General features: G+C 33.3%; 2 protein-coding genes across 3 annotated transcripts in view; both read right to left on the bottom strand.

The window, feature by feature from the left end:
* The window catches only part of LOC140435958 (odorant receptor 85b-like), a 100,050-nt gene extending 94,159 nt beyond the window's left edge, over positions 1-5,891 (bottom strand). The window contains exons 1-2 of the mRNA XM_072524669.1: positions 5,773-5,891; positions 3,272-3,308 (exon numbers count right to left, since the gene is read on the bottom strand). Of these exons, the coding sequence (XP_072380770.1) occupies positions 3,272-3,308; positions 5,773-5,891 (156 nt within the window). The remainder of the gene's footprint in view (positions 1-3,271; positions 3,309-5,772) is intronic.
* Positions 5,892-14,286: 8,395 nt separating this feature from the next.
* Positions 14,287-68,018, bottom strand: LOC140437059 (uncharacterized). 2 transcript variants are annotated; one of them, XM_072526305.1, is made up of 10 exons: positions 67,860-68,018; positions 67,699-67,796; positions 57,675-57,783; positions 38,668-38,928; positions 34,113-34,207; positions 31,687-31,795; positions 25,232-25,828; positions 23,383-23,480; positions 20,131-20,239; positions 14,287-14,711 (listed from the first exon to the last, which is right to left on the bottom strand). In XM_072526305.1, the coding sequence occupies exons 1-10, from the start codon at positions 67,927-67,929 to the stop codon at positions 14,323-14,325; spliced, it is 1,935 nt and encodes a 644-aa protein (XP_072382406.1). In that variant the 5' UTR covers positions 67,930-68,018; the 3' UTR covers positions 14,287-14,322. The 2 variants fall into 2 exon arrangements, with proteins under 2 accessions (XP_072382406.1, XP_072382407.1); XM_072526306.1 differs by having other exon boundaries at positions 23,383-23,477.
* Positions 68,019-72,089: the final 4,071 nt, after the last annotated feature.

Raw genomic sequence — 72,089 nt, 5'->3', positions numbered from 1 at the left:
CCACTTACGAAACTACTTCAGAAAGACGTACCTTTTATTTTTAATTCTGAATGCAAAGAAGCCTTTAACGAAATCAAAAATATTTTAACATCAGATCCAATACTTATATATCCGAATTTTGAGGAACCATTTTTACTAACAACTGACGCTAGTGCATTCGCGATTGGACCCGTTCTTTCGCAAGGCCCTATTGGAAAAGATTTACCCATAGCTTATGCCTTCAGAACATTATGCAGTGCCGAAACAAAATATTCGACTATAGAGAGAGAATTATTAGCTATCGTATGGGTAGTCAAACATTTTAAACCATATCTTTTTGGCCGAAAATTCACCCTTATTACCGATCATCGACCCCTTACAAATCTTTTCTCGATAAAAGATCCCGGAAGCCGATTAGCGCGTTGACGCCTAAAACTCGAAGAATACAATTATAAAATAGAACATCGTGCAGGAAAAATAAACAGAAATGCAGATGCCCTCTCAAGAATAAAGATTAACCATTTCAAAGATTGTGCAAACTTTCAATAAAAAATCTCATTACATGCATCGAATGAAGATGACACGGAAACTCAAGAAAACGAAGACGACGATGAAGAAAATATAGAAAAAATGTCCGAAGAACTTGACTTTATCAGAGTTTATCGAACTGTATAGAACTAAGTCAATAATCGATTATTCTAAAATTGAAACATCGAATACGGACTTATTAGACAAATCCAACAAAAATATTGTTACATTTTTTTGGCAAAATAAACTTGAAGAACTCCACGAGAAAATAATGAATGACATATTCGAAGAAACATGGAATATAGTAACCGAAGAATTAATATAGTACACAGTAAAACTGTAAAAGATCGAAAATATTTTATTATACTATTACCGTTTGATCCCGAACGAGTAATATTACATATATTTCTTGTACTTTTTGCAAACAAAGAACAATTCGATGAATCAAAAATATATTGTGTCGAAAATAATCTCGAACTACCTATCCTAGAGATATTTTCTTATATGTTTGCTGACAAATGGTAAATATAATTAAAACAGCCAGCGAAGACGAAATCCCTCAAATTTTATATCATTACCATTATGGTAAAAACAATTTACATCGAAGAATAAACGAAACTGTCAGAAGAATAGAGCAGAAATACAATTGGAAGAATTTAACAAAAGATGTAGAGAAATTTGTAAAAGCATGTGAACTTTGCCAAAAAGTTAAGAGTTGCAGGAAAAACTTAAGTGGACCACTAGTCATAACAGAAAATGCAAAAACACCATTCGAAAGAATAAATATGGATATATTCGAATACCCTACTAAGAACTATGCTTTAACTATTCGTGACGAATTGACAAAATTCACGCAAGCCTATCCTTTGGAAGACAAAAAGGCAGTAACAGTAGCCAAGACACTCCTATTCTTCTTTCAACAGTATGGAACACCACTAAGAATTCATTGTGACTGCGGTCGAGGATTCAAGAATGCTATAATCAAAGATCTATGCGAATTATACGACATCAAACTAAAATTTTCTAGTGTTAACCATCTACAATCTAATGGATCTGTAGAAAGATTTTATGCCGCACTCTCAGAAATGATTAGAGCAAATCAAGATGAGATCACAAACGATCATCCCTTCACTATACTTCCTTATGCAGTAATATGCTATAACAACACAAAAAATAAGACCCACGGTTTTACACTATATGAACTTATATTTGGGCACACTGCAGGCCGACCACCAGAAACTCTATACAATCAAAAAACACTAATGAGTAAATATATTAGTACCTGAATAATCACATGGAGTATTTTTACAAAGTAGCCAGAGCAAAAACAGAAAGACAGAAAGAAAAGGCGAAAGTAAGATTTGACGAGAATATTTCAGAACAAAGACCTGATTTTAAAATTGGTGACAAAGTTTACGTAGAAGAATCCCAAATCAAATCAAAATCGGATAATCTTTTTAATGGACCTTTCGAAATTCAAGAAGTTTTTACAAATTCCGCAATTATCCTTAACCCCAAAACCTCTAAAGTAAATTTTGACAGACTAAAACCTTATTTTGAATAATTTTCCTTTACAGATTCTATGGACTCCTTTCTATCGTCCAATCCCAAATTCACCTCACTCCCATTAATAACACAATTGGAATATTGTTTCATGAAAAAGGAGCTATACGAATATCTAACGACAAATGGACTTTACTTTTTTACAAAGAATTATTCCCTATCAAAACTACAATATCCAACAATGACAGAATTTTGGAAAACCTATTAGAAAAATTTATTAACGTGGATACACCGAGAAAACTTGCCTTTCAAGCCGAAGTACAGACACATGTTAGCCTGCTAAAACAAATTTCAAACTCCGTTAACTTAAAATACAAAGAAATAACCACTGACACAGTACCTTATAATAAACGCCTAAAACGCGGTTTAGTAAATGGTATTGGAACATTCTGAAAATTTATTATTGGAAATTTAGACGCCTCTGACGGCGAATACTTTAATAAATGTATCAATAAGATAAATTCCGATGAAACTCAAATTGAAAATCTCTTAATAAATCAAATATCTGTTACCACTTCAGTTATAAGAACTTTCAACACTACAATTCAAAAAATGCAAATGGACGAAGAAACTTTTAACAAAGACTAAAAAACTATCGAGACTACACTTCTGGACATTAATAATGACATCTTCTTTTACCTAGCACTATTACAAATACTAGATTTATGTAAGTCCTTAATGGAAAGCTACGTATTTTTAGAAAATTATTTAAATGATATACTAAATCCTATCACATTCTCTCGCCTGCAAATTCTACATAGTTCTATTATTTCGCCCATAGACTTAATAGACGCATTAAAAGAAATCTAACAGTCATTACAAAATAACGTATTGCCTCTACCCACTTATATGTCAAATATAGCTTAGTATATTGACATAATAAAACTAAAAGCTTATCAACTTGATTCAAAAATTGTTTTCATTCGCGAAATTCCGTTAGTTGATCCCGATATATTTACCTTCTATCAATTATATTCAATACCAATATTAAATAATCAAACTGGTTTTCATCATATACTTTCAACTGTTAATAAATACATAGCGCGAGATGATGATTCAATTTCATATGTCTTACCCATGGACATCGAAAAATGTAAACCAATCAATCAAAACCAAAGAATGTGTATATACATTCTTCCGTATCCCATAGACACCGATGCTATATGTGAAGCTCAGCTTTTGAAACCTCTCAGCAACTTACCAAAAACTTGCCAGATGTCCAAGCTCTTGACACAAGGCTACAATGTACAAGAAATTGACCAAAATTTATGGTTACTAACCATTTCCGATCCATTACCAGTAACAATCAAATGTGCAAGAAAAGACGTAAAAACGACAAATAATCAAAACAAATTCAATCTTAAAATTAATTCCCGAATGTATTGCATTCATCGGCAGTACAAGAATTCATGCCAGAGACATTGAGAAATATACAAATATTATGTATAGAAGTCACCCAGTTAACGTACCCTACAGATGCTGTGACCATTTTGAGACAAAGAGTCACCTAAAAAAATTGAAACCACTAAAACTCAGTAAGATCAACGTACAGTCCATCTAATTTACAAACCGTTGCACGTCATTATCTACGTCAGAGATCGAAGATGACATAGTTTCCAAAGTATAAAAAAATCCTGAATCCATTTTAAATCAAGTAGGTTACATAATTATTATTATACTCTTTACAACGACTATTTAAATTCTTACGTGACATTTTTGAAATAAAACACGTCCTTTTCATTTGGTAACAGTGGATGAGAAACTGAAAGCGTTTTGAGGGCGTTGCTCATTTAGGCAATATATTTTAAATAAACTCAATAAATATGGGATTCAAATTTTAGCCCTAGTTGATGCAAAGTGTTACTTGACTTCAAATCTTGAAGTCTTGAAGTCTATGTTGGGCAGCAACCTGATGGCCCTTATGCTGTGCGCAACTCTCCCAATGCCGTAGTCTTGAGATTATGTGAACCCATATATGGATCAGGAAGGAATATTAGTACCGATAACTGGTTCACAAGTATAAATCTGTTAGAGTCATTGTACGCGAAAAAGCTGACATTACTTGGTACAATTAGTAACATTAGTAACACAAAACAACAGAATTACCACCTAAGTTTGTCAAACCCCCAAAGTCAAGGTTAGTTAACAGTAGTTTATTTCGCTTTCAACAAAATGCTACTCTTGTATCCTACAAAGACAAGCAAAATAAAAACGTCCTACTCTTATCCTGTCTTCATTATGATAAGAAGTAACAAGTAAACCCGAAATCATAATAAATTATAACAATACTAAAGGGGATGTTGATACCGTGGACAAGCTGTGTGCTGCCTATAATACTGCAAGAAATACCAGGACATGGCCAATGGTAGTTTTCTATTCGATGCTAAATATTGCAGGTATTAATGCAAATGTTATTTTTCATTGGAACAATCCCGATAATGTAACCAGCGGAAGATGTTTTTTTATAAAGTTTAGCTAGACAATTAGTTGATAATCACCTTCGTGCTCGCGCTACTCTTTCTTATTTGACGTCATTAATGAAATTAAGAATTACAGAAATGGTTGAATCTAAAGATCCACTACCGCCTCCAGCTGGTAATGTCGGCCAGCAAAGGGGATGCTGCAGTTACTGCGACAGAAAAAAAAAACCGTCCGACCAAGTGTTTATGTGTTAAATGTAGAAAATTTATGTGTTTACAACATTGCACAAATATTTGTAATGAATGTGTATAACTTGCAAAATAATTAATAAATAAGTGTTTGTAATAGTAGTTTATTTTATTTTATCAGAAGAATTTTTTAATTCGTCTCGTACTTGCTATTTCAATATACGGACTTACAGTCTGCCGCGTGTACTGATGCAACTTTTTGAGGCGCGTGTACTGAAAGGTTAAAAGAAGCTAATCATCTTTTTATCGAACCAGAGCCATTCTTCTTCTTTTAAGGTGTCGTCTCCTTTCAAATATTGGCGATCATAATGATTACCTGAACCCTGTTCACTACTGCTATAAGACTCTGGTTGGACAAGCAACTAAATCACTCTCTGAGATTGCGCAGCTATGATATTTGTCGCTTTCCAACGCTACGCATTCTTAAAATCTCTCTCTGCATGTAATTCTGCAAAAACTGGTATTTTTTTCTTCTCGTCAAGTGGCCAAAGTACTGTATTTATGACTTCTTCATTCCTGACTTTTTCTCTGCTCCATGCATATTTTTCCATGCTCGTATTTTTGCTTTATTTGCTGCTATATGCCCGTTGCCGTCAATTAGTTTATTTCCGTTCCTACGTCTGTAGCTTCCGGTGATTTCTCTAATATCCTTATGTATTTTATTTCTCATTCAACCAATTTTCCTTTCCTTTCTTTATTTTCTTTTATATTTCTCTGTGTATCTTGGCATACCTTATTTTGTCTACAGTTTTCTTGATCCTTTTTCTCTTAATTAATTTCGTCGGTCATCCAGTATTTTTTCTTTTTCTGGTATGTAAGTTTTATTGAATTTATCTTTATTTATTTGTAATACACTGCCTTTTAACTTCTTCTATTAGTTGTTTGCATCCTGACCTTTTCTGTTATGTTTTAGCTGGCAGTAGTTTTTGATTTATTCTTTTTCAACGTAAAATTTTGTTTCCATGTTTCTTAGTTTGGAGAGATCGATGTTATATTAGCTCTGTTTAGATTGTTTTACCTCTGTTTAGATTACCTTAATTCAGTAACAACTAGGTTGAGATCAGAAGATACATTAGCACCTGGATGCGTCTTTGCAAATTTAATATAGCCATTCTTCGGTGTTGACCTAGCAGAGAACTTAGTGAAGCCCATTGAGAGAACTTTAAAAGATTGAACTTATAATAATAACAGGTGTTCTCAATGGACGACGCTCAGTAGGATATCATTTCCATAAAATCTGCTAGTGTGGAAACGTTTACGAGGCCAATCGACCCCTTTGAAATGTACAACAAATATTCAAAAAATCATATGATCGATTAAAAGAACAAAATAAATTTAAGCAAATAAATGCTCTAAAGTCTATATTAAAAAAAAAGAAAAAAGTATATTAATTTTGTTACCTGCTTTACCATTTTTATATAATCTTATAAAAATATTTGGTCTCTAAATATATATCAGAGATTGATTCTATTCAAAACGCTTTAGAGATATTACATTAAACTGTATGAAGCATATTACTTTTATATTAAAACAAAAGAAACTGAAGGTATTCATTATTTTGGCGCTATAATTTAATTTAATTTAAATATAATTCCAGTGTACGTCTTTATATCGAACTTTAAAAACGTAAACATATATTCAGATCTTTTAAAATTTTAATGAAATGCAATCAGTATTATTTAAGCTTTGTTTGCTGACTTAGAATTGTATACTTTTATTTAAAAAATGTTGTTTCGTGAAATATTAAAAACCATTTTAAATTTTTAATTAACTTTAGCAAAGAGGATAATAAAAAGTTGACGAAAAATTGCGCTGAAAAGAAGAAGAAAATTGAAAGATCACTTCTTCTCCTGTACTGAATATTTGGTTGTCGTTCTCTCGTTTTTTTTTCTTTAGGAAAATCTTCAAAAGACATGTATTAGTTTGGAATTTTTAGTCATTCAAATCCTACACCCGTTGAGAAGGGCGTAATGAAAGATTCGCAGTACTAAGTGGTACTCCACTAGTACTTCACCACGCCCCTTTCACTCATTATTAGTTTTCTAACGCATTCAGTACTACTACTTCACCATATTACTTTTATCGCTCTCATAATCGTATCTTTTATGATTCCAATTTTTCTCTCTACGGAGTATCAACTCAATCAGTTTTTGCACTATTAACTTTTCACATAAGCCCATCCAGCACATCCGGACGTTCGTATAGAAACAAAGTATTTTCCCAGTATTTTCTTATTCAACTTGTTAGTCCAACATGTTAGTGTTCTGTTTACTAATCCGCTTGAAACAACCATGTCCGGTAAACACTTGAACTAGATGATATAATACGTCCACTCTATCTTTTCCCATGCATGAAGTTATTCACGAATTACTTTTTATACTAGGTCTCTTTTTTACTCACAGAAACTAGTATTGCAAAATTAAGCCGCTTGTCCATAGAAATCAAAATAAGTTAAACAAGGATCAACAATATGGCATATCTCACGGTTCGTAGACTTACTACTTATTACCGTTTATAATTTTCATTAACAGTGACATTAGCTCATTTGTCGTGTTTATAATAAATAGTCTCCCGTTTTATACCGCTGTCGCGGCTTTGGGAGTATAGCAGGGTAGTCTGCTATATCTAGGGCCTACGGTATACAAGGAAGGTAACATGGCCAGTGCTACGCTTCAACCGTCTATTATTACCCCTGGTTTTACCCAAGGTACTCATTTTTATTCAGGCTGAGTCGACCTGGGGCCTATAGACATTTTTAAAATGTCTAGATGTTCTTGCCGGCGGTAGGATTCGAACTCCGGACCACCGGCTTGCGAGGCAAGCATCCTATTGCTTGCGCTACGCAGGCCCCTTGTCGTGTTTATTGATTTATTTAATTTATTTTTGTTTTTTTGTTTTTCAAATTATTTAACTTGTAATCTTTGGATATGTCATTTGAATTATATATTTTTAAGCATTATTGTTAGAACGGAAAACTGTTGCTCTCTTAATTTAATTACTTCCAGTAAGTATTTATTTTTAAGCTAATGAGAAAAGTAATATTTTCTAATCTACAAATTTTCATTATACTTCATGAGTCTGGCTATAGTTCCGTCGAACAGAAACTGATTTGTATATTTTCGAGATTATTTATTATTATTATTATTATTATTATTAAGATGTGCCTAAATTCTCAAGCGTAGCAACTTGTGTTGAATTTATATGAATATTTTGAGTTACAAACAAGTAATGGAGGACCTTTGAAGCCTCTTACATCTGTTCAAGAGGTAAAATATCAAATGCATGTTTGTTAATCAGTTACTATTAAATAATTATTTTTTAAGAGAGTTGCCGCTGTTTTAAAAATATCACGGCGGACAATATACTTGATAAAAAAAGGAAAGAAAACAATCCCGTCCTTTCAAAACCAGGGAAAAATAGACGTCGTCTTAAAAGTAAGACGACTGATATGCCCTACGCATCAAAAATGGCAGTACGGAATACGTTGTATGATATGTACCAACAGAGTAAGTATTGATTTCTTTAGTGTGAATTTTATGATAAACAAGAACCTGGGTAGGTACTTCAATCTACATGGAATTTTCCTATCTACTTATTATTGGCTATAAAAGACGATAATGAATTCTTTTTTTTTTAGGGAAGCATGTTACTCTGCAATGTTTGACCTGTCAATTAAGGGATAAAATAGTAGTGGATATTGGAAAATCATCGCTTAGTACATTATTAAAAGACATCGGATTTAAATTAAAAAACAATGAGAATCGACGAGCATTAATTGAGCAAATTGGTATTGCTGTTGGATTTACTCCAAAGGAAATAAAACAAATTTTTATCAAGACAATATTGCCAAAATTGTCCGAAAACCAGGAGGTTATGATGGTAAACGTTTTGTAATTGTTCACGCTGGTTCACGCAAAGGATTTGTTTCGTTAACAAATTTATTGTTTTGTTCAAAATCCAACGTAGCTGATTATCATGAAGAAATGAACAACGAACTTTTTACTAAGTGGATAAGAGCACAAGATATTTATTACCTTTCTATATTTATGTTTATACTAGTAATAGCCGGTATGAGCTTCAACCTGTTTAATGTTGAGTCCATTAATCTCCTCAATAGTGAAAAAGAATAAACACTTCAATAAAAAAGAGTGTGTAAACGTAGTACGCACGTAAGAAATTATACTTATTTTGTTCGCTCCGTGCGTGACCATGGTATGGTGTACCTTGAAACGATGCCAGCGTGCGTAGCGGCGAAATATGAAAAAATTGGACACTATCTTTTTACGCATAAATTTTATCAAAAATGTGTGCAAATACATATTGCGTATTTAGTTGTGCTAATAATAGCAAAAATAGTAAGTGTAGTTTTTATCGGTTCCCAAAGATTACATATAAATTAGAGAAAAGAAAAAGATGGATCCGTGCTATTAATATGAAAAAGGAAATATCACGTAACCTCATTTTTATGCAATTGAAATATTTAAATAATTTACCTTAAATGATATTTTATAAGGCTTCAAGCTAACTGCAGAGTGCCTGATGACTTTAGCTTTTATATCATAACTTTTACTATTACTGTTTTTAATTATGTGCTCTTTCTCGTGAAAAACTTGATTTGCCAGTACTAGATTTTTAACTTCGTTAACTTCGTTTTTAACTTTAACTCCGTTTGGGCTTAAAAAGATATATTATGATGAATTTTGAGAAACCCAGTTTTTAATACTACATTTATTTTGTACATAAACTGAAAAAATATAAATAAAAAGTTAATTATTAATAATTGTCAATTTCGCCTGCATTTAACAATGTCAAACATATGTCCAAATATGTCATTAATGTCATATGTTTAACCTGAAAATTGGTAGGTCCAAAACTGTCAGATGAAGGCGGTAGGTGTCGCGTCAGTCACGCACGGAGCGATGATTTCAACGAAATAAATATATTTTAAACAGTTTATATATATATATATATATATATATATATATATATATATATATATATATATATATATATATTAATAATAACCTAATTTTAATACTTACTATTTTCCAAAAAAAAGTCCTTAAAATAATACCAAAAATTAAAAAAAAAAAAAAAAAAGTAAGGCAACAAGATTAGGTGTTCCACGGCTACGTGGTTTCGTAGCGGTCAACCATCCAAATCATAACCTTGTTCGACACTGCTGCTATGTGACAATAGAATGATACAAAATTAATTATTTTGGCAGATTGTACAAATAATATTAAGATTACTTTTTAATCTTCTTTTCATCATATTTTTATTAATCCTATTCCCGACGAATACTAATCCAAATACACAAAAAATATAATGAATAATATATTTACTAAATTTAACTTTATAAAATACATCCACCGGGATAATAGCCATTTCGTAATTATTACATTGACAGTAGTACTGCCCTATTAAGAAAGAACCCCGTATCTCCAAAATTTGAAAAATTGGGATTTTTGCACCATATGAATAATTAAGATTTATATAACAATTTTACATAGAGAAAAACCCGTATTTTACATTTCTAAATATTTTATGAAAGAAAATAGTTTCCCCGTAAACGCCAAAAATGACTATTATGCTTAGTATAAACCTGGCATTTAACGCTTCGTAGTAAAAACCTGGTATATGCTTAGCAGATACGGGTTTTTAACGTAGGATAAAACGATATGCGAGGTTTTTTCTAAGGAATAAAGCAACACCGCTAATAGTTTCCACCACCAAGTGGAACTATTGTTAAAGAAAAAGAAGAAAGTTTATGATTATCATGATTTCGTCGAGGCCGTTAAAACGTGTAATTTGAATCGTGTGGTGGTGAAAGAAATGGGGGTTTCCGATTTTCTTATCTGGAAAGACTTCACAGTCAAAATTAAAGAAAACAGAATCACGTATTTACCTATCACAAATTGTTAAAGTAATTGTGAAGACGTAATTAGTACTTAATTGTGAAGAGAGCAAGATTTTACACGTTAAGATTAACGTTAACGAGGAGTTGATAGAGATGGACTTTTTGCAGACCAGATTGTTAAAATCTGGGATAAATGACCCCACACCTGTGACGAAACCTTCTGGAATTGCTAAGAAGAGAAAAGGACAGATATTAAAAAACTTAGGTCAAATTTTAACGGGAACCGCCATCAATTTTGGGAAGAATTGCCAACTTCCGATTAATAATAATTTTCATTTTGTATTTTTAAATAAACGTTTTTCGTAAATACTTATGTTTTATTCAACAAATGTTCAAAAAAATATTATTAAAATATTTAAATGTTTTGCCTTTCGTGGCAGTTATATAAATTTTATAATAATTACATAGTTAAAACCAAGCTTAAGAAAAATTTGGATAATACGTGGTGTTAGCTAAGTAAACTTGACATAATTCTTTGCTTTGTTAGTACATATGTCGCATAACTAATGTCCATATGGTTATTTTGCAATTTTTTTTTGAAAAAAGTTAACTACAATGCTACACACTCTACCCTAAATGATTTTGTGTTATTATTGTACCAAAAGCACAATTGATTAAACAAAAATCTTTAATCGCGTTTTTCTCAAAACTCGCTATAGTGGAGATACGGGGTTCTTTCCTAATAGGGCAGAGTAAGTATCAATGATAATTATTATCTAAACATCGACGTACGTTTCATTTAATATTTTGATTTAACTTGTTTGAAAATGAATCATGACGCACGGAAAAAGAGTGAACGTACTATGGTTCACTTCATCATTTGAATAGCTGGCATATCATAAACTTAGATTAAACGCTGAGTACAATCAACCTATCCATCTATTTTGTTACTAATTCATTACTTTCCCTCTCTCTCACACACACACACTTTCTCTCTCTCTCTCTCTCTCTCTCTCTCTCTCTCTCTCTCTCTCTCTCTCAATACCAAATTGGTTTATCTTTGGTTTGGATATAGGAGACGATGTCCATTAAGTATTAAAATTTCAAATTACTAGCTACAGATTTACTGGAGCCACATGCCAAATAAAAAAACGTTAGGCTTGAACCATTAACTATATCAAAAGACGTCAAGAATTCCTTACCAATTGTAGAGCATTACAAAGAAAAAGAATAATTTCATTAAAATCCAGTGTATACAATATTATTTGATGAATTTTATTCAGAAATTTTATGTTTAATAAATGTCATTAATTATCTACTAGCTTTTGTAGAGATATGTACAGCTTTGAACTACTATTCCCTAGGAATATGTTTTATTTATAACTGATTTATTATTTCATCATCATCAGCCTCTTTCAATCCACTGCTGGACATAGGCCTCCCCTATTTGTCTCCAAAGTGTTCTATCTTGTGCTTGCTGTATCCAGTTTTTTGTTGTCTTTCGTACGTCGTCTTGCCATCGTGTTGGTGGTCTTCCTCTGCTACGTTAATCAGCTCTTAGTCTCCATTCAACTAGTTTGCGAGTCCATCTTCCATCCTTCATTCTGGCAACGTGTCCAGCCCATTTCCATTTTAAGTTACAGGTTCTTTCAATGACGTCTATGACTTTGGTCTTAGCTTGTAGATCTTCGTTTCTAATCCTGTCTCGCAGAGTGGCCCCTATCGCTCCATTCTTCTCTGCGCTACTCTTAGTTTTTGTGCGTTTTTCTTTGTGAGCCATAATGTTTCTGCACCATAGGTCATCACCGGTAGCACGCATTGGTCGAAAACTTTTTTCTTCATATTAGTTGGGATGTCACTCTTAAAAACGTTCCTAAGAGCTCCGTATGCTGCCCATCCTTGTATTATTCTTCTGGATACTTCGGTTGTTTGATTGTCCTTACTTATCTTAATTTCGTGACCCAGATATATATATATATATATATATATATATATATATATATATATATATATATATATATTTATCTACCAGTTCTATTTCTTCATTTCGTATTTCAATATGTTTACTTGGTACTAAGTTCGTCATATATTTTGTTTTCGTTATATTCATTTTTAAACCTATTTTATGACAGGCTATGCTAAGTTCTTCCAACATTTTCTTTATTTGTCCCAAATCGTCTGCAATCAGGACTATATCGTCTGCGTAGCTTAGGTAGTGTAGTATCTCTCCGTCCACATTTATTCCTTTGTCATCCCATTCGAGGGTTTTCATCGCTTTTTCTAGAGCCGATATGAAAAGTTTAGGTGACAACGTGTCACCTTGTCGGATATCTCTTTGGGTTTTTATTTGGTTGCTGTTAGCGTGTAGTAGTATCGAGCTTGTCTCATTTATATATATATATATATATATATATATATATATATATATATATATATATATATATATATATATATATATATTACCTATTAGCCTCGAATATATCGGCTATCAATGCGGCTCTCGTTTAGTGCTTCTATAACACTGTCAAGTTCTACTGAGTCGAATGCTTTGTGGAAATCTATGAATGTTAAAACTAAGGGCTTGTTATATTTTATAGATTTTTCGATGAGTTGTTTTATTGTTTGGAGGTGATCGTTGGTTCAAAAGTTTGCTCTGAATCCAGCTTGTTCTCTACTTTGATATAGGTCTAATTTCTTGTCTAATCTTGTGGTGATTACTCTCGTGAAAAGTTTATAATGGTTTAACAGACTGATTGGTCGGTAATTTTAAAGATCAGTTTTTTCTTCTTTATTGTGCAGAAGAATTGTTTTGGCTCTATTCCATTCAGATGGTATGGATTTCTTTGTCAAACATAGATTAAAGGGATCTTTTATTTTCCTCATTAGAGGTTCACCGCCATTCTTAACAGCCTCGATTATCACATCGACTTATTATTTACAAGTTAAAAATTACGCGACGTGTCTGCACCAGCCACCATTTAATATTTGATAATTACCAATATAATAATAAAAATCCAGACATTCATACAATTAAGTGCGCAATTATCCACCGTCTATAGAGCGAATTACAGTACATCATTCAGATATATACAGGGTAGTCTGTATGTTGTAATATCCAATATAGATGCCCTCTACGTACTCCTGTTCACCCCATAGTAAATTTAATTAAGAGGTTTGCCTTTTTGTCACAAAGTTTGTCTTCACCTACCACTATCCAATGAGCGATAATATAAGGCGAAACAAATCATATTGTGAACGGACCACAAATTTTTTTGGACAGACCATTCGTGCCTTCTAGTTCTAGTTTATGATACGCCGGCCTCTACCTCTATACAGTAAATTACAGAAATTTATTTTTAGAAGCTAGAGCTATTTCATATATTAAGTTGGTAGGCTCGATGTCGATAGCATACTCACTTGTTTGTAAGTGATACAGTTCGAAACTGTTTTCAAGTCATACTTAAGCTATACATTATTTAAAACATTCTAATATCAAATGCAATGAGGATTTGTAACTTTGAACTGGAATTCAAAGGTAAATCGTGTGGGCCAATTGGTAATTGGTACCACCGAGATATGATCTCGGTTGATTGAAGGGCTTAAGATGCTAGTAACCCGGATGACAATATGTTAAAAATCTTCTTCTAAATTAACTTAAACACAAAGTTAAACAATGAAAAATATGTAGCTATTTAAATTCTTTATTAAGAAGTGTTACAAAATTTAGCATTTTCCTGCATTATTATCAACAGTAATATGGTATCCACCTTCTGGCTTGACTTCAATATACTGGGAGGAAATAAGCTCCTTAGCATTAGTTACCTTTCCATTTTCATTTATTAAATTATTAGTCATGAACACGTTAATTATAGCATCTCCATGATCCTTAGCGGTACTGCTTTCATCACTTGCAGATTCACAAATGAAAGGTTTCTTTTGATCACAAAATGCTGCTTCATATTTTCCTACGTTTGTTAGTCCAATACAAGATTTACTTTCAGCGCCTACACGAGCGATACCCCAGTTAAAGTACTCTATTGGTTTGTCTGATTGTTTCCAGATCCATTTACCTTTTACTCTTTCTCCATCAATCCAGAAAGGTCCATTAATAACTACAACAAAAATTTTATTTAATTGTCTACTTTACAAAATATGTTGAAAATTTTTTGTAAATAAGTATCTCTATTCCTTCTTATCTAGAGCTTAAAAAGATATATAAAACAAGTAAAGATTTTGCTTGAAAACGTTAAAAGTATTTAGTTATAATGATGATAGTCAATATTAAATTATTATTGCTGACCTCAAGCACGATTCCGTAAACCTAGTAACTACTTCGTATTCAAAAGAAGAAAACTTGTTTCATTCACAACTAAGAGAAAATAAACAATTCATTTTATGGTCATAAATGGAACAACCATATTATTCTCGAAACGATTAAATATGTGGGAGTTATATTGGCAGAAAATTTGTGGAAATCTCACCCTCGCCTTGTAAATATCGCCAGTTAAACAAAAACGACACTTTTAACGTGCCGTAGGCCTTGTGGCAAAATGTGTGGTCTGAAATCTAAAAAGATCTATTTGTGGTATATTATTATACGATCTATTAGATTCATCATTAATTATGCTCCACTGATTTGGTGAAACAAAATAATACATCGAAACGCAATACCAGAGTGACATAAACTGCAAAAAATTACTAGAGTAAATTAGGTTGTACCCGATGCAGCCGTAGAGGTAATTTTCTTCCCTCTCCACTTATACTTATGAGTAAGAATGATCGCTCTAGAAAGCACTTTTAGGATACTATGGGCTCAGTATCTAAAACCCATTGACCTGACATTTACATAATTTGAAGGTTAGAACAACGCAAACCATGAAGATATTCATAGACATCATGGCTGCAAAACAATATTTCGAACTATGTTTTTTTTGTTTATTGGCATAGACTAGGTGTCAATCAGCCAGTTACAACCTGATTAATACCTTAAACATAAAAATTTTATGACCGTAAAGTCCATAAAATATGCTGAAGAGCTGAATAATATGCTTTAAGAACTAAAATTAAAACAAGATACAAGTTAAATATAGCATATTTTCAACATCATCAGTGTGTTCAAAAAACGGTACGCATAATATAATTCAAAACACTTTTTTTGTATTATCTCCTTCTTATCTATATTTACACACAAACAAGATGATGAGGTTCTCAGAGTTCGCCAGCAAACTCTTCTGCTATCTACTCAATCCGACAGCTGCTTTGCTATGGACTGTCCAAGTTGCTCACCACAATTTTGCATATACATATATCTTTTTGAAAATTAACACTACAAGACTATTTTGGTACTTGACAGAAATTTTACTAATGTATTATAAATTCTCTCATTTCCATTAGCTAAGAGACTAAGGATATTAAACGGGGCCTGTACATTAAGATCATGTAATTGAATAAATTGGTCCGTTTCATCCTTATATTTTTGGCATTCGAAAAAAATATGATCTAAATCACCTTTTTTGCCACACAAAAAACATTTTGACAAAGATCACTTTCGAGAACATGAGTTTTATGTAGACGTGTGGGATAACAGGCGTGGCCAAATCTAAGACGTGTTACAGTTGTGATATATTTTCTTGAATAATTATATGGCTGGAGCCACGTTTTATTCGGTATTTGATTTTGTATACTGCAGTATCTAGAAGGGTTGGTATAAGTATGTTGTGACCAACATTCGTTCTAAATATTGAGATACTTCAATCTAATATAAACTACCGCATCACAAAAACTTACAGGTAGTTTATTGGTCAAACCATTTTTACACTTTTTTTGCCAGCATATCTACATACTCGTTATGTTCGAGACCGATATGTGCTTTAACCCATACAAAATTAATCTTTTTATCAACTTTTTGCAGTTCTAAAATCCGTTTTTTAATTGCTTATATGATAATTGCTATCAATCAATTTATCTTTATCCAAATATGCCTCATACAAGATATATAGACCAACGTCCTAAATCTCGCCATTGTGTTCTTTAAAACACCTGAGCGCTGGTTTGCAAGGTGAACATACTTGTTCCTAGAATTCTTCTTTTTTCTTTTAATCTCCACTTTCCATCCAGAAAGTTACGTTTCAGTATTATATTAATATGGTGAAATGCATAAAGGAGTAGTATTAGGGATTATTGGTAATAGTGACAGACTGCCAGTAGATCTCATAAATACTCATACAATATTTAAAGTCGAATTACCAGCAACTGATATTTGTGCTAAAGGAGGTGTGAAAATTCCTCAATTCAAAAAGATAAAGTATTTATTGCCTCTCAGTCAATGTAAAGATTCTGAAGTGGCTCTAAAGTCTATAAACTGTCAGGAAAAATAAACTTGTTATTAAAAACAAAAATTGTTTTTCAAAAATTAAAAGTATTGCTGGTTACCAGATTTCTAATTTCTGATTTTGTGCGAAAAAAAAAATTGATGACAACGAAATTTCAAAATTTTGCTAAAAAAGGAACTTCTCTTATCGCGCCAGAAACATTCTGCTGGTTGCCATATTAAAAAGTCGCATAATGATAGATGTCCGTAGAGACACAATTTAATGCAGCCTACTGAGAAAATATTCTTGTTTACAGACATGCAAAAATACTAGTAAAATACTTATATTTACACTTACAAGTTCCAAAAATTTACCTGTTTTTAAAAGAGAACTTACTCGACTTCAAGCAGTTAACAAAATAGTAGAAAGAGTCATACAAACCAGACTCCAAACAGAGACAAACCAGCTTGGGATATTTCGTGAAACACAATTTGGCTTCAAAGCACTCCAGCAAACATCAAGTACTCCGACTTATCAAATACATTGCAGGTGGATTCAATAATAAACGAGCTGCCTTCCTGTATGTAAGCAAAGCTTTTACAGAGTATGGCATCCAGGCCTAGTATTTGAAATAAGATAATATGGATAAAGCAGGGACATGACATGACTAGTGACCTCGTACTTTAGCGACTGGAGGTTTAGGGTCCGAATAGAAAAAGTCTTGTCCGAACACGGAGCACCGGAGGTTAAAATACCACAGGCATAATATTGTCACCTCTACTGTACAGCATATACACCGCTGACGATCCAAGCTGTTATCTTCAAAAAGAGGAAGGATAACCCAGAAGAACAAGTAATACTGCAAGACAGACCCATCGAATAGAAAAACGGAGCCAAACACCTATATTTCACATTCGATAAAGGCCTAACGTTTACACCACATGTATATTAAACAACTCAAAAGACAGAAGCAGCAAGAGCAGCCATCAGAGGACTCACGGGAATTAAAAGCAATTTAACAACAAAAACAAAGATTGGACTAATAAATAGCATCATATATTTATAATTACATACACATCGCTCGCATGGGGACACACATGCAAAACAAACAAAAAGAAGATACAAGTATCCCACAAGAAATGCCTGAGAGAAATAGCGATGGTGCCCAGTTATGTAGCTTAAGCTTCCTGTTTAGGGATCTAAAGCAAGTAAAAATACTGGAAATAATAGGTAAAAAAGCAAGGGAAAACTAAATCAGATCCTGCGAGAATCAATAGGGTATGATGTTTCGTAGATGAAAACAAAGAAGACCAAAGCACCAAATAACAGCAAATAAACACGTAGTTCTATCTGAAATTCTGTGTCACAAGCTGGGTTCGATTCTATTGCATGCTTGCTATTTGTGATTACTACCCCAGTCCATATGGTAAAAAATCATTGATTTCGCATAAAAATCTTATACAGATATTTGAAGGTTCTAAAAGATATATGAGAGGTAACTGATGAAAAATCAGCTGATTTTTTTTTGTTTGTCTTAAACGATCTGAAAAAGTCATTTTTTTGACTATAAAACGTTTCTTACCCAGTTTAGAGAAAAAAGGTTCAAATAAAAATTATAGATCCTAAAAAGTTCTTTAATTTGAGTGTTTCTAAATTAAAATACATAAAAAATTCACCAAGATAGTTTCACAAACCAAAACAAAGTTATTTAATTTGTTTATCCGGAAAGCGTTTCCTATTGGTTATGAAAAGTATTGTTTTCTTAGAAAGTTTTTTTTTTCACCAGCTTTTTATGGAGCCTACTTACAAATGTGTAACATAAAAAATGTTAAAGTTATTATAATTGTTTATAAGCTAAAAAGTCACTGCTTTTTCAAACTGTTTTTTAATAACCAATTTAATAAAGTATTGCAGTTTTTTGACAGTAAAAAAACAGAACCTTCTATGACCAAGAGGAAACCAGATAGCATTTTTTTTACTTAAAACCATATTTCAATTATTTATTAACAACCTAAAACTTAAAACAAACTGTAAAAGAAGATCTAAATTTTTCGATCCAACTTATAAATGGCATACATAGTAAAGAAGTAAAAAGTTATAAATCGTTAATATGATGGTACTCATAAAATACCGCCACAAAAAAGGGGAGCGGAGAACTGTTCGCTGCATAATCTCAGCTTGTTTTTTGTCTTTGGTCAAAGAAGGTTCTGTTTTTTTTTTGGAAAGTGTGCTTTTTTACCAGCTTTACATTAAAAATATCAAAATTATAAAATTATTATAAGTGTTTAGAAGCTAAAAAGTCAGCCCTTTTTCACTGTTTTTTAATAAAATGTTTTTTAAAAAAGGTTTTTAAATACAGCCTCGAAGAATCGATTGCGATTTACAAAATACCTCTAGAGTGACTCTGGTCAAGGTTTTTAAAATTATATCATATATATATATATATATATATATATATATATATATATATATATATATATATATATATATATATCTATATATATATTATATATAACAAAGAATCTTTTATGATCTACAACTTTTATTTGAAATATTTTTTTCTAGAAGGTAGAAGAAACTTTTTATAGACAAAAACTATGTTTTTCATTTTTTAAGATTGTTAAAAAAAACAAAACAAAATCAGCGTCTTCACTGATTTTTCATCAGCTACCCCTCATATTCCTTTTCGAACCTTCAAATATCTGTATAGGATTTTTTCAGCCTTTTGCATACTTGATTGGGGTATGCTGAATAGTAAAAAGAAACAGTAGCACAAAAATTTTAAAATTATTCTTTAGTTTCAATTCATTTAAAAATAAGGTTTACGTTCGCTGAGTCAAATATGAAGAATTTCACAAATCGGGAACATGTCGGGATTTCTGTATTCTCTTCAATAAACATCTCTATCTCCTAATAACTATCAGGTTGATCTTCTGTTGATCATATTGCACCCGTCATTATGTTTTGTAACGATAATCAAAATGTATGGACGTAATATTTACAAAACATTTTGCAAACCCACTTCACATAATATTTGGTAGTAGTGCGATAATATAAAAAAAATTATGTAATTTCTAAATTTACTTCTATTTAAAATTGTATTAAATTCGTAAAAGATCTACAAAGAGTACACCTAGGAGGTGTTTTGAATTTGAATATATTTTTCATATAAAGTCGGATGATACTAACAGTTATATTTAAAAATTCATTAAAAACTTACCAGGGTATGGCAGAAGTTTGGTAAGAACGGTATTTTCTTCAAAATCTTTAACATCAGGAAGCTTCATTTTATGGTACACACAGAAGGCTCTAGCTTGAGATTGTGTAACCTAAAACCAGAAAATAAAATTTTGTTTACACAGTGACATACTAATTTATTTAACATTGTAACATTATTTTATAATTAAATTAGTAACTAATTATTATATATTAAATCCGTAAAATAGTTTCGAAACACAATTCAGATAACTGCCTTAATCTGAACCTTCTATAAATGCAAGGTATAACAGACGCTGATAAAGATGTTAATAGAGACATGAGGAATCTAAAATTTGCATTCCACGACATGTCTCGTCAGCTAAGCAGAAATCGTTAGCGAATTGGTTTCTTGTACTCATACAGAGTAGATCCGAATAAAAATAAAATTAAAGACAGTCAAGATTTCCTTTCACGCAAAAATAGTCTATGTATCTGTTGATACGTATTTCGCTTTAAAATAGCTCATCAGAACAGTTATTCATAGGCTTTCTCAACGTGAAAATTAATCTTTTCCTGTCTTTGTGAAGCAACGATAAAATGGCTTCGAAACGGACGCAATAGCGACATCTGATATTAAATCCGTAAAATAGTTTCGAAACACAATTCAGATAACTGCCTTAATCTGAACCTTCTATAAATGCAAGGTATAACAGACGCTGATAAAGATGTTAATAGAGACATGGGGAATCTAAAATTTGCATTCCACGACATGTCTTCTCAGCTAAGCAGAAATCGTTAGCGAATTGGTTTCTTGTACTCATACAGAGTAGATCCGAATAAAAATAAAATTAAAGACAGTCAAGATTTCCTTTCACGCAAAAATAGTCTATGTATCTGTTGATACGTATTTCGCTTTAAAATAGCTCATCAGAACAGTTATTCATAGGCTTTCTCAACGTGAAAATTAATCTTTTCCTGTCTTTGTGAAGCAACGATAAAATGGCTTCGAAACGGACGCAATAGCTACATCTGATATTAAATCCGTAAAATAGTTTCGAAACACAATTAAGATAACTGCCTTAATCTGAACCTTCTATAAATGCAAGGTATAACAGACGCTGATAAAGATGTTAATAGAGACATGGGTAATCTAAAATTTGCATTCCACGACATGTCTCCTCAGCTAAGCAGAAATCGTTAGCGAATTGGTTTCTTGTACTCATACAGAGTAGATCCGAATAAAAATAAAATTAAAGACAGTCAAGATTTCCTTTCACGCAAAAATAGTCTATGTATCTGTTGATACGTATTTCGCTTTAAAATAGCTCATCAGAACAGTTATTCATAGGCTTTCTCAACGTGAAAATTAATCTTTTCCTGTCTTTGTGAAGCAACGATAAAATGGCTTCGAAACGGACGCAATAGCGACATCTGATATTAAATCCGTAAAATAGTTTCGAAACACAATTCAGATAACTGCCTTAATCTGAACCTTCTATAAATGCAAGGTATAACAGACGCTGATAAAGATGTTAATAGAGACATGGGGAATCTAAAATTTGCATTCCACGACATGTCTTCTCAGCTAAGCAGAAATCGTTAGCGAATTGGTTTCTTGTACTCATACAGAGTAGATCCGAATAAAAATAAAATTAAAGACAGTCAAGATTTCCTTTCACGCAAAAATAGTCTATGTATCTGTTGATACGTATTTCGCTTTAAAATAGCTCATCAGAACAGTTATTCATAGGCTTTCTCAACGTGAAAATTAATCTTTTCCTGTCTTTGTGAAGCAACGATAAAATGGCTTCGAAACGGACGCAATAGCGACATCTGATATTAAATCCGTAAAATAGTTTCGAAACACAATTCAGATAACTGCCTTAATCTGAACCTTCTATAAATGCAAGGTATAACAGACGCTGATAAAGATGTTAATAGAGACATGGGGAATCTAAAATTTGCATTCCACGACATGTCTCCTCAGCTAAGCAGAAATCGTTAGCGAATTGGTTTCTTGTACTCATACAGAGTAGATCCGAATAAAAATAAAATTAAAGACAGTCAAGATTTCCTTTCACGCAAAAATAGTCTATGTATCTGTTGATACGTATTTCGCTTTAAAATAGCTCATCAGAACAGTTATTCATAGGCTTTCTCAACGTGAAAATTAATCTTTTCCTGTCTTTGTGAAGCAACGATAAAATGGCTTCGAAACGGACGCAATAGCGACATCTGATATTAAATCCGTAAAATAGTTTCGAAACACAATTCAGATAACTGCCTTAATCTGAACCTTCTATAAATGGTTATATATATATAAATGGTTATATTTTATTTATATGTACATATGTCTATGTCTATCATATTGCAAGATTTCGCATTTTTTTTACATGTTACGGTAGATTTATTTGTATTTTTCGTTTTTGGAATTCATCTGGTGATTCAGTTATTGAATATATTTTGCTTTGTTAAGCTACTGAATTTTATTTATCTACTCCTAATAAGTTTCCTGATAATAGAGTATCTCTAAAAATTTGCTAATAAAAATATTTAACGATCACGATATCTTCCACCAGGAGAAAGATCAGGCTGTATATATTTGTTTATGTAGTGTGTTGACCACATTTATTTAATAATTAACTGTTAATATCTTTTCTTGTATATGCTTTTAGGACCTTATTATCTCTCCTTGACTCTTTTCGTTTCTAAGGTTTCTTAATTTTCCCCTTGTAACCCCAAAAAGTTAAATGGCGCCCTTTTTCTTATCTTCTCTTATCTTTGGCAATTTTACCTATCTCTCTTGTTATCTATTTTTCTGTCTTTTCTAATCTATCTCATCTTGTCTTAACTTTATTATTTCTTCTCTTTGATCCATTCCCGGTTCCAAAAGCTAGTTTAGGGGCCCCGACTTGCTCTCCACCAACCATCTAGCTGCCGTTCGCAGTGTCTGCATTGGTGACCTTTCTGGCACCCTCCAAAAAGGTTTCCGAGGTTACCACATAATATTTAGCAAAAAATGTAGTAAAATACACCGCTGAAAATAATTTCTCAAGGGATAACTAAAATCTCCTCTACCAACTATTTTCTGAACTATAACACTTAAATTAATAATTCCTTACAAGGAATTTCGAATAAGCCAATTATTCTTCTTGTTCCTACACTTTATAAGCAATTCTGCTTGTTCATTGATGCGGAGATCCACATCGCCATGTTAATTTAACAGAAACTTAAAGAAGCAGAAGATAAATATTAAGTGAACAAAAATACTTACACGTAAATTTCTGGATACATGGAATTTTCTTCCTTCCTGAAGAACTGTTGGAATATTACCTGGGACAGTTTGTGCAAGTTTGCTCAAGAAATCGTCTTCTGAAACATGTTCGTGTTATTCTTAAATATAATTTATATATAATTATTAAATATGGGAATAAAATATAGAAAGTGGTTAAAATAAATATAACTTTAACTTTTTTATTCTTATCTATTTATTATTTTTAATCGATATTTTGTCAATCGATATTACTATTCACGCTTCTTCATTTAGTTATAAATGAAATAGTCAGATATTTGAAATTTTATATTTTGTTCGAACAATTTTTTTTGTTTTCTTTCTTATTAAGACATTCAACCAATTTATACAGGATTTATTGTAACGTAGATACAGGTATATTTATTAAAAAAAAATGGTTGTTTTAAATTTGTGTTATGCTTTGATCTCCCTTGTGATCTTTCTTACTGCCATTGTTTGTCTTAGTGATTAGCCGAACTACCTGTGAGACGAGGAAATACTTTAACTAAGATTGACCTCCTCACCATCCGAAGCCAATCGTGGATTTGAAAATGGTATAACTCGCTTGGTTAAAACGTTACACATTGGTGCCCAACGTGGGGCATCCAAACGTTAGTAGATACGACAGAAATTAAAAAGTAGAATTAGAGCGCCAATTATTTTAATTTTAAGGATATCATTCAATCTAATGATATTATTAAGTGTTTAATTCCAAAGTGTTTAAGTACATTTCTCTATTTACATTACCTGTTCCATCAGCTTTACTATTTTTAAACTTAAAATCTCAACTTTTACTTGTAAATTCTAAAATTCCTTGTGCAGTTAAGTCTGTGTTATTAGTATCCATAGCCCATGAGACATGTTTAGGGAGTCATTAGACCCAACACGAACTGCATATATAGCAATACTATAATATGTAATAACAACTTTAAAAGCTATGCCGCCAGTTCTTATCGGTTCTTAAAGCATGGAGGTTTAAATTAAGGCTTACGCCTTAGATTTCTCACCGTTGTTACAGCCGAAATGTAAGGCGATGCAAAAAAAATTAATCTATACACGTTACTAAGGCCGTACTGTGTCAAATTGCCGAAAATGGGGAAAAAGTTTTCCGAAAATAAAAAATCTTCTCTGCTCATAGTACCAATATTTTTGTATGGCATTAGATCGCACGTCATTATTTTTGTATTACCTACCTAAAATATAAATTCCGTACAAATATAATTGACCAAAAAGTCCTCCACCCCTTTGAGTGGTAAGTTTATTTACCTGTGACTCACCTGTACTGACAAGAATTGCAGGCAGAAATTCTAAAGTTGTTATTAAATATGGTAGTATTGGTTTATATGTAATTCATTCTCGGTAAAATGAGCCGTAAAAATCTCCCATGGGCTTGTAGTCTATAACGATTAGTCAAATAAAAGATCTGGAACATATTTTACCAAATTTCGCGTAGCTTTTTGTGACCTGAATAGAGTTATAGTTTTTGGTTGTTCCTGAGTCTTCTCGTAGTTTTTTATTACGCATATGTTTTTAATATTCTCAATTTCTTAATTCGTTTATTTATTTCTTTGAATTTTCTTTTCAATATTTTTTAAATGTTTTCTTTCTCGATCAAGTATATGTAATAAACCTTTAAATTATCACGTCGTGTCAAAATATACAATTTCCACTTTTACAACTAAAAATATTAAATTCGTTCCATTGTGTGGAAAAAACATTATTGATTTTTATGAAAAACTGACAATGATACTTTTTAAAAGATTTAAATTCCTTTAAATATCTTTTATCTGGATTTTTGTGATATATATATTAAGAGAAAAATTCACCTTACCATCTTTGTTTTCGCTACCACCATGTCCGCCACTTCCTCCGTTGTTTCCGTTACCTCCATTTCCTCCATTGCTTCCGTTACCTCCATTTCCTCCATTACTTGTGCTACCTCCATTTCCTCCATTACCTGCATTTCCTCCATTACCTGCATTTCCTCCATTACCTGCATTTCCTCCATTACCTGCATTTACTCCGTTACCAGCATTTTCTCCATTACCTGCATTTCCTCCATTACCTGCATTTCCTCCATTACCTGCATTTCCTCCATTACCTGCATTTTCTCCGTTAGCACCATGTTCTGCGTTTCCATCGTTGCTGCCATTACCTTCAGTTCCTCCGTTTCCTACACTACTTCCATGTCCGCCATTTCCTCCAGCGAACGTCTCACAGATTACTCTGTTAACGTTATTGCAGTTAATGTCATCCCAAAACAGACCATTGTTCTTATCCAAATGCAGACGTATACAATGATCGTTGTTGTTATCTGGTTGACCAGGGCCCCAGTTGGTGTAACCAACAGGCAAACCTTTAGGTAACCAAACCCAGTTTCTGCCATCTAATAAACGTGTACCAGAAGACCAAAATTCAGTACCGGCACCTACACAAAAAGTAAAAATGAAAATAATGATAAAAATGAGCGAGGAAGATTAATAATCGTGTTATTAAGTCTAACACACGATAAGTCATTTAAATTTTATAGCCCTAACGATTGATGTAGACAAATTTGTTACACATTGGTATAAAGGGAGAGGCGAGAATAGGATATTATGATTGCGAGAAAGCAATAATTAACGTAGTGGTTACATCAGAACAATTTTAAAATAATGCCTTATAACCCTATGGTACCCTGAAGAACGTCCAGGCTCGAGGTATCGTTCTAGGTGGATATCTCCCCACGAGAGGGATGGGGCAGAGAAAACGTACCACTTAGGCTGTAGAGTTACACCTGGTACACAAATAATTGTAAAACTGTCGAAATGTCGGGTGCAGAAATTTACAGCAGTATTAGAAATAGAAACATTTCTATTCCATTAAAAAAATTTACCTCTGTATACCAGGCAGAGATTTACAGAATATTACATTGTGCAAAAGAAATTGACACGACGACATTTAAAGTTCGGTGATTTAATCTAGAGTATCTAGACTAGTGTGAAAATGCCGGAAATAAATCGAAAATCTGGCGCAACCAAACAGTGTTATACTGGTATGGGTCCAGGTAATCGTGGAATATACGGCTGCGAAAGAGCTAATAAACTGATGAACTGATGATCCGTAAAAGCCTGGATTCGAGCATAACATACCTCTGGAAACTCGCGAATATAACTCACCTTTCTATACATTTACCAATTACACTTTCAGCTTATTTATCATTCACACGTTTCCAGGCTCTTATCATTTATTTTCAGCTATCACTTTTGCCCTCCCTTAAAGTGTATTGGAGGTTAGTTCGTGTTTCTACTACGCCCATTAACTAAGCAAAAGATACGCTCTATAAACTTGACTTTCTGTATCGTTTGATACCATTCTATACGTTTACAAGCCGAAAGAAGAAAGTACGAAAGACGGTTTTCGAGGAATACTCTGAAATTCAAACTCTCGTAAAGCGTATTGTGAGTGGGGACAACAGTGAGACGAGCAAGGAGCGTCTTTTCCGAATTTTACCTTATAAGATCACAAAATTCGTCTACTTTGGCACCTCGACCTGGAGATACTCTCAGAGAGGGAAACAGAGAGTGACGAACTGACCCCTACACGTCTGGTATTTCTGACAACTTATTATTTTTTTCTTATTCCATTTTTTGTGAGTTATTGTTTAAGATGGAGTCACAGAAAATCTTGAGATCGTCTGCCCTAGCAGACAGAGCGACGGTCGGTGATCCCCAACCTCCCGTGGATAAACCTCAGCGACAAACAGTTGGGTCTGAATCATAACAGGCTTCCTTACTTAACGACATACATTAGTCTGCCATGCATATATTGAGGTTGTGGATAGGTTGAGGATATATTTATGCAGACTTAAGCTACAGACTCTGTGGCAGAAAACCTCAAATAGTCAATCATATCTTGCAGGTGGTAAATATTTTTTGAAGGCTACCAATGTGACTTTTGAGTTGACATCTCCCAGCACCACATATTTTCCTCTTAAACTCATCACCTTCTCCATGATCTTATCCATATTCCTCTCATAATCACCCACCGTTATATTTGGAGAGAGATAGCAGCACACCAGCTGCAATTCTTCTATCCGAACGATCATATACCCTTCCTTTGTCTTTATTTCATATAATCGCAGCTTTCTGTTACAGATTCGTTCACCGACCCTTCCAGTCGCATCCACAAACCAGCCTCTCCTCTTAACCACTGTTGGGTTTGGCTTCGACGTAACTAGTATATCTATGTTTTTTTCTAAGGCAGCAGCCTCGGCCAAATGATGGGACAATCTAGCCGTTCCCACCGTTGTTTGGAGTATCCTTAACTCCCGACTTATGTTTCCCGTGTTTGCCATGTCTTTATCTCGGACCTTGGACACGACTGTTGTTTAGGTCTCGGTCTTTATACACTAGAGTCTAGTGCACCTATCATCAACCAGACGGTTGTACCTAGGACACCTCCTTGAATCATTTTATAAAGCCAATTTTCAAAGCACACACAAAGCACATTCGTACGTAAGTGGTCAAAATAAACCCAAAAAATATATTAGTTAATACTGGCATAATACAGTATCCAGTATAGATCTAAATATCACGTAAAGCTTTTATGACCTGGAAACCAGTGTTAGCAGTGGAAACCAGCATTCGAATTGTGGTGCTATCGACGGATCCTAAAAATATCATGGGTTTCGCACACTTCCAATGAAGATGTTCTTAAAATGATGAATTCATAACGCCTGCTCACAAACATCATAAAGAGATGGATTGGTCAAAAGAAACGTTCATGGCTGCGTAATATTAGACAATGGTATGGTGCCACAGTAGAAGAATTATTTCGCGCAGCAGCCAATAGAGAAGGGTTTCAGGAAATTGTAAATATGATGACGGCCAACATCTGAATATGGACACGGCACCTAAAGAAGAAGAAGGCATAATACAATCGAAATCCAACACAAGTGGGCTGTACTTGATATTAAAGTAGCTCGAGCAGACGATTTATGAAGAACATCATTAAAATTTAAGGTAGAGCTCTTAGTTATATCAAAGACGATAAAAATAATACTTAGTTATACAATATAATGGAAAAATAATAACCTGTTGAGTAAATATGGCTCTGAAACTGAATATTTTAAATACAAATTATATGTACTGGAATAAACGACAATGAATTGTAATTCAAATTACATTTGTTTGTTGTTGTTTCGCTTTATTGTCGAAAATAACACCATTTTACAGGTTACATTACTTATATACAATTGTGTATTTCTTTTTTCAATATTTGAAAACATTAGAAACTTATAAAATTAGAAAATGTAATTTTAATGATAATTCATTGTGGATTATTCCCATATATATGGTGAAATACCACATATTGAATAAATAATATATACTAATTTATAAACAATTTTATTCCACAAGTGGTTTTCACACTGTACAATTTTAAAATTTGACCCTGTAATATTCATAATGGATCATACATAATATAGTTCGTTGAGATCAGGTTGAGACCCATCGTTGAGACCTATCGTTGAAATCTATTGGTCTCAAAGTTTTTTATAACTTTTTAAAACAAAAACAGAAATAATTTTATTTCATAAGTGGTGTCATAAGGTATAACCAAATAAACACTCATAGGTCAACTGAGAACATAGAATGGGGGTTGCAGCTATGTCATTACTGTAGATTTGTATCTACAGTAATGACATAGCTGCATCATTTCATAACTGACTCATAATACGGTGGGATTCGTTCTTCAACTACTGCTCTTTTTAATCTAGAGATGTTACACCATCGTGTCCAGGAGATACATAACACAGAGGAGAAAGTGTTACCTTAAACGATGCCTCAGAGAACTGGCGAACTCTCGGGGATTATAGCCTGACGGGGTTTCGTCCCAACTTGTGCGAACAAATATAGACAGTGATACAAAAAAGAACATAATAAAAATCAGAGTTTAGGATAGCACTCTGATGAGTAACTCTGATGTGTATTATTATCAGTTAGCGCTACAGCCCTTCGTGAGCCCTAGCCTGCCTCAAATCATTCTTCCGTCATTTCCTGTCGGGTGTGTGTCTTCTCCATCCTCTTACTCCAACCTCCCTTAAATCGTCCTGCACATCGTCCAAATACCTGCGTTTACGTCGCCCACTTCTTCTTCTTTCGTTCTTTCAGAAGAATCACTTTCATCCATCCGCATTAAGTGACCCACCCATCTTGGGCGGTTTATTTTAATGGTTGTTACGATATCTGCATCACCAAAAAGTCTATAGAGTTCGGAATTATATCGCCTTCTCCACAGGCCCTGTTTGTTAACTCCACCATATATGGTCCTTAATACTTTTCTTTCAAAGATTCGTAGTTACTCTTTATCTCGAGTCGTCATTGCCCATATGCCCAGTATATTATTGTTTTATAAAGTTTACACTTTGTTGGTCTTGACATATTTTTCGCACTTAGTTGAGGACCTAGGCCAAAATAACAGCGGTTAGCTACGCATATTCTTTTTCTTATTTCTTTGGATGTATTGTTTTTGCAGTCAACCAGTGGCTCTAAGTAGCAGAACTCTTCCCCCGTTTCTATAGTTTCGTGTTGCACCAAGTTATTTTGCTGCATTCTTGATATAACCGGCATATATAGTTTTTGGGAGTTAATCAGAAGTCCAATGTTTTCTGCGGCGTTTTTAATACGTATGAAAGCTTCAACTGCTTGATTTCGGGTTCTTCCAATTACCACGATCATCAGCATATGCCATTATTTGCATACTACAAGTATATATCGTACCCGTTAAGTTTAATCCCGAATCTCTTATAACTTTTTCTAACGCTAGATTGAACAGCGTGCATGATAGGGCATCTCCATGGCGCAGTCCTCTGTTAGTTGTAAATGGTTCTGAAAGATCCCCTTGTACTCGCACTTTACATTTAACTGCTTTCATTGTCATTTTAATTAATTCAACAAATCCTTCATACGCTAACTTAAAATCTACGAAGATGTAAGGGCAGTTTATGTCGTGCTCTCTCGTTTTTTCCAATATTTGTCTGATGGATGAAATGTGATTAATGGTAGATCTGGTTTTTAAAAAGGCTCTTTTATATTATCCTATTATATTGTCAGTACACTGTGCTAATCGTTCGTTAAGTATCAGGGACAAAATTTTGTATGCCGTATTAAGAAGGAAAATCCCTCTAAAGTTGGAACAGTCAAGCACGTTTCCTTTTTTTTATATAGGGCATATAATTCCAGTATTCCAATCTTCTGGCAAAGCGCGTTCTTGCCATACTTGTTTAAATAGTTGTGAAAGTGGGTTAGAAATGTTTGACCACCACATTTAAATATTACTGCGGGTAGGTTATCTCCTCTTGTTGACTTGTTTCTGACTAGAGACTGAATTGCTTTATTCATTTCTTCCAAAGTTGGTAACGTTGGTAGCTCAGTTTTCTCCTGTTCAGAGTTTAGAAGAGAACGGTGATGAGTAACTCTGATGTGTAACTCTGATGAATAACTCTATAAATCATAACGGGAATGATCAGTTAAACTCGAGGCTTACTTGAGGGGCACAACAACTGCAGCTATGGTGGCTCTACTGGACCTTCCTCCTTTACCCATAGTTATAAGGGTGAGGCAAAAATGGGATATTAGAGACAACGAGAAAACCTAAGCAACGTACATAGATTAGATTAGGACATAATAATATTATAAATTAAGTTAGAGATAGCGAATGTATGATGATTTCTGACCATATGATACCAGGTATAGGCCTAAATTACTTTCTTAAGTAGATATATGCCCACGAGAGGAATGGACCGAGTGAATACTCGACCTAGACTGCAGAGTTATACCTGGTACACAGACAGGTCTAAAACTGCAGAAGAGTTGGGTGCAGAAATATTTGGTAGTGGTGTAAATTTAAACATTTCTATTCCACTGGGAGAATATACCTACGTATTTCAATCACGGATTTTATGTAGTGGTTGTCGAAATTAATTAATATATGCACAGAGAGTCAAGCCATGTTCAGCCATATTCCGCCAGTATTTCCATGAAAAATGGCTGTAAGAAATAAAGTGATTATATATTGTTAAGCATAGAATATGACAGAAAAAGTTTTATATTTTTGTCAGTTGTATGGTTTCCAATGCCACTCCCCTTTTACTATATTAAGAATAAGGTAGGTAACGCTGTTGCGACAAGTTATGACAGAATGAAATTAAAAAACTATTGAATAATATTAACGTATTATCTAAAGAATTATATAATTTACTGTTTTAAATTAAAATTTTGAAGTGCAGATTTTTTCTTAACTTACTGATGTCCCTGATATGTCTGTACAATTTGTCATTTTCTTCTTTAGAATCGATAGATGCTAGTCTCATATTATGAACTTGGCAATAATCTAATGCTTCATAATAATTTCCCTAAAAAGAAAAATATAAAAAGTAGAGAAAAAGTGTGTCTTATTTTTAGGAATTAGAAGACCGACTAAAATGTATTGTACTATGTACTTTATTCATTAGAGCTGAAGGTGGCATAATAAAACCAAAAATTAAGACAGAAATGATATTCAAGAATCTCACATCAAGTGACAAGTATAGTAGACTTGGACGATTCATTTACATCTAAGGAAGTAATTAGTAGATATTAAAATAAAAAAAATATCTGTACCCTGAAGGTAAAGGACACTATGTCCATTTTCTGACTTTTTCAGGAGAGCAGTTTTAACATTTTTTAAATTTGTAATCAGTAAATACTCATATGTTTCTTATGTTTAACCGAGAATCATATATTATTATTGTTATATACCTGAAGTTTACCGTTCATTATAAACAAATTTTTTAAAAATGTGTAGTTGGACATAGTGTTGTTTACCTCTAAAAACTTTTTTAAATAATGTGATATTGCATGTTAGGGTCTCTACGAAATAAACAAGACAAACACAATAAACAGCCTATACTATTATTTTATTAGAGACAAATATAATAATATGTATAACAATTAAGTAAAATTATAGACAAGTCTCAAAATTGTTAAAGAGGCTCCATATCATCTTCATCTCCTTGGGGGTAACCGTTTGTGGCTACATCGCTGTGTTAAATTATGATAAAACGCATGACAAATCAACGGAACAAAAGGCAATAGTGCAATTAAGTCATTGTACTTTTATTTTGTGATTGGTAATGGGATTACTAAGACTTGATTTAATTGGGCTGGAAACGTTATTTGCTGTCTTCGATACCTCATGAAGTCCACCTCATACATATTTTGATTATTGAAATCGGTCCTATAAAAGAGCTTTCCAATGTGTTCTTGTTGGACTTGTAGAAAATCACATGTTCACAGTAGAACAAGCTCTTTGCGTTTTGAAGTTTTTGAAATCTGCAAGTTCCATATTGTGCACTGTGTATTTACCTGATGTTTCCGTAACTAACTGTTGCCAGTCCCATGGTGTTAAAATGGCCACATTGGAAAGTTTCTTTCTTTTCCTCTCGATCGAAGCATGAACACTGTCTGCTGCCATATGTGTGTGCCCTTTCAGTAAAACCGTTTGAGTGATCGTCTTTATTTGAGGGTACGTGTACAGTATCCAAAAATAGCACATTATAATACTTATATTTTTATTTTGTCCATAGCAGTTATCGGTCCAAAGAGTGATGTCCTCGCAATTTCATTTGCACCACGGGCCCCTTTCGATTCGTCCCACATCATACATTGTACAGAAGAATCACTGGCATCATATAATGTAGAATTTAATGTCCAAAGCTTCCTTTTGCTTTAAGTTATACCAAGTTTAAAACTCAATTAGGCGGGCATCATGATCAGTCTGGTTAGTTTATCTGCAATTAGATTATTTTTCAATTGAGCGGTGAATGTACTGCAAGAATCGCAATTGTCTATTTTGGGTGGTTTAAACGACAACTTAAAGTCTTTATTTAAAATATCTGCGTACAACTACTTTTTTGCTTTTAGCTTTAGCTCTACATGTCTTTCATTGCATTAATCAATGTACAGTTGATACATCTTTTCTATTGTAAGTTCTGTGTCCAGATAATTTCTCTTGCTCCTTTCTCTGGAATAATGACTCTCATACTTTGAGAAGGAATTGATATGTTGATATATACTATATACTATTTATGGTTTTGGTAGGAATTTTCTTTTTCCACGATAGTTCCCACGGATCCATTTTGCAATTATTAAACAACGGATTTATTATACAACATTTAAAAATCTAACACTACTGCGAACTAAATAAATTGGTTGCAATTATTTTAGTTCATGAAAATTTCACCAGGTACCAGGGTACGTAACACTATGTCCCGATGGTAATTAACAGTGCACACATTTAGTAGACGTAAACAATACCAAGTCCACATGGTGTTGTTTACCTCTGACTGAAAGTGGACTTGGTGTTTATTAAAAAGTCGGTAACTTGCCGTAGAATTGTCTCTGGACATAGTATTGTTTACCTCTATGTAGAGCCAGAAAAGTTATATTCAAAAGTGCAATAATCCCAATTTTGATAAAAGTGTACATAGTGTCCTTTACCTCCGGGGTACAGATATATACGTTGAAGGGCAATGAATCATCAAAATAAGAGGAATAATTGTCATAGTCAGTAGATTTAAAAAACTAATTATTTCGAAAATGGGAATTATAGAGTAATGTTTACGAATTGATATACATTGATAGACAAGATAACAACAAAGTAAAAGCATGAGACATTTTTTGTTAACTTACTCTGTACTCCTGAGATATATAGAAGTCCTTGCCATTAACATGTAAAAGATCCAAATTTGGTTCATTTGTGTGAACATTTAAGATATTCTGCCAATCTGTAATACAAAATTAAATAACCATAGATATAAGTTGTTCTAGCTAATAAATTCTAATATTAAAAATAGAAGCCTGCTTTTGCTTATGGTAATCAATCGCAATTTACAGTTTTATTCAAAATAAAGCCTCCCTCGCGCCAAACTCAGCCATGAAGCCAAATATTATTCATCCGCTATTTTCTACTTTATATTCGACTATCTCTAGTGCACAAATATTGAAAATAGTCATCCGAAGTCACACGTCGTAACTGGTTGAAAGTAGTTGGAATCACGTGTCAATCATGAATTCTCTGAAATTTTGAATGCGATCATTGGCGGCGCGTTAGAAAATATATTTCCTTGTAGATCACTTTACATTGTAACAATAGAATATTATATTTCTGCATATAATAATAAAAAATAATACATGTCATTAGATCTAGTTTATAAAATAAGTTTTCATTCACGTTAAAAATTGATAGAGCTATAGAGTCGCGGATAATCCGCTTGCGGATTAGCGGGTATTGACTATTAAACCTAAAGATGTAAAATGCTTAAATTAGTATATTTTTTTTATTTCAGAAGGATATTTAATTATTTAATCTACCAATAGAAAGAGTATTAGCAACCGCAAATGCTTGTTTGGTCTGTATGTACATAATGACTTCTAAAATATGCCAAAACGTGTTTATTTAGAAGAAGTTATACATCGAATAATGCATTACATAAATCATATTGTTATAAATTCAATCCTCCTCTAAAATAATTCTACGTATTCAGCATTAAACAAAATGACAGGTAATTCAAGATTCGAAGTTTATTTCTAAGAAAAATTTAATTTTCTTGAGTGTCAAATCAACAAAGTTAGTCTATTTAATAGGGAAAATAGTCTATGTCCTGACATTATAGTCAAAATGTATTTACACCGCAAAATAAAGACACAGCAGACGAATCAACAGCTGAATCAGCAGCTAAATCAACGATTGCTGCAACTACGCAACGAAACAAATACTTTCATTTTACAAGCGTCAATAAAAAACTGAAAATTCCTCCAAAGGAAGAACTAGAATACAAAGTAAACTCTTAACTTTAAATTTTAAATATTTTTAATGCTCTAATTTCAAAAATGTCTTCTTTTTCATAGTAGTTTTTTTTAACCGATTGTATAATTTTAACGTCGCTTAAAAAGATATACACAAAGGCACCTTCTGCAAATCACCAGATGAACAGTAAATATGATAGATCATGTTGTAGACTTAAAACACCAATTAAATATAATAAACGTCCGCACCAGGAGAGGAGCAAATCCGGATTTTGATCCTTAACGGGTCGAAAGTAGTGTAAATCCAGAATTTTAAACATAACACAAGGAAATAGATTTTAAACATGAACGATACAATGTTGAAGGACTGAAAGATATAAATAAAAATAAATAATATAAACAAAAATATGAACTTCAAACTAGAACTCCGATTAAAACATAAAAACATAAATGAAGAGTGGGAAGAAAACATCATGAAAGAAACAGCTAAATAATTGCTAGGCTTGGAAGGCAAATAAACAAGAACAACAACGAATGACTGGTTTGACGAAGAATATCAGATTATAACAGAAAGAAAAAACAGAGCATATTTGTTGATGTAACAGGGGCACAAAACCTGATAAGCAGAGGAAGAATATAAATAACTACGTAAAGAAGAAAAGAAAATCCACCGCAGAAAAAAGATAGAAAATATGAACAAAGGACTTCAAGAACTAAGTAAGCCAACAGAGACAAGAAAATTTTACCAGAAACTGAACAAAAGCAGAAAAGAATTCAAACAAAAGATGTGAAGAGATAAGAAGTTTAATATATTGACAGAACAGGAAAAACTAAAAAGATTGAATTTCTGAATTCGACCGAAAATATTTTAGATTATATTGATATATTAGATGTTCGTTTGTGATACTCCATTTAACGTTTTGTATTTCTTTTAATTATGTGTTCTTTTGTATGCCATACGCTAAATAAAAAAAATTAATTCTCCTTTAATGACTCGCTTCCTGGTAAAAGTTATAGCGACAGCTGAAGGATACGATGAACTTGGTGATCACGCGTATGACTCATTTCATTTTTGATTTGCTGGATATACAGGGTGGTCCTTCAGTAATAGTACATAAAGAAACAGTGGATTCTACACTTTAAAATATTACGATTTATGCCAAATTGCTTTAATAAAATGATTAATTTAAATAATTAATAAAATGGAAATTTAAAATTTTATTTTTCGCTATAACTTTCATGTTTGTGAACATTTATGTTTAAAAATTTCCAACTGAGTACTTTTGAATATGAGGAATTATAATTTGATGCACATTTTGATGTAGCTAATAGAAGGGCGCTACATGTGCCACATATGTGGTGTAAATTTGCATTTAACTTTTTTGCTCTTTAGGTTACCGGTATTTGTGACAAAAAATATTCAAGATACATTATTTTAACAAAAAAAAGGTATAGCTGTTAATAATTTTAAGACTTAACAGTTTTCGAGATAATTGCATTATACCAATTAGCTGCATAATTCTGATTTAACGGAATTACACCAGGCAACGAAGGACAAATAGACAAAAACATCAACACTTCTGAATTTTTGTATGAAATACCTTTAACTGAAGTTGATAGTTAACGAAATATTAAATAAAATAAATATATCAGCAGGATAATTAATAAGAGATTTGACATAATAACATAATATTAGGATTTTACATAAAACATTTTATGTTTTATATTAAATCAGAGCCATAATCAAAACATATTATTTACAAACCAAATTAAAAAGTACCAACAAAAAATACAAACCAAATTAAAAAAATCAGTTAAACTAGATAACATTAAACTTTTGACGTGACAACGTCTTAAATTAGGTTGTGGCTCGGAGTCACTCATGAAAAAGTGTAACGCCCGCTCACGTCTGTTACGATGAGTCACCGAACGAGAGAGAGGCCCGCCGGACCGGCGAATGCCTTGCGTCTCTCTCCCACTCAAACATGACCGGTCCGCTGCGCGCGCATCACTCAAATAGAAATTAGTTAAGTTTAAGTTTACATGTACAATGTTTTAGTAAACAAAATATATTTCTATAGTTAAAATTTGTGCAATTCTTATTTTCATTCAATTCCTTGTTCCTATTGTGCAAAATAATAATGATCATATCAATAAATATTCTACCGAGAAAAAGACGTTGTCAAGTAAAATCTTCGCCCGTAAAACCGACTTTACAGGCAACCGATTTTTTATCAAGGTAAGTGTTCTATATGTCCACCATTTTTTTTATTGCATTTGTCAATACGTCAACCAGGACCAATATGATTTTTTATTGCTCTCGGCTTGCTGAACCTATGACTCCAGAATTTCTGGGCCAGGCCATTATTTCCAGTTAAGTTAAGTTTTCTCCAATATTTAAACAGCAATTAAGAATAGATTTCCTATGTGATTCATAGATCTGAACGATCCAAGATCAACTTTTCATCACGTATTATATATGTTTTAGGTACTTTTTTGTGAAGCCAATAATTGCTTTAATCGTTATGTGTAAATTAATATCGCCATGCAGAAAATGCAGGGGCTTCGCTTCTCGACAATTTCTTAGTTTTATTACTTTTAATGCTACTGATTTCAGACTACTTTTGATGTTTCTATTGGATTTTTGCAGTTCTTCTATCTTTCACAAGAAAAAATATCTCATCGGTCATCCACAATTTATTTTTCTTTGTTGTCGAAGGTTCTAAAAGTGTATCAGAAGCAGGTTAAATGTTATGTTTGATAGTGTCTAATATATCATCGTGACATTCGCTATGTTGTCAATTGTTGCTAGCACATAGTTCTGCTAGTTCTTATTCCACTTTGGCTCTTACTGTTAATTCTCTCAATTCATCAATATTATAATACGTCGTATATAAATGTGCAATCACAGGGTTGTGGCAGAGGTCGATGTCGACACCTAAATCGACATCTGGTTTCGTACGATGTTGTTATTACTAACTTTAAGGGATTTCTAGGTTTATATTCGTTGGAGAGTTTGTAACACCTAGTTGGAATACCTGCCACATCATGAACTTTCCTTATTCCGACGCTTTCTGTTGAAGGCGCAAAGTTTCATAACAATTTTTTAAGGTTCTAGAGATCATAGTAGATGTTTTACTTGTCTGTAGAATTGTTATGCTTCGTTATCTTCTTTATTGACTCTAGGTGCATATACCTGAGTAATATTCGTATTGAATGGTTTGTAATTTATTTGCAATAAGTCACTGCATATTTTGGTTGATATAAATTCGTTTTGATTTCTTTTATTCAATATGTATTTAATTTTTACATTTTCTGTGTTATGAATATATTAGATTTAAATTAATTTCTAATCGTGTAGCTTCAAAAAAGATATCATACCGTTCAATTTACATGATATACAAGTAAAAGGTTTTTAACTATAAATGTCTATATTTACCTTTTTCTTCATTGGCAAACAAATCTTCCCGTTTTTCATCGAGAGGCCTTTCACAAATAAATGGATATTCAATGTCGCATTTGACATCATTCCATACTAAACCATTATTTGATTTTATAGTCATAAGGCAATATTCGTTTCCTCCACTTGGTTCTCCAGAATTCCACGCAGAATATTGGATAACATCGCCAGTGGTAAACCATACCCAAGTTTTACCATCGAGTAATCTTGTACCAGCAGTCCAGTATTCGTTACCGCCATCTAAAAAAAAGATAGAATATGATTGTTAACATTTTCTTCGTGTACCTAAAAATAAAACACGTTGTATCCTGCTTACAAAACGTCTATCATAACAGAATTAGGAGTATTTAACCGCCATTAACGTGATAATTGCGCCATTGTCGGTCCCAAGCTGGGATAAGACAAGAGGAGAGAGAATGATTAGTGGATGGTTCCTAATGATAGAAGCTACGCCAAATATAATTAAATATTAAGAAATGTTCTAGTTAACTTACGTTAATAATACTAATAAATAATAACCAGGATGGAATGGGTGTGGACGAGGTTCCAGCACCTGAAATCCTGAAATCAAAGATATAGCAACCCTAAAAAAGTGTCTGATCCTCTAGATTGCGGGTTATGTAAAGGGTTAAGGAATTACTCCAAATAATATTAAAAGGTAAAGCAGAGCAAAAGATCAGTTGGATCATGCCAGAACTCATGGCTAAAAGACCTGTTAAGGAGATGGTGTGACCGCTCATCTACAGAAATCTTTCGTACAGCAGATTCCAAAGCTGCAATTGCCATTCGGATCGCCAACCTACGCAAGGAGACGGCGCAATAACGAGAAGAAAGGGTTAAGAACCCTACCCTTTAAAAATCAGCTGTTTTCAATCAACGAAATTTCAACGAGAAGAAACCGAACTCATCAAGCGACGATGATTTCGCGGGAAACCGATATACAGTGTGTTCTACTGAAAATTTAGAAACCCCTCCAGAAGCTAAGAAACCAACAGTTTCTTTAAAAATTAAAAAACACGTCATTTTGTATTGGAAGGGGGGCGAATTTTCAAGCAAAATTCATGCCCTCAAATGTAACCCCCTACTGCCCAGCATCAACCATGAGTTTGATTTGAAAGGTATTTTTTTCTTTACATGACACTCTATTTTTTTATTTAGGGAATAACTTTGAAGATAATTTTGGATTTAACTAATTTATTGGTTGAGGATCAGTAATAACAAAAAACAAAAATTTTCATCAAATTAACCAATTAAATGTTTGAAGTGACCTCCTCTGAGCTCCATACAATAATACAGTCCATTTTCAAAGCCTCTTTGTACATTTGCAAATACCTCCGGTGTCAATAATCGGCATTCTGTCACAATTCTTTGTCGCACTTCTCCGAGATCTGCAGGAAAAGTGGCGTATATTTTTGATTTTAGGTATCGCCCAAAAAAAAAATCGAAAGGAAAAAGATTCGGTGATCTGGCCGGCTACACTATTGAGTCCCTTCTACCAATTCAACGCCCTGGAAAACGTTGATTCAAAAGTTGTCCAATGCGTATATCATAATGTGGGGTACTGTTGGAAAGTCAGTTCATCCTCTAAAAGATTATTATCAGATTCCAATGTGTCAGTGATCAGCGGATCAATAACGTATTGTAACAAATTTAAATAGGTTGTTCCGTTGAGACTTTCTTTAAAAAATAATGGTCCAATATCGTGATTCCCTAAAATACCAACCCACACATTTAATTTCTGAGAGATTTGTGTACGTGTCTGCATGAATAAATCGAGGGGTTCGAGCGAAAACCCGATAACTAACAAAATCATTGTTCGGAGATAATCGCGATTAAAGATTTTCGTAACATTAAAGAGGCTTTAAAATCGTCATAGGAAGTTGTTTCAAATATTTGTTAAAGCCAAACAGTGGAAAATTTAATGTTTAGTTAGAATAATTTATTTTTAGTTTAACTTTTTAAAAGGTATTTACAAAAAAAAAAATAAAACATGATTTTTATCGGGTTTTTCCTCGCTGAATGAGTACAACATTTGATTTTATTGGTTTTTATTTTTAATTTTGTTAATTATAAAATAAAAATGAACTGTATTTTATTCAAATAAAACAGATAATAATCTACATTCTTTTTAGGAAATTAAAAGGTAATATCTTCTTCTTCCGATTCTTCTCCCATCATTACGTCTGGAATTCGATCTAAGAGAAAAAATCCATTTTTCCTCTTCCGGAAAAATGTTTTCTTGGCACATCTTCATTAAATCCTTTTTTTTTGCTTCGCTTATTGGAAGAGTACTTTTGTATAACTTTGGTAAATTACCCGGAGTTGGTAAGTCTAGGTTTGCTTTTTGGGATAAAATTTGTTTTTGCCTTTTAGACCGTAGAGTAGGAGTTTTTTTTTTGAATTCAAACCAATATCTTCTGATATGTTTAAACACTTTAATTCTTCTGAGAGATCGTAGTTGAAAAAAATTTTCCTTCTTTAACCTTAAATATATTTTAGTCTCTTGATTTTTAACCACTGCACAGTATTACCGTCAGAATCTACTGTTCTGTTTTGCAATATATTTGCTGCAAGTGACTTTAATTCTAAAAATTTATTAAATTTTATTTCTTTTACCTTGTATGGGCCTATATTATGTTTCACATTGTCTACTGTCTTCATTTTCTGTTTTCTTGCTGTTTGAAATATATTTTTCGTCATTCATGCAAGTTACATTTACATGTTTACTTGCAGATTCTATTGCCGAGTACATAGAATCCACTTCCATATAAGTATGTCCTGCTTCTAAGAACTTTTGTTCTATAATTTCCAATTGGTCAATATTTTGATCCACAACAGTAGTAAGGCTATAAATTGATTGCGGTTTTGACCGCTACAAGTATCTGAAAAAATTGTTACATGCTTAACCTCAGGTCTTAAGCATTCACTTAAATAGTAATACATACAAGTTCCGATTTCAGAACTACCCTTTTTGCCATGCATTTCATTCCAGCACAAGCAATATGCGTTATTGGGTAGCGGTGATTCCCAAATAGTAAGATTGTATACTACCAATTTTCTACGATAGTGTAATTGACTAATAGATCCTTTGGGTATTTGTAAAATTGCTTGTAAATCCAATGTTACAGACATAAATGTCTTGTCTTTATCTATTCTTTTAGCGGCCTGACAAATTTCGTTTCTTTTTTTATGTTCTTCGTAGATTATTTCAAGGTTTTTTCTCTGCTGCTCTAGATCAGCCTTAGCATATTTGGCACAGATAAAACACTGGTCCTTTTTTGGCGTGAAAAAACTTATGATTATACTCTTCACAAAAAATAAATCGATATTTACGTAAAGCAACAGGGTCTCGATTATTTTCGATGCAGTTATCTAAGTAAAGTTGGTACATTTTTTTGATATTTAGAGTGGGATCTAAGTATTTTCTAATGATATCCTTTCGGGTATAATGAGATTCCATAACCGGAAAGGATTCAATACGACTTTTAACAAATTGAACATCTTCAGCTTTTGTTGTGTTAACTGGTTCCTGTTTTCCGCGATTGTCTTCTTTAGAATAGCAACCAGTAGAATCACTGTTAGCTACAGCATTTATTATAACATCTGGGGATATATACAGCGTTTTTGTAAAAAACTTTTGGCACACTGGAATCCGTTCGTTGTTAGCTAGTGGAAAGAAACATTTCTTGCTAAATTTTCGTTCCTTTCTTTTGGAAGTTTTAAGGACAAGTCTAGTCATAATTTGTTTTACAGTTATATTGTGCAAAATAAAATTTTTTCTAGATTTAAAATCTAGACTCCAGTAATTTCTACAGAGTTCATCACAATTCAACATCAAACTATACTTGTTAGAGAACGCAACGTCCGTAATCAAGTCCAGACATGAGCGAACTAATCAGAACTACCGACCCAAAAAGGTAAATCGTTGTACTTCGTGTAACCTAAAATTGATTTACTGGGTTTTCGCAGGACAAAAATGTGCTGACATTTAATAAAGTGTCGTAGTATAAAATTCTTTATTGGATTTTCGCATGAATATATTTTGTTAAAATTAACAGCTTTGTAATCTTCATATCCGATAAATGTATTTATATATTTTTAAAATCTTAACTTGTGAATTTCTTTTAAAAAGAAAGCAGTTAAGTTGTTCCAGCTTATTTTTCCTAGAACTGATTTTATATTTCAGACATTTATTATGAATTTCTATTTCCAATAAAATTATTTATCTGTTTTTAATTAAGAAATATTTCTAATAAAATTAGTAACTTTACACAGGAAAAGAAGATAAATGATTCTACCGGATTCTCATATTATAAATATATTGTTACGATAAATATCCTGGCCTAAAAATAACTGTAAAATATATGATGACTAATTCTAATATGTTTTAGATTTTACGAGGGGCTTCTATTTTACCTGAACAACCTTCCAGAATAAGGTCGAACCGATGCGAAGGAAATCCAGTTTGCCTTTACCGTTTCGCCGTCGTCTACTCAAGAAAGTTTTAGACTTTTCGAGTCTAACGGTACTGAGTATATAACAGGACATTTTATTTGGAAGAAGTCAGTTAATAAAGAAGATTCGCGCCCGCGATAAATGTTACGTTCGTTTTTTAATAAATTATGTATCTTTAGTGATAAATAAATTAATATCAGTTATTGTGCTTTTTAATAAATTTAGATAAGAACCTTTTGATAAAGACATTATAAATTAAAGACATAACAATTAATAAATTCACAACAAATGGTGTTAGAAGTTGGACCGAACATAAATTAGACTTATAATAATAATACAAGTGAATATTTATAAATTGTGAAAATGACTACGATTTATGAGCTCACAGTTACGGATTTAAGAAGGCATCTTGAAGATAGGGAATTAGCTTCTACCGGGAAAAAGGCTGATTTAGTCCAACGACTAAAGAACGCTTTAAAAGAAGAAGGTTTGGATCCGGAAACTTATATATTTGAAGACAAGCATGTTGCTGTTATCTCGTCGATTGCGAAAGTTTCTGGTGACATCGCATCATTAGAGAACAAAGTTTCTGACGATATTTTGAAAGTTTCTGGTGACATCGCATCATTGGAGAACAAAGTTTCTGGCGATATTTCGAAAGTTTCTGGTGACATCGCATCATTGGAGAACAAAGTTTCTAACGAGATTTCTTCTCTGGAAAGCAAAGTTTCTGCTAACATCTCTTCGGAAATCTCTAAAGTCACTTCTGAGATGTCTGCCCTGGACGATAGAATGTCTTCGTTAAAAAATCAAGTTGCTGCCGATATGTTGGCCTTCGAAGAAAAGATTAAAGAGATGGAAAGGAAGATGGAGGAAACAGGGACAGCAGAGAGAGGTAACAATCCGATTACAGTGGAGATAAAAGAAGACGAGACGAAATGCAAGTTGGAAATACGGCCGAAATTTGAAGGAAGTGGAGGTTCTGTCCATGTGAAAGTCCCAACTTTCGACGGAAAATCGTCATGGAATAACTACATGAAACAGTTCGAATCAGCTGCAAGAGCGAATGGATGGTCTGAAAAAGAAAAGGCTGTAAACCTGACTATCGCTCTTCGAGGAGATGCCTTAGATGTGCTTCAGACCATAGCCGTAGAGGGGACCGATGATTTCGAACAACTGAAGAAGAGGTTAAATATGCGATATGGCCACGAGCATTCGAAGCATGTATATCAGTCACAGCTTAAAAATCGTAGACAGAAGAAAGATGAGGCTCTTCAAGAATATGAGGTAGATATTGCCAGATTAGTACGATATGCTTATCCAACAGCTCCCGAAGACATGATGGAAAAATTGGCCGTTCAAACGTTTATTGATGGTCTTCGTGATCATGAAATGCAGAGAACACTGCGATTAGCTCGTGACAAAACGCTGGTTGATGTCTTATCCGCCGCCCTCGAATACGAGTCAGCTACGCAGGCCTCTGGCGGGTACAGTAAAGTTAGGACTGTAAAAGAGGAAGGAGACGAAGATAAACTTGACCAGCTCTTTAATTTGATGAAAAGCATGACATGCAAGAAAAAGAAGACCATAAAATCAAGAAACTCACCATCAGGAAAACCAGAACGAGTCAACCTTAGGAGGGCAGCTTCGACCCGGAACTCTTCCAAAGACCCTCTTATACTAATAGCTTCTTTGAAATGTCGCGAAGATAGTGTATATGTAGATGGAGACATAAATGGTAAAAAGCATACGTTGTTGGTGGATACCGGAGCGACCAGAACCATCATACGCCCGACAGTTATAAACAGCCGAAAGAAACTGTTACCAACGAGGTTGCGACTTCGGACCGCTACAGGTGAAAATGCCAACATTCATGGAGAAATCCAGGTACAATTGGGAATTGGAGCAGAAAAGTTCGTCCATACTGTTATAGTTGCTGACATCGAAGAGGATGTTATATTAAGAATGGACGTAATGAATATGCATGGATTCCAATTGGATTTTAAGAATAAGGTAATCAAAGTTGGCAACGAGGAGGTATTTCTCCATCCACATAATGACAACACTGTGCAAGCAGCCATTAAAGAAGATACAGTCGTGCCTGCGATAAGTGAAACGATCATAGTAGCGCGGCCACAGGGAATTGTGGACGAAGGGAGACCTGTTATGATGGAGCCTTGGAACCACGACGATGAGGTTGGCCGTGGAATCATAATTGGAAAGGAATTGGTGACTTTGGCTAAGGAAATTCCTGTGAGGCTTATAAATGTCAATGACTACCCAGTGACGATAAAGAAAGAGACAAAAGTAGGAACTTGTGTACCTGTGACATCCATAATCCGTCAGGCGACAACATCTGATAATTCCAACGACAAATTCGACCAAATGGTTGCAGTTGCAGGACAGTCTCTAAATCAGATGGAGAAAAGGAAATTAAGGGAATTTCTTTGGCAGTATCGTGATATTTTCGTACCGAAAGGAGGAAAGACGGGAAGAACTACCGTTGTTAAGCATAAAATTGATACTGGTAATGCTAAGCCAATTCGTCAAACAGCTCGACGATTACCACAGGCGAAAAGAGAGGAAGCTGAAACGATTGTTCAGGAAATGAAGAAAGACGGGGTGATAGAACATTCTACGAGCCCATGGGTCTCTCCGGTGGTCCTGGTTAAGAAGAAAGACGGAACGACGAGGTTCTGTGTGGATTACCGTTTGCTGAACAACGTTACCAAGAAAGATAGTTATCCTCTGCCTAGGATCGATGACACATTGGACACATTGGCTGGAAGTAAATTGTTTTCTACTTTAGATTTGAAGTCTGGATACTGGCAGGTAGAAATGGACCCAGTCGATAAAGAAAAGACAGCCTTCACCACAGGATCTGGATTGTGGCAATTCAACGTTATGCCATTTGGACTTTGTAATGCTCCTGCGACATTTGAGAGGCTTATGGAAAATGTGTTGAGAGGGTTATCTTGGAAAACATGCCTGGTTTATTTAGATGACATAATCGTCTTGGGGGAGACATTCGAAGATCATTTGAGGAATTTAGAAAACGTTTTTAATCGACTTAAAGCTGCCCAATTGATGCTAAACCCCAAGAAGTGCCAGCTATTTCAAGGTAAAGTCAATTATCTGGGTCATATAGTCAGTAAAGAAGGAGTGGCCATGGATAAGGGAAAAATCGATTCCATTAAGGAATGGCCAAAACCAACTGACAAACATCAAGTGAGAAGTTTTCTTGGACTATGTACTTACTACCGGAGGTTTATTAAGAAGTTTGCAGATATCGCTAAGCCATTAACGCGACTTACAGAGGAAGCAAGAGAATACCGCTGGGATACAGACTGCCAAAATGCCTTTGAGACCTTAAAAAAACATCTAATAACAGCACCAATTTTAGGGTATCCACTGCCAGAAGGAGAGTTTATCTTAGATACGGATGCAAGTAATGTGGGAATTGGAGGAGTGCTGTCTCAGATTCAAGGAGGACAGGAACGAGTCCTCGGATATTTTAGTAAAGTTCTTTCAAAACCTGAGCGGAATTATTGCGTCACGAGAAGAGAACTTCTAGCAGTAGTTAAATCAGTAGAGCACTTCTATCAATACCTCTATGGCAGAAAGTTTCTAATCCGAACCGACCATGCCGCCCTTAAGTGGTCGATGCAGTTTAAGAATCCAGAGGATCAGATAGCCAGGTGGAACGAACGACTCCAAGAATACGATTTTAAGATTGAGCACCGGGCCGGAGTTAGCCATAGAAACGCTGATTCTCTTTCCAGAAGGCCATGCCCAGCAGAGTGTTCCCACTGCAACAAAACGGAATCCAAGGAAGCAGCAGTGCTAAGAACGACGATTGTCAACGACGACTGGACGCCTACTAAGATAAGGGAAGAACAAGAGAGAGATCCAGTTATCAGAAAATCCGAAAATGGAAAGAGGAAAACCGTCGACCACCTTGGCAGGAAATATCAAACCTATGCTCAGTAGTTAAGACGTATTGGGCCCAGTGGGACTCATTTATCATAGAAGATGGCTTGCTCAAACGAGTCCTGAAAAATGATGACGGTTCAGAGAAGAGAAGACAGTTGGTGATCCCAAAGAGCAGAATAGCCGAAGTACTTCGTCAGTTACACGACAGTCCATCGGGAGGGCATTTTGGTGTAAAGAAAACCCTTCAGCGAATTCGGGAACGGTTTTATTGGATGAACAGTTCCGACGACGTAAAAGACTGGTGTAAGAAATGTACTATTTGTGCTACGAGTAACGGGCCTTACCGAAAAAGGAGAGCTCCTATGAGACAATATAATGTTGGAAGCCCGTTTGAAAGAATAGCTTTGGATATCGCTGGGCCATTTCCAGAAAGTGAAAATGGAGGCAAGTACATGTTGGTAGTAATGGATTACTTTACTAAGTGGGTCGAGATTTACGCACTTCCAGACCAGAAGGCCGCCACCGTTGCAGATAAGTTGATCCAAGAATATATCAGCCGATTTGAAGTGCCTTTGGAGATACATAGTGACCAAGGCAGGAACTTCGAAAGCGATCTATTCCAAGGAATATGTGATAGACTAGGCATGAAGAAAACAAGAACTACAGCATATCATCCGCAATCTGATGGTATGGTAGAACGGATGAATAGGACAGTTGGCAAATATTTGACAAAGATGGTGTCCGATCATCAGCGAGACTGGGACCAATACCTTCCGTTCTTCACAATGGCCTACAGATCTGCTGTTAACGAATCAACAGGCCAGACACCAGCCAAAGTCCTATTCGGACGCGAAATGCGACTACCTTGTGATCTAGAGTTTGGGTGTCGACCTGGAGAAGATGTAGCAGGTGAAGATTATGTGATCGAATTACGAAGAAGAATGGACGATGTACATGAGTTGGTCCGTTCCCACCTTCAGATCGCTAGCGACCGAATGAAGAAACGGTACGATACACAAGCCGAAAAGGGTTGCTTTAAGAAGAACGACAAAGTATGGCTGTATAATCCCAAGAAGCGAAAAGGTTGTTCTCCCAAATTGCAGCAGTTTTGGGAAGGTCCATACCTCATTATGGAGAAGATCAACGATGTCATCTACCGAATAAGCAAGATTCCGAAGGGAAAGCCGATGATAGTACACCATAACCGGCTGGCGTCTTTCGAAGGTGACCACGGCGTAGATGAAGAAGTGGAAGTAAACCAAGTCCACGATGTGTCTGACCTCACGTTTGCGGAATTCATGGGTGCCTATGGAGGTACCGGTAAAGCGAGACATGGTGTTACCACTGAAGAAAAGCAAGATCTACTCGCGCTCCCCGATGACTACTCGCTGGCCCTTACCATCCCGGCCAGTATCAAAGACGCACCAGGGTTGGCATCCGTCTTTCGAAGGAAGTTTGGTCGAGTTGCAGAACTTCAATGCCAGGTGCCAACTCCCGGTAAAACCTTGAAACTCCAAGATGCATCACGTTACCTTTTCTACCTGGTAACAAAAGACACTGCCCGTGACCAACCTACCTACCGAGATGTATGGGAAGCCTTACTTCAATTGAGAGAGCACGTACTAGAGTCCGACGTGCAAAAGTTAGCCATGCCAAAGTTGGAGTGCCAGGAATTAGATTGGAGGGTTATCCGAAATATGGTGGAGGAGATCTTCAAAGACACCGAAGTCCAGGTGTTAGTCTGTTGCAATCCGCATAGTTACTGGTGCGGAGAGAAAACCGTCCCTTGTCATTTTTATACAACTGGAAGTTGTAAAAGAGGGTCCAGTTGCCGATACCAGCATACAGTTCCGGTTCCAGTCCCGACAAGGTTCCAGGAGGAACCATCTTTTAAGAGGGGGGCAATGTTACGATAAATATCCTGGCGTAAAAATAACTGTAAAATATATGATGACTAATTCTAATATGTTTTAGATTTTACGAGGGGCTTCTATTTTACCTGAACGACCTTCCAGAATAAGGTCGAACCGATGCGAAGGAAATCCAGTTTGCCTTTACCGTTTCACTTTTGTAAGCATTTACAATAATATCTTTGATTAATCAGCCGTTGACAAATCTCAAAACAAAGGTAACCTTGTAAACACTAAAGAAGATAATTCGGATTTATTATCTTTTTAAAAAAAAATTCATATGAAAAATTAATATTTTCACAAAAAGAGAAAAAATTATCTTTAACACAGTGGCGTGTTGATATCGATTTCCAGTTGATTGGAGGTCACTAATATCATTTAATTGGTTAATTTGCTGAAATTTGATGTTTTTCTTGTTAAAACTGATATTCAACCAATAAATTAGTTAAATCCATGATTATCTTCAAAGTTATTACGTAATTTAAAAAAAGTATAGTGTCGTATGCAGAAAAAAATTACCTTTTCAATTATGTGTCACTCGACCATACGCTATTTAAAAAAAAAAGGTGGTTGATGCGGGGCAGTAGGGGGTTACATTTGAGGGCATGAATTTTGCATGACAATTCGTCCTCCTCCCAATACATATTGGCGTGTTTTCTTAAATTTTGAAGAAACTCTTGGTTTTTGAGTTTCTGGGGGGGTCAAATTTTCGTTGGAACTACAAAATTTATTCATAGAGCAACATAAGCATGAAATGGATATAACTGCTCTACAAGAAATTACATGCATATCGTAAAGGTCCAAAGAACGACATCAAAATAATCTACGGTGACCTCAACGCAAAAATAGGAAAAGAGCAATAATTTATTACCAACCATAGGTAAACATAGTTTCCATGAAGTACGTAATTATATTGGCATTAGGTTAATAAACCTGGCCACTTCTGTTAATATTATCTTCGTCGTTACATGCTTCCATCTTGTATCAATCAGATGTAATAAATATGCGTAACAGTTGAGGGGCCAATGCAGACTAGGACCACTATCTGATGAAAAGTAATATAAGACCAAGTATCTCAAATATCACAGAAGGAAACAGATACAGGATTTAAAAATACAAAATAAAAAACTTACCAAGCAACAAAAAGATTAAAAATAATATAAAGAAAGTAAAAAAATGAAGACAAGAAAATCGACAAAAACACGGAGACGTAAAAAAATGGGAAAAAATGGAAAACGTTTAAAAGCATTAAAATATTGCAAGAAACCGCAAAAGAAAAAGAACAATGTTTGACGAAGAATCTGGACAAGTACAAAAAAAAATAATGAGTTCTGACATAGTGAACATATCGAATAACACACAATTTCCACCTAAGAGGAATATAGGAGTGATCACCACACTACTAGTAACAATTAAGTACGGTGCTAAATATAGCTGTAAAGTTTTATAAGAATTAGAATATGACTATAGTACATAGAGTTGTCGAGCTGATGATGATAACGTTCAGTAATGTATAGTAAAAACAAAGTAAAACACTTGTGGTGCGCTAGAATTTATTAAGAAAAAGAAAATAAAAAAAATTGATTACGAATATACTAAGAAAACTTTAAGAACAGACAATCGTTAACTTAAATTTCGATATTAAACATACTTTGATACTAACAAAAACGTATTTATAGTAGTTAAAAAAGCACTGAGAAACAAGTAACTTGAAAAGGAGAAAAAAAACCCATAGAGTTTAAAAGGATTAAAAAAACTATTAAAAGCATAAAAAAATTGGAATCAAATTAAATTAGTAACAAAATCACATCGTAGAAATATACTAGCTATACATGATTATACAAAAAAAAATATATCAATGGATATTATTACGATATGGCTAAGTATTAAAATAAAAATATGTACGAAGCAGCTATGAATTAATAAATCGGAAATAAAAAAAACAAAATTGAAAGAAGAGACAAATAACAAAGGGCTTGGTAAGGTGATTTGATCGTAGAAATATTAAAAGAAGCTCAATATACCGAGAAAAGGTTTAAATTAAAAATAATTCCAAACAATTAGAAATTTTAAACCAAATAAAATTCTTAGGTAATTAAATGTTCAAACAGAGCACCAAATTGTAACGAACAGTAACCGCAACAAAACGCATTTCTCATGGCGTTGAGTTCATCTGTCGATATGTTTTGGCTAAGTTGGATTATCTTTTCCTTCAGTTCCTCCAAGTTAGTGGCTCACTCGAATTCATGCCTCTACAATTTTTTTTAGCATCCCCAAAAATAAAAATCTAGAAGAGCTAAGTCGGGTGATCGAGGGAGTCATTTTATTGTACCGTCTATACTAACGACACGTTCAGCAAAAATTAACGCTAAATAGTTTCTAACGGCTTTTGTATTATGTGCAGGATAGCCGTCTTGTTGAAACCAAATTTCGTTGAAGTTAATTTGAAGACGTCGAAATGTAGGAATAATTTAATTTTGCAGTAATTGGAGATATTTGACTGCATTTAAATTGCCTTTAATGAAAAAGGGACCAATAATATGGTCTCCCAAAATTCCAGTCCAAACATTCAACTTTTGTGGATACTGCGTACGCCCAGACACACTCAAATGCTTATTCTCCAAGAGACCAATAACGTACAACGGATAGATTATGATCTTGTGAATTGTGAAGGAGGACTCATCTGTAAACAAAATATTTTTCAAAAAATTATTATTTGCATGGCATCCCTCTATCATAATTTCACAAAATCCAATTTAAGCATCCACTTAAATTGATCATCAGGAAATATTTCTTGAGTTGTCTGCACTTTATAACAATGGTAGTTGTTTCTTTTCAAAATTTGTCTTTGTCTTTCGAAATTTGAATTTCTCTAATTTCTCTTTTTTGAGAAATTTTCTTTCCGCGAGGTTAATCTGATGGGCAGCATTTTTTACATCTGTCATTAGTACTGCCAAACTTTTCAAATTAATGAATAATGGCCAATACAGTTTTTTCTATAGGTATTGACCTATTTTCAGAAGTCATAATAAATAAATTAATAGTTTCTTGTACTGAATTGCCCCCAAAGTACCATTTTATTATTTGTACCAGTTCTTCTGTTGTTTAATCGTCGGCATATCAAATTTTTATCTTCACACTTTCGCGGTTACCTCCAAAAAGAAATACATAGCATAGCGTTCCGCCTAGCTCGTATGCAGTTTACCATTGAAGAGAACGGACGAATGGCGATGTTGCCAAAATTATCTTTATATAATATTGATTATATTTTATTGAAAACTAGGTTACAATTTCGTCAAATAAAAATGCGAATCTGTAAATTTCTCATGGATTTAAAACATTTTGTACCAGTATTTGTGTCAATTAGTGTTTCATTTTTAATATCATGATTCAGTTTTGGCCACTGATCGCCAATTTTTTGAATCAATTCAATATATTAGTTAAAATATATAGGTTATAGTTATAGGCAACCCTGCCGCTGCTTCTTACGTATAAGCTGAATCGGAAATAATCGTCCGGCGTTCCCTAATGGGCGTGCATGGGGAATGTGGAGGAGGGACCAAGGGGAAATATGATTATTATCTTTGTCTACTCGCTGAAAATATGATTTTATATATGTGTTAGATATCCTGTTAAATTCTAATATACCGACCATAAACTTTTACCTACATCGTATATGATAATAAGCGTGTACGGTCGTGGCGATAGAGACGCGGGGCGCTTAGAAATCTTTGTTTAAATTTAAAACTATGTTTTTAGCAAAATTGAAACCACTTATCCTTATCAAAATATTCTTACTTACACGTGAAGGTTTAAAGATTATAAAGCTTTTTGTAGAATTGTATTTCATTTAATAGTTTCTAGAAAAAAAAATCCCACTTCGATGAGATATGTCTAAAAAAAATTTAGTCGAAGCGATTTGGGAAATTGTTTTTTGGTATGTTATTTGTTAATAAAAATTCCGGGCCCAGTTAGAAAAATAAAAAAAATACATTTAAACTTTAAAAAATATATAGAATCGAATAAAAAAGGTTTGGTGTGATAGAAATGCAAAAAAAAATTAGTCGGTACATACTGTTCCTAAGCGTTTTTTTAGGGGTAAACCGCTCGCCTATATAGTCAAAGCTGTAGAGACAAAATAAATGATTTTGAACAATAATTAATGAATTGTTGATACCAGCACAGCGTTATGAAGGACAATGCCTCAAGTAAGTTCCTAGTGTGTGTAACTCCAAGCTGTTGGTTGTAATTTTTTTATGGCTCTTTGAGGGTGTAAGAAACGGTGTTTTTTATTATTTTTATTGCATTAAGCAATTAAAGTACATTAAGTACATGCAATAAAGTACATAAAAAAAAGCTTTAATTTGAACTATGCTACATTAAATTTGACCCAACAGTTTATGCAAAATTAATAAATGAATGTTCAAAAATGGTAATTTTTCTCCATTTTTAGTTTTTGAAACAACTTTTGTAAAAATTGTTTTTTTATTTAAAAAAAATATTATATTTTAGATAGTTTAATAATTATAAATGAAATGAGACTTTGCAAGATGCGATCGGTCAATTCGTTTTAGAGATATGTTTAATTGTTTATAAAAATTCTTAAAGTTTAAAAAAAGTTTTAAAAATAATTAATTAATTAAATAAAGTCTTAAAAAAAAATTACGACCAATAGAAGTGGAGTTAGCTTTATTTGTTTAAAAAATCACAGCTGCTTTGTTTATAACAATTAAGAATTAAAATCAGCGCCATTCAATAGTTGTTAAAGGCTTATATTTTATAAGCATATAATTTTATTTAAAAACCGCTATTTATAGTCAAAAAACATAAGTAAAGTTGACTTTTTTTTTTCGAATAGCAGAATTGGCTCGGTGGTGGGGGAACTCTTCTATTATCAGTCCGGCGAGAAAAAATTTGGAACATACCCTATGTTTGATTTTTCTTTCTCATTGTATTCTATTAGGTAAATCTTGTCATATAATACCTCGCACGTCACGATTGGCCCGATAGTATCAAAGATACGGGTCCCAAGCCCTTTTGGCATACTGCCATGTTTGATATTTCTGTAATTGTATTTTATTCGCTAAATCCTGTCATTTAACACATCGCACAGTCCTGTATGTTAATTCGTTTAAGCACTATATACTTAAGTTCTTTTTGACAATCCACCATCTGATCCAAGCCTTTATTATTTACTTCTTTAGCTACCCTCTTTCCAACGACCCCTGACGTTACGATCCATCCAGTCATTCTCGAGCTGAACGACGTCATAGTGGAAGTGAAGGGGAGTAGCCCAGCCGCCCCAACCTCTACTACAATTTAAACAAATAAAGCTTAATTAACTTTTACTGGTCGTAGAAGAAAACTTTTTTAATCTGTCTTGACTTCAGCTATAAGAATGAATATGTTAAAACTGTGTGTAACGTATAGGGAGCCCTGTAGTTTAATTAATTTATAACGCAAAAGTTTTTCGAGTAAATATTTTTATTCCTCGATGAAAATACAGGGTGTCCCGACTAATTTACCCACGCTATATCTCTTAAACGAATAGAGATTTTCGAATGGGACAAAAAGTGATCTATTCTACTTGTAATACACTTTAATATGGCGTAGAAACCCCTAACTTAAATTTTTTAATAGCACCCTTTACATTTTTTTATAGTTTTGGATGTAGTCTTCTATCGTCTATTCAACCGATTTTTTTTTAAATAAAATGGGTTTGTAAGGTATCAAGAAATATCAGTTTATTTTTGTTAAATTAATCAAGATAGCCTTAAAAAATAGAATAGAAAAGAAATATGCTTCATTGTCACTGAAATTAGATAAATCGTCAATATTACAAAATAAAAGAATAAAAGTAAAACAAAAGCAATTTATTGCAAACTTTAAATAAATTGCAAATTGAACATACTACTCGTACAAGTAAAATACAACCTTAGGAACAATAAAACTTAAAGGAACAATAAAAATAAATGCAATAAAAATTACATGAAAAAATAAATCAAAACACCAACTAACTAACTAATATTATTTACATTAAATGTTCGAATTGTAACCCACCTGCTGCAACACACATTTCGAATCGTTCCAAAAGATTTCTGGTACATGTGGCTCGAATCATTTCGGGAGTAATTTGGCGACATGCTTGTCTTATTTTTTCTTTTAATTTCTTCTAAATTTGCGGTTTCGATTGATAAACAATATCTTTTATCGCTCCCCAAAAGAAAGAATCAAGAGGTGACAAATCACATGAACGTGCGGCCCGCATAATTTCTGGAGAGTTGTTTGCTATCCAGTAGTTATCAAAACGGTTTTGTAGGTGGTCGCTATCAATTCTCGCATTATGTGGAGGAGCTCCGTCTTGTTGCCACCACATTTGTTGACGCTCATGAAGAGGAATATCTTCTAGCAAATCGGGTAGAATGTTTTCTAAAAAGTCTAAATATCGAACACCTGTTAGAGTGCCGTTAAAAAAGTAAGGACCTATAACACGGCCATTAAATAAACCGCACCACACATTTATACCCCAAATATTCTGAAATCTTGTTTCCATCATCCAATGTGGGTTCACGGGAGACCAATAATTGGAATTGTGACGGTTGACAACACCATTATTGTGAAATCTAGCCTCATCACACCACAATATTTTTGATAAAAAAGTGGATCATCACTGATTTAAAATCATTTTTGCAATAAACTCAAGACGTCTTTGGTCATCACCAGGCTGTAATCCTTGAACTAGGTGCACTTTAAAAGGATGGTACTTAAAATCTTTGAGAATTCTATGCACAAAACTTTTTGGAATGCCACATTCACTGGCGAGGGTTCTAACAGACACCTTGGGATTAAAATTAACATATGCTAGTACATTAATAAGGTTTTGGTTACATCTTGCTGTGCGTTCAATTGTACCTCTTTTATTATTAGGAAAATGTCCCTGTCTAAGTGAGCGTTCCAAATTCTTAAAGGTTTTTTCACTTGGAATGTTTCGATTTGGAAACCTTTCTTGATATAATTGTCCGGAAATTCTCTTATTTTTTAGGCATTCTCCATCAATCAAAATGAAATCAACGTACTCGTCAGGCGAAAGTAAATAAGGCATATTGAAATATTATAGATACACAATTACAACAAATATAATTATTACTGGTCTAATACTAAACGTCAAAAATAATAATTGTTGATTTGACAGATCAAATCATGGCCACCTCAATTAAGGGTAATATCCAAGACGTCAAATAAGCGCAAAATTTTTTTTAAATATTGTGTATGTATTATAAGAGATTTTTTATTAATTTTTGCACACTTAATTTTGCACACTGGAAGATAACGTATGCTCCTAACAAAGACCAAATTTTGAAAAATTAAAAATAATGTTTAAATAAAAAGAGTGTGTACTTCGTACGCACGTCACTCAGAAGTTATACTACGTAGTTAAAATAGTAAAATTTTCAGTGATAATAAAGCATAATATTTCTTTTCTATTCTATTTTTAAGGCTATCTTGATTAATTTAACAATAATAAAAAAATAAACTGATATTTTCTTGATACCTTACAAACCCATTTTATTTTTAAAAAATCGATTGAATAGACGATAGAAGACTACATCCAAAACTATAAAAAATGTACAGGGTGCCATTAAAAAATTTAAGTTAGGGGTTGTATATAAGAGATGAATATTTAGGGGATGATGTTTTCTTCGCCATATTAAAGTGTATTACAAATGGAATAGATTTGTCCCTTTAAAAAATCTCTATTTTGTTAAGAAATATAGCCTGGATAATTTAGTCTGGGACACTTAATTAACAAAAATAAAAAATAAGTTGATTTCTTGATTATTTACAAACTGATTTTATTTTTAATAAATCTGTTGAATAGACGATAGAAGACTACATCCAAAACTATAAAAAATATACAGGGTGCTATTAAAAAAATTAAAGTTGGGGGTTGTAACTAAGTGATGCATATATAGGGGATGATTTTTTCTACGCCATATTAAAGAGTATTACAAGTAGAATAGATCACTTTTTGTCCCATTCGGAAATCTCTATTCTTTTAAGAGATATAGCGTGGGTAAATTAGTCTGGGACACCCTATATAATCGACCAAAAAGAGAATGCGTTTGGAATTAGATCTCTATCTTTTTTTATAGTTCTGGCCTGCAAAATTTATAAACATTTACGAATTTTTATAAACAATTAAACGTATCTCGAAATAGAATTGACCGATCGGACCTTGCAAAGTCTCATTCGATTTGTAATTAAAAAAGCTACAATATAGTGACTTTTGCATAAAAAAAGAATGTATACAAAAGTTATTTCAACAATAAAAATGGCGAAAAATGAATTTTGAACTTTCAATCGTTAATTTTGCATAAACTATTGGCACAAATTAAAGCTATTTATATTTACTTTCATAATATTTTACTCATTTTACCCAAAAATATTGATTTGATACAATAAAAATAAAAATCATCAAAAAATACCGTTTTTTGCACCTTAAAAGTGCCATAAAAAAAGTATAAGCAACAGTTTGGAGTTGAACGCACTTGGAGCTTACTTTAGACATTACCTTTCATAACGTTGTGTTGGTTTCAAAATTCACTAATTTGTTCCCCTACAGCTTGGGCTAATACGAAGAAAAACTCGTAGTTGAACATTATTGTATACTTTTTATTTACTACTTACTTGCTTCAGCAACTAATTTTTCAACGGCTTTGTTTTCCTCTGCAGACTCGATGGTTACCAAGTTCATGTGTAGATTTTCACAAAAATCCATGGCTTGTAAGAAGTTTAGCTAGAAAAAATAATAATCGAATAAATTATAAAGTAGCATCTACTGTAAAAATGGTTATTTTTATCCTAACTTCTATTAACTTCGTATCAATATAAATCAGATTTTCACACGTTTGGTAGAAAAATAACTCCTTCTGTTAACATCACATCACTGTTGTCAACGCCTTTTCTCCAACTTTTCCGTGGTCTTCCTCGTGGTTTCCTCATAGTCGAGGATGTATGTGAAAATAAGACAAGGAACTGGGAAAACATGTCGAACCAAAGGAATGCAAAAAGATTATTACAATCTTCTGCTCGCTACGCAAACGTACTCTTGAAGCATCAGAAGATTAAACCCAGAATTATTTCAGGTATTCCCACTAGAGCCTGCTCACTCTGTAACCTGTCAGATAATCTAGATCTGTTAAACTAAACATACACAGGATACAAACCACATGGAATAAAATTATTTCTGTCTTTATTTTTAAAAATCATAATAAACGTTGACTTTTATATATAAATTTGCGTTATTTAAACATAAATTTAAATGTATAGGGTGATTCAAGCAATTCTAGCGGAGGTCGTCATCTTTATTTTTAATGAAATACCCTGTATATTTTCATGTTTTTAGCAGCTACTTAACAAACTCGTCTCAAAAAAGTATATTATGTAGAGTCTATGATGAATAATTCAAGGTGAATCACACTTTAAATATTGGTATCTTGTTTTTAATTAACTAAACACATACGTTAATTTTCTAATCCAAGTATCATAATATTATCTTTTAAAATTTCACTTTGTATTATTCATAATAGACTGCATAATATTTGTTTGTTAAGATTAGGTTTTTCAGGAAATTTTAAAATTATAAAAATATAGAGGGTGTTTCAATAAAAATAAAGATGATGGACTAAGTCAGTCTTGGGTGAATCACCCTATACATTTAAATTTATTTTAGAACGATTTCCGAAGTGGAAATTGAAACGCCAATGAACTAACTTTAACCTTTAATTGTGGCTTATTCCCATTTAAATAGTAATTAATTTAAATTTATGTTTACAAAGCGCACATTTGCCCACATTTAAATTTTTATAACAATAAAACACTGAAAATGACAAACAGTTCTCCCCTCCTCAACCTATTCCGTTAAAAACTATAAAGTGTAAACACATACCAAAAATAGAACACTTAAGAAAGGCACTCTGCCGAAACAACTGTAGTGATAAGATATTTTAATAAATTTTGTGGAAGTTTTCCATCAAGTAACGATCGAATCCATCACTTATTTAAATTTATTTATGTTTCAAAGCGCATATATATACAGATTCGGCAAATTTTCAACTACCGTATACGTTATTCAGTATGTGGAACAAAGATAACACTTAATTGTTTGAATAGAAGTGAGAGGCAGTCATCATCTCGACGGAGTAGGTATGAGTTTTAAACAGTGTTGCTATTATTTCTGTTACATCTTTCCTTCTAAATTTTAGTCCGATGCATGAGTCTAAAATAATATTTAAATCCACTACAGTTCATTGTAGAATAAAAATTAATATTGTCCCAAAAAAATTCAAATAAAGTAGCCACGTAATTGTTATTTTCTAATCGATTTTATCAATTACTTTATTAGTTAACAAAGAACAGTGATTTAAGTAATTTATGTGTGGCAACAAAGCATTATTCCCCTGAAGAGTTTGAAATTTTAAGCAACGCCTTCTTTTACAGTGCGAAGCGGCATAAAAATACACCGATGACCGACAGTAATTATCGGACGTTGATGGGGTGTAGTTCTTTGCATAAAATTATTTCGTCGCCAAGTTTCCGTCAGTAAATCTTTAAGAAAAACTCAAACACTTCTAGGAATTCGAGTTTTAAATATAATTTTTGTAGATTTTTAGCTCTGGTAGCTAGGAAATAAAACAATAATTAACTTAACAAACATTAACTAAATATAAATATTATTTTTATAAGAAAAAAAACCAACTAAAAAAATTATAATAAAAATTAAAGGCATTTTAAAAAAAATCTCTAACCGATTAAATGTTCAAACAAACCACCATTTTGACCTAAACAAAATCCGAATCTATCAATTAAAGCAAGTTTCATTGCATTTAGCTGATTTGGTTGTACTCGACTACAAAGCTGAACACTTTTTTCTTCCAATTCTGCTAAATTGGTGGCTCGTTCGAAATCATGCCGATGTAATTTTGATTTTAGCATTCCTAAGAAATAAAATACCAAAGGTGCTAAATCTGGTGATCTAGGGGGCCATTTTATTGTTCCTCGTGTAGAAATTATTCGTCCAGGAAATGTTTGTTTCAAATAATTTGTAACTTCGATTGCATTATGTGCTGGGCAACCATCCTGTTGAAACCAAACATCATCGAAGTTGACTGCAAGGTTTCGAACAGCTGGAATAATCTGATTGCGTAATAAATCTAGATACTTTCGCCCATTCAGATTTCCCGTAATAAAAAATGGACCAATTATATTATCGTTATAAATGCCAGTCCACACATTTAATTTCTTTGGGAATTGTGTTTTCACAGCAATACTCAAATGTTTCTTTTCCCTAGACCAATAGCGGACGACAGATGGATTATGACGTTTATGGATTGTGAATGAAGATTCATCGGAAAACATTTTTTAAAAAGTTATTGTTTTTAAAAAGCAGCAATAAATAACTGTATTATTTCTACAATAGAATGGTTCCCATAATACCATTTCACCATTTGAATCTTTTCTTTTTGAAAATACAGTAGAACCTCTATAGGTCAAATCTCAATAACTTAAAAACCTCTATAACTTCAAAAAATTATATGTTCCCTTCCCATCGGAGCCCAAAACCTCTACAACTTAAAATACACAATCTCGATAACTTAAATAAATAATATCAATATTGGCCCTCAGTAACTTAAAGAAATGTTTTCACAATCCCTATAACATAAAATTGTTTACCAATGACAGCTGAACAGCTTACTGTATCATAAGTTTTGATCACTGTTCTAGAAACATCGATTTAGGTACTGTGTGATACCTTGCTTAAAATGAGTTCAAAAAGAAAATTAACAACGCTAACATATGCTGATAAATTAAAAGCTATAGAAGCAGTGAAAAATGGATTCAAAAGAAAAGAAGTTGCGGCTCTGTTTGAAATACACGAGAGTACATTATCAATCATCATAAAAAAAGAAACCGAACTATTGAAAAAACAAGAATCAGGAGACAAAAATTGCCGAATTCCCTAATTTGGAACAGTGTTTGTTTACGTGGTTAAAACAATATCGAAACAAAAACATCAGTATCAGTGGACCCATACTGAAAGAAAAGGCTATAGAGTTCGCTAATTCACTAAAAATCGATAATTTTAAAGCCAGCAATGGCTGGTTAGAGAATTTCAATAAACGAATCATTTAGTCTTAAAAAAATGTGCGGCGAAAGTACGAGCGTAAGCAAATCAGTCTGCCAAGAATGGAAATCTGACTTGCATAATTTAGTGAATAATTATGATCCCAATGATGTTTTTAATGCTGATGAAACTGGTCTGTTTTTTAAATGTCTTCCCGAAAAAACATTAACATTCAAAAATAAAAAATGTCATGGAGAAAAACACAGCAAGGAACGACTTACGATTCTGCTTTGTGCAAATTCTACGGGCACAGAAAAACTCAAACCTTTAATTATATAGGTAAGTCAAAAAAACCTCGGTGTTTTGCAGGTTTAAAATCACTACCCATGGATTATGAAGTAAATAAAAAAGCATGGATGACAGCAGAACTTTTTAAAAAATGGCTGAATAATATAGATTAGCAAAGGGCAACTTGAAATAGAAAAATTGTTCTGTTTATCGACAACTGAACAGCACACGGAGACATACCACCATTAAAGGCAATCAAAGTACAATTTCTTCCACCAAACACAACATCACAACCTTTGGATCAGAGTATCATTAAAAATTTTAAAACATTATACAGAAAAGAAGTTGTTAGAAGAATGATAGCTGATATGGAGCAAAATACGATTTCTTCTATCAATGTTCTTCAAGTAATGAGGATAATGAACAAAACATGGCAAAACGTAACACTCCTCACAGTGAAAAACTGCTTTAGAACCTGTGGTTTTTCTTCAGAACCTCAAGAAATCATTTTGAAGAGGAAGATAATAATGATCCTGAATAATGGAATAACAACATGTACTGTATTTAAAGTTATAAAGACGATGAATTTAATGACGACCCACAAACTTCATCTAAGAGCATATCAATCAACGAAGCAAGAGTGCTATAACGACTGTACGATCATTTATAGAGCAGTGTAGAAACATAAAAGGTAACGTATTTTCTTCTCTATGTTATTTAAAATCAAATTGATTTAGAATCTATGAATTGTTTAAATCAAAAGAAAATCACAGACTTTTTTTAGTAGACTATACCTTTAATTATTGCTTTAACTTTTTGTAACGAATATAATAAATGAATGTAGTGTATAATAAATGCCTATATTTTAATGAACTTCTGACCTATATTAATCCATCACAACATAGACCCTTGATAACTTAAAACCTGTATAACTTAAAATATTTGGTTTTTCCCTTGGAATTTAACTTATCGAGGTTCTACTGTATACACTTGGCATGTTAATTATTTGTTTTCAATCTTTTACCACGACAGCTAAAAATCAAAGAAATAGACCTTACCACCTTACCTTATTGACCTTAAACCTGCTGTACAGATAAGGACCGCCTATTCTTTTGAGGGGAAGTCGTAGAGGGGGCAAATGGTTTATACTATTTGTCTGTCTACTGAAGTGCGATATTTATTTAGCTCACGCTGTTGTCGCATCTCAATTTCTAAATTCAGTATTCTTTGTTAATTAATGAAGTAATGATATAATCGTTTAAAAAATAATACTTACATGATTACTTCATGTAAGGTTTGTTGGGGCAATATTAATTTTCATTCTACAATGAACTGTAGTGGATTTAAACATTATGTTACACTCATGTATCCGACTAATGTTTTAGAAGGAGTTATGTTACAGAAATTTCGCAACACTGTTTAAAAATTAGACTCGCTACTCCAAGTGCGTGGATTGTGTCTCACTCGTATTCAAACAATTAAGTGTTATCTTTGTTCCACATACTGAATAACGTATACGGTAGTTGAAAATTTGCCGAATCGGTATATATATATATATATATATATATATATATATATATATATATATATATATATATATATATATATATATACTAGGATGAAAACTAACACTGTTTGTCCTGTACGATAACTCCTAGGGACACCTAAGAAAGAAATCTGAACTATCAACTAACATTTCAATCATATGTTCAAATAATATATCTACGCCTATAGTGGTTTTAAAACTGCTGTTGATATTCATTCTAGAACGTTTTTAAATGAAAATGATAAAAAATTTGAATCGTTTTTGTATAATTTTGGTCACATTCAACTGATTAGCGTATTTACACATTATTTCAGTCATTGTTTAAATTTGAATTGAACCGTTTAAAAATGCATAGAAACGTGATATCTCATTTTGACAGATCTAGAGTAATTACTTTATTACAACAGGGCTTTTTTAAAAGTTATATCGCGAATATTGTTGATGTTACTCAGAGTGCTGTATCGAAAATAAAAAAAAAATCCAAGATACAAATGTCGTCAAGGATCGTCTTAGAAGTGGTAGAAGTCGATGTACAACAGCAGCAAAAGACCGGCAAATAACATTGATAGCTCGTAGAAATCGTCTGGAATCTACAAGTGGTATATCCAGAGAAATTTCTAGACTTCAAGGACTGAATATTTCACAGCAAACAATAACACGCAGACTAAATGCGGCAAATTTGTATCGTAGAAGACCACTACATGTTCCTAAACTAACCTACCAACACAAAATAGTAAGGTTGCAATAGGCTAGAGAAATGGTGCATCATGGTCCTAACTGGAATAACGTGATATTCTCTGATGAGTCAAAACGATATCTGATTCGCGAAGAACATTGGTTTGGAGGGCCCTAGGACGACAAGCCCGACTAGAAACAGCCCAGTCGGGTGTCCTATTTGAAGGTGGCAGTATTATGGTTTGGGGTGGTATTATGAGTGGTATATGGACGCCACTGCTGGTTCTGGAGAGAAGAGTCACTGATGCTGTGTACATCGGTGAAATTTTAAATCCTGTCGTACGTCTATTCCGAGCAGCTGAGCAAAATTTTCTAGAAGAAGAAGGAATATCTACATTACAGTATTCCCCCGAATTCCCCCGACATGAACGTTATTGACCATGCTTGGGACATTCTCAAAATCCGCATCAAGAAGCGAAACAATCCCCCTATTACACTTCGAGAACTAAAAGGTGCTGCTCGTGAAGAATGGGAGAGAATTCCGCAAGTCCAGCTCGACCAGTCAATAGGCAGCATGTCAAATCGCCTACAGGCATGCATACAGGCCAATGGAGGTAATACTAATTATTAGTTTTATTAAAAATTATTTTTATCTAGACTAATTTATTTTTAAATGTAAGTTGTACATTGTAAGTTTTTCACTCCAAGAGAATAAATATTTTTTCTGCATATCGTTTATTTGGTTTTGAGATTTATTTAGTATTGTTGGGAATTGAAACAAAATTATGTTTAACTATTCAGAAGAGTTTATATATAAAAATCAATAAAAAGATGAAATATTCCAATATTCCAAACTTTTGGACATATGTGTATATAGGTTCAAAACGCTTTAGCACCATCGATAATAATTTACATACAGTGTGAGTTTTAGTGGAACATGCTCCAAATATAACGTAATTATAGTTCGTCCCAAACCCTTCTTTCAGTGCGTCATAGTTGATCGAATTCTCTCTAACACATTAAGCTAGAAGTGATGGAAAAAAACGTGAGTCTGTGATTATTATACATAGAACTTAGAAAATTATTTATCGTAAAGCTAATTTTACTTACGGATGTATAATTGGTTGGAGTTTAGAATACGCTAAATAGATATCCAATCAATGATGCGCATAAATATAATTTGACGCAGATTGTCTCGATCGTGACAGTACTTTCACAATGTCAACTCATAAATTGTCATTCCAGATTAGTATTATCAGACATTTTACAGTGAAAATTTAATTTTGTTTTTATTGTCATAAAAATATTTTAAATATGCCGAGATATATCGAGAAAGAACAAAGACTAATATTAAAATTATTAAATTATTTTCAATTATAAAAAGACAGATTACGATTCTGTAACTGTCAAATTTAACTAAAATGTCATGCAATAATTCTCGAAATTCTTAAAATCCTATATGACGTCAAAATTAGTGACGCACTGAAAGAAGGGTTTGGGACAGACTGTACCTACGTATTCATATGGCATATATAAAATTTCAGAAAACTTTTTATTCAGTCGAGTTATAGGCAATTTTTATGCAAGAATTGATTTAAGGTATATTCAAATCATTAAAAACATATATCAAAGCAATACATTACATGTTAATATTGTATGAATAGCATTAACTAGAATAAATTAAATATGCGGGAGAAATTCGAGAAGGTGACAACTTTATCAAATTAAATTTTGCTGAGAACACTGAATACTCTGAAAACCAAAGATTAACATCTATAAAATCATCATTACACCAAAAGTATGTTATGGATATGAGACATGGGTGATGACAAAAATTACAAAAAGAAAAATTTTGGGAAAGATCTTTGTTCGATATAGATCCAGATAGCTAATAGATGAAGATAACACAAAAGTAGTAGTAAAACTTTTTAATGCAATATATAACACTGAAATAATTCTCACAGATTGGCTAAGTCCATCTTTATCGCAATACCTAAAAACACAATGCTAGAAAATGCTCATAATTTCTATTAATTAGCCTAATGAGCCACGCTCTTAAGATTTTCATAAAAATAGTTCAGAACAGAATTGGACACAAATTCGAAACGAAGAAGATCTCGACCCAATTTGGGTTTAGAAATACAATGGGAACTAGTGAGACACATTTTGCGCTTAATAATATCCTATAACAAAAATACCATGATCAAAGAAAAGATATAGTTGCATGCTTTGTGGACTTCTAAAAGGCATTCGATGAAGTACAGCATGTAAAATTAATGAAGATACTAAAAAATATAGGAATAGATGATAAAGATATTCGTGTCATTAAAAATCTGTACTGGAATCAAACTGCTTTCGTAAAAATTGGAGATAACTACACCAACGATATCTACACACAACCAACGAGGAATCAGAGAAGGTTGCATTTTCTCCACACATTGTTCAATGTTTACCGGCTAGTTATTTAAACAGGCACTTGATAGACAGCCGTATAGAAAAAAAAATCAACGGGGAACTACTTAATGTAATTAGATACGCAGACGATACAGTAATTCTGTCTAAAAATATTGAAGGTTTCCAAATTCTGCTTGATCTCCAAATTCTCCTTGATTTTCTCCTACGGAGTAGGAGGGGAAATGGGCATTAAAATAAACAAAACCAAATTTTTAATCTCTAGTCGTAACCCACATCCAGATGCAGAGCTTCAATTAAATGAAGTGTAAGTTGAAAAAGTTCACAAAATTACATATATTTGGAAACTGTCATAATGGACCAACTAACTCCAGACATAGAAATGAAAGGCAGAATAGCAATGACTAAAACTACTTTTATAAAAATAAAGATATTTCTTTGCAATAATCATCTCAGTTTAGAACTAAAACAAAGAATGGTTAAGTGCTATATTTGGTTCGTACTTTTGTATAGTGTGGACACTAAAAGTATCAATAATGAACATAATTAAAGTATTGGAAATGTGGATTCATAGACGGATGCAAAAAAAACTAATGAGGAAGTACTAAAGAGGGTCATCAAAGATAGATAATTTCTAAAGACTGTCAAACACCGGAAAATGTCTTATCTGAGACATATAGTAAAGAGAAATCGATATAGAATACTGAACTGAAGGTAAAATAGAAGCGAATAAAAGTCATTCGGGAATGGACTCAGATATAAAATACAAGGCAATTATTCCATGTGGCAGAAGATCGAGAAGCCTTCGTAATGGTGATCGTCAACGTCGGATAATTCTGATATGGCACGTGCAGAAGAAGAGAGATCTAGATATAGGCAACCATAAACTTTCCAGGCCTTCACATCTCTCCCAGAATCGCTAGACTCCAGAGACTTCGATAGGATGGACATGTAGTAAGGATGGATGACGATAGATTGCCGAGAAGAACTTTAGATAATAATACCGAAAGAAAAACCAAAAATATATATATGAGAGAGAAGTGGTTTTGGATGGGCAAAACTTGGATGTACGCCAGAACTTAAGCTTAGCAGCGTGAGACCGCCAATATTAGAGGCAGAGACTATATTTTGTATTACAAAATATATTAGTATATATTTTATAATGAATCAGATACATGCTATAAATCACCTCCTAATCATACAGAAGAAATTAAATTTTTATACACGTATCTCGAAATCAACCACAAGCTACTGCGGTATGGAGAAAAATGGTTCTGAGACACGTGGCAAAGTCAAACAATATAACAGACTACCTTACTAATGTGATATGACGTGATAGGGGTAAAAATCTATGACATTTAGGTATCAGATAGGTAACAGTGTTCACAATATAAATGGATCAAGGATATAGAAAAAACTATTAGGCAAATATTTAAATTGAACAAGAGAAAATCATTTAAATTCAATAAGAATTAAATATCTTAAGAAGGAACAGGTAACTGTAATATGGAAAATTAAAATTAACAGAATGACTGGTTAGCGGCAGAAAACCTTAAAAAGAAGACTACATGCTTTCGGTAATGTGTTCCTTCGTTAATGTTTATTTAAAATTTTATTTATGTATATATTGTACCGATAAAATTGTATTTTTTATATCCAATACTTACCTTGGTCTTAGTAACAACGACGTAATTTTTGTTGCCGACCTTGTGAACTGGAAGGGTGGATGAAGGGTCGTTCCCGAAAACATCCTCCCATCCTTTCTCTGTAAAACAATGACAAAAATATATTTTCACCTACTTTATATCTCCTTAATGTTAAATCTTACCAAGTTTCGCAGCATTTAGGCACACGAAAAGTGAAAAAAATATAAGCGACAATCTACACCTTCCCAGCATCGTGTTTTTTCCTAAAATACTATTACAAAATTTTTTTGTGTCATTAATTTATATTTCACATTTATCAATAGTTTTAATTGCTAAAAGTTATACAATTATTTGACCTCTGGATATTTTCAGTTCAGATTGTGATAACTTATTGTGATAGATCTCAAAAATACCTTCCCAAATTGAAATAAAAAAAAAACAAATCCTAGTAGCTTGGTCATAATCTAATATTTCGCTTTGATTGGGAAAATATCTTCTTGCTAAATTATGTCGTCTTCATTTTTAATAACTAATTGAATGAATGCTCTTTTAAATTAAAAATTTATTGGTAATAAATCTATTTTGTTTTAACAAATATAATAATTAATTTTACGATTGTTTAGAAAAATAATATGTATATCAGTAAAAATTTTGATTATATACGTGGAACTACAAAATATTAATAAGCGTATTTAGACGATGTCATTATAAATTAAATCGAATTAATATTCCTACTGCTAGGTTATATTTTCTCCATTATAAAAATATGATACATAACAAGAAACTTTAAAGCCAGAACTTGAGCCGTTGAAGACCACAGAGGAACCATGAGAACCAACAGAGAAGATATAGAAGTGACATGGAAACTATAGTGGTAGGATCGATATAAAGATGGTCAATGCCAGAATTTTGTTCACCAAACTCCTGAGGAAATCGAAGAAGAACCTAACATACTCGAGAATTAAATAAGACTGACAATCGGTAACCTCAAGTACAACAAAGCACCAGGTCCAGATATGATAACAGCAGAAATGCTCAAAGCTACAGAAGAAACCGGAATAAAATTGCTTCACTTGCTCTGTAATAAAATATGGCATTCCAGGCAATGGCCTTACGACTGGACGAAATGTACAATAATGACAATACATAAAAATAAGAATACCACAGAACTGACAAAAATGGAAGGCAATAGTAAACGCCGCAAACATTCACGAAGAGTTGTAAAGCCATTGATGACGAAAACCTAATATTTTTCCATCAAAGAATCTTTTATATAAAAACCTAACCCCCTTACCAGACTGTCGGAACCATAGATAAATAATACAAGGTAGACTGATCGTTGCAATACCAATCCATTCCCCCAGTGCGACAGAGAAAACTGACGCAAAGCTGATGGACTTGTCAAAAAAGCATTAGCTACCAAGTACTTTGGCCCAGTACCGGACGTAGGAGTATCAAAAACCACCGTCCGTAACCGAAAAATGTATACTTCAGGTCCCCAGATTGTTATTTTTAATCATTAAATCCTTAAATATATTAAACCAAAGGACGATACAAACTTAAAAAACCCTATCTATCGTCTTAAATGACATCTCGAAAATATTAACCTAATAAAAATCAGACAAAGTGGATTTCGTACGGGTCCATATTAAAACACTTGGGAAGACACAAAGGGTGGAATTTTCAAGGGCATATGTTGTCTTTTATTAAAATTTTTTTCTAACGACACAAACTTGTCGAGTTAGAAATAAATAGATTTACATCTTCCAGAGGAATACTTCAAAACGGCACTCCACAATGATCTACTTTAAGTTTAAGTTCAACACTCTTTCTAATTGCAGTAAATAGCATTGTAAGTCTAATAAAACAAACTACCTGTATATAATAGCCTATTAAGCAGATGACCTGGTTATTTATCTAAAAACAAACGCAGCAACTTTGGAATTACATATATTGCAAGCTGCCTTATACACAATTAAAAGCTGGTCTCAAAACACGTGTTTTTATTCTCTGTTGGAAAAACACATTAGTTATTTTTTAGTAAAAGAAAACATTATCGTAATTTTAAACTAATATTAAACGGAGTTATCCTGAAACCGACAGGAGAAATAAGTTTCTTGAGACTTTCTTTTGAACGTAACTTAAAATAGCAGAGCCACGTAACCGATCTGCAACTTGCCAATCTAGAATTAAACTATTAAAAATGGTATTAAATATGTACCTCCTGGAAGCTAATACAACAACCTTGCTTGCTCTACATATATAGATCATTACTACGAAGTAAATTAGACTACGGCTGTTTATATTATGATACTGCTAACAGAACGTCATTAAAAAACTTGACTGCATTCAAAATACATGCTTGAGATTATCACTAAGTGCCATAAGAACTAGTCCAGTAAGTATCCTACAAGTTCTGGCTAATGAACTCCCCTTAAGCCAACGCAACAAACTCCTATCACTAAATTCCGTTGCCATAATTTCAGCAAACAAAAGTAACGTTTTTTGCAGAAAAAATGTATCTTTTGGTCTTTACAGAAACATTGAAAGAAGAATGCTACCATTTTCTGAGCAAATAAGACGTCTATATATCTATCTATACAGCCCTTGCTGTCCAATTTTGGACATAGGCCTCCTCTTCCTTCTTCCACGTCTCTCTATTGTAGGCAGTTTGTATCCACTTCGGGCCTGCGTGTTTCTTCAAGTCATTTGACCATCTCATTTGTGACCATAAGACGTATTAGTTTTAAATTAGAACTTACTATGCCCGTTTGTGTAAATTTCCCTCTCTGGACGATCAAACTTCCAAAAATAGATACCATAAAATGGGGTGAAATTAATCCAAAGGGGTCAAATTGATAATTGTGAATGATTCTGAATATTTTAATTTTTTCTGAAATCTAAGAAGCTTAACAAACGGTTGACAACGTCGCTTTAGTTAGTAAACACTGGCGTGAAACCTGTGATTGTTTAGTTGAAGTAAGTATATTTTTTGTGGAAAAATGCTTGTTTTAATGTTCTCTGTCAACACATGTAACCACGCTATTTTTCAGGGTATCATAATTTACGCGGGAAATTTAAAAATTCACAATGGGGCTAATTTGATCAGGTCTGTGGGGCGAAACTGATCTCCACCGGAGGCTAATTTGATAACATTTTTTCTGAAGAAATCTTAAATTAGTGCTTTCTTTTCAAAAAAATGGTTCGAAAGTATATAAGAAAACTTGGTGCTCGTCCATATAAGGACTATGACGAGGTAAGGATGGAAAATGTCCTCCAGAGAGTTCTGGAGGAAGGATGATCCTTACATCGCGCTGCCGAATATAAAATTCCCTATGGAACCCTTAATAACCGCTATAATACCCGACATGGAAGAAAAAATGGTGGGCATATTTAGCCAAAAGTGTTTTGGATGCCCAGGTAGACACGTGCCTCTTTTCAAAAACAGTTTACGATATTTATGATATTTCAACGCGGCACCAAATATCCCGAATAGGTTTTTATTTTACTAAAGCTTCAACGACTATAATGATTAGTGCTTTGGCTTCAATATTGCTGTTACCATCATATATAATTTATCAAGCAGAAAAAATGTGGTTACAATGGACTAAAAATGATCCAAAAGGATCACCTTGCTGTATTGAGAGATGCTGCTATGTAGGTTCTCGATATAATCGCACCCATCATGGATGGATAGATTAGCAGGCGTTTACAGATTGGTTTACTTTGACTCTTTTACCACATGCAAAACGTCTTGAAAAGCAAGAGATCATCATAGGAGATAACCTTTTTTCGCATTTTATCGATGAGGTGATATCTTTATGCGAACAAAACAATGTGGGCTTTATATGTTTGGTAAAAGCTCAACACATTTGACCCAATCACTTAATGTCAGTTTTTTTCATTCCTTTCAGATGGCTAGGGGGGAAACTCTTAGTGCTTGGAAAAACTGTCACCCCAAATTAACCACAATAGATAAGAAAGATTTTCCAAACCTGTTAAACACTACCCTTCAGCAGATGGACAAAAAAAACAACTAAAGCGGACAAAGACAGCGCTATAAAACGAATTATTGTTTTCTCCATTGCAGCCACGGGAATTTACCCTTTCTCTCCCGAGAAAGTTTTAAATAAGTTACTCAGAAAAAATGCAGAAATAGAGGGCCAAATCGACAAACTTTTGGTATAATTGTCGAGCCAGGGAAAAGTGATGTAGCTCAGCAATCTGATGAAACTGAAAGCGACAGTGAAGAAAAGCCACCAAGCCATAACGAAACAGAAAGTAAAACGTTTAACTTGGATGAATCTGACAATAATGATGGGGTTAAATATTTTGCCTATATCAAGGATGACATCAAAGAATGAGGAATGAGCTTTTATGTTAGTAAAAGTATTGGGAGGAAGGAGAAAGAA

The sequence above is a fragment of the Diabrotica undecimpunctata genome, chromosome 3 (assembly GCF_040954645.1).
Source record: "Diabrotica undecimpunctata isolate CICGRU chromosome 3, icDiaUnde3, whole genome shotgun sequence".
NCBI classification, from domain to species: Eukaryota; Metazoa; Arthropoda; class Insecta; order Coleoptera; family Chrysomelidae; genus Diabrotica; species Diabrotica undecimpunctata.
This window is presented reverse-complemented; position numbering and strand designations above follow the sequence as displayed.

What these genes read in the sequence shown, in the direction of transcription:
- LOC140437059 (XM_072526305.1), bottom strand. Translation starts at nt 67,929, where the DNA reads ATGCTGGGAAGGTGTAGATTGTCGCTTATATTTTTTTCACTTTTCGTG. An exon ending in TCGTTGTTACTAAGACCAAG is followed by an intron (nt 57,784 to 67,698) that starts GTAAGTATTGGA and finishes TATTTTTTCTAG; the next exon opens with CTAAACTTCTTACAAGCCAT. An exon ending in CAGACATATCAGGGACATCA is followed by an intron (nt 25,829 to 31,686) that starts GTAAGTTAAGAA and finishes CTTTTTGTGTAG; the next exon opens with GTGCCGGTACTGAATTTTGG.